The 72,089-nt window shown below is 47.1% G+C and overlaps 1 protein-coding gene across 1 annotated transcript; it reads right to left on the bottom strand.

Annotated features, from left to right (window-relative positions):
• Positions 1-17,357: 17,357 nt before the first annotated feature.
• Positions 17,358-20,292, bottom strand: LOC142302642 (uncharacterized). Its single transcript, XM_075343745.1, has 2 exons — positions 19,462-20,292; positions 17,358-17,453 (listed from the first exon to the last, which is right to left on the bottom strand). The coding sequence occupies exons 1-2, from the start codon at positions 20,290-20,292 to the stop codon at positions 17,358-17,360; spliced, it is 927 nt and encodes a 308-aa protein (XP_075199860.1).
• Between the last annotated feature and the right edge of the window lie 51,797 nt (positions 20,293-72,089).

The following is a 72,089-nucleotide window of genomic DNA, read 5'->3' as shown; positions in this document are numbered from 1 at the left end:
CGAGTGCGATAGTACTCGCCCCCGTCGCAGCAGCGATATCCTGCTGCCGTAGCGAACATTATCGCTACGGCAGCTTCACATGGACTCACCTGTCCTGCAACCGTCGCTCTGGCCGGTGACCCGCCTCCTTGTTAAGGGGGCGGGTCGTGCGGCGTCATAGCGACATCACACGCCAGGCGGCCAATCGGAGCGGAGGGGCGGAGATGAGTGGGATGTAAACATCCCGCCCATCTCCTTCCTTCCGCATATTCTACGGAAGCCGCAGTGACGCCGGTAGGAGATGTTCCTCGCTCCTGCGGCTTCACACACAGCGATGTGTGCTGCCACAGGAGCGAGGAACAACATCGGACTGTCGCGTCAGCGTAATTATGGATTACGCCGACGCTGCAGCGATGATACGATTACGACGCTTTTGCGCTCGTTAATCGTATCATCGAGCCTTTACACACTACGATGTCGCATGCGATGCCGGATGTGCGTCACTTTTAATTTGACCCCACCGACATCGCAGCTGCGATGTCGTAGTGTGCAAAGTACCCCTAAGGTTCATAAACAACCATAATCTGCAAAAGTTCAAGTTCCCCATGTGAATTAACTAAAAATATGTTAAAAATTCTTTAGGAAAAAAAAGTCCAAATTACCCCCGGTTCCTATTCCAAAAAAAAAATAATCTAAAATCTCTAAGGGTCTGATCTTACTGGAAAAAAAATAAAAATTTAAATTTTTATTCATTCACCATACTTCCCCCACCGCCCTCAAAAAAAAATAGGATTGAAAAGCTTGTGACAGTGTACCCCAAAGCTGTGCTAATAAAAGCTGCAGCTCCTGATGACCTGATACATATAAACTGACAAGTGGAAAACTACTTGTCAATAGGTGCAGGGCTCATTATTGCTCACCGTACATACCGCCGATAGTAATGAAATCTGTAGAAGATTTTGAGAATTAATTTCCATCCATATCTTATTGTGAGAGATTTATTGGATCCATATACATGCTAAACCAAGGTGACACATACAATTTAAATACATTTATCTTACTAAAATTAGCAATGTCTGGGTGAAATCAATAACTTCTGAACCTAATGCACAGGTATTCAATTTGTGGACTGTATAATGTGTAACAAGACTACAGCATAATGAATGCGTCGAAAGCAGAAGTCATTAAAAAGAGATTTACTTCAGATATAATCCATGACAAATGTGGAAACTGCACATGAGGCATTTACAATATACAGTAGTCATCAGGGTAGAGGGTGCCATCCAGCAATGCCTTTCTTTTAGTGCTTCCTACTAGGGATGAGTAGATCTGTGGAAGTTCAGGTTCGCCGGGTTTGGCCAGACTTTAGTTAAAAGTTCAGTTAAAGACCCGAACTTGACCCCACACCCTGAAATTTATACAAGTCAATGGTGAGTCTGGTGACCTGAACGTCTGTGCTCTAAAATGGCTGTAAAATGGTCATACTAAGGGCTAGGGAACTGATAAATGAATCAAGATGGGGTGTAAGAGCAGGACAATTGCCCTGCAAACAAATTTGGATAAGGAAGAAATAAAAAAAAAAATATGTGGGGTCCCCCTTAATTTTGATAACCAGCTAAGGTAAAGCAGACAGCTGGGGGCTGGTATTAAAAGGCTGAGAACATCCAAGATTATTTGGCCCTTCCCAGCCTAAATTAGCAGCCCACAAAAGCCCCAGATGTGACGCATCAATGAGGTGTGTGTGGTGGCAATCGGGGTAATATTTTTGAGGTTGATCATAGCTGTGAATTGAGAGCTGGCATCAAGCCCAGGGGTTAGTAATGGATAGGCATCTATCAGACACCCCCATTACAAACGGTATATATGTAAGAGTGTGCTGGGCCCATGTGCCCACCCTGAAGATGCTCAATATCATGGTAATGGAGGTAATGACTATATCTTAAAGGGATCTGGTTATTAAAGGGATTATTGAGATCCAACTTAATGGCAAGCAATTCTAACTAAATTATATAGGGTATAGAAATAGAATATCTATATGATAAGGAAAATTCCTCATCAGCCTTCAACAGAGGCAGTGAGTTAGTAGACAATTAAGAATAGTGGGAGGAGTTAGATTGAATACATTTTTTTCAGAGGAAGATACATAGAGCTGGTAAGAGAGAAAAGTTAAAACTAATTGTGTACAGGCTAGCTGGATACTCGAAGCCCAGAGATAGGTTGGTTGTAGCAAGGCCCAAAACCAGTATTAGAGGCTCAAGTACAGGACGGGACAGCAGAGTACTCCCATCCCACAATAGTGAGTACCAAACCTCAACCAGCAACTTGGGTTGCGACTTTCCAGTGGTACTAGTCCTATAGAGGAAGACTGACAAAGACTTGAGCAAACAGGTTGGCACAGATAAACCCAGGAGAAAAGCTTTGTCCAACGGAGGTTGGAAACCATTAGTAGGAATGTGACCCCAAGGGTCGAAGTCAACCATAGTTGTTCGGGACTCTGTCTTTACTGCTTGGAACCACCATGTCAGAAAGCGAGGGAGAGAACAGTGGAACAATAACAGTATTACCAGGAACCATGGAACAGTCTGCAGTAAAAATGTGCTTTTAAGTCAAACGTTCCCTACCTACAATTTTAAAAGTGTTGTGCCCACAGTAATGATGTGAAAAAAATACTATGCGTAACCATTAGTAAAAGACTGTGGAATGAGAATAATACATCTGTGTTCATTAATCTCTGGTGGGAGATTCCTGGTTCGAACGAGGTCCAGAACAGACGTATGGCTTGAACACACAAAGTCCACACACCCCACCAGTTACCCCATCACCAACAACAACCCCTTTGCCCTTGCTCTGCAGAAGGGGGTCAGGGCCCATCAGAGGATGAGACTGAGCCAAAACAGAGGAAACCCCACAGCTACAACTATGTTGGTTACAGGAACGCACCCTAGGCCTCCCCTCTTCAAGTATATAGTTAAAACACACACAGGGAAAGAAATATTTATTTGAATAAAAATTCCCCCACACTGTCTCATTAACCAATTTATTCATTAAAAAGTAATCCTCCAAGTTCCAATTTAATCCAATTTAATGGTGTAATGTCCCACAACTTCCATCAAATCCTATGGAGCTTCGGTCTGAGATCATTCTCAGAACCAGCATCCATAGGTCACTCCTGGTCAGCGGCAGACCCAGAATTTCTCATACTCGTGAGAAATTACGTGCCTGACCCGTGAACCCTCGTTCTATGTTTGATATCCAGCCAAGTAAAGCATACAGCCCACAGCTGTCTGCTATACCTTAGCTAGATATCAAAAAAAGGGGGGACCAGACATACTTTACTTTTTTAAATTCTTTATTGTTCACAGCAGCGTACAGGTATCTTCCACATGCTGAAGAGCTTGCAAACTTTATTAGCCTACAAAGAGCACCCAAACTCCCAACTTGGGCACTGGCTTTTTTTTTTATAAGTTTGAGTTTGAGCCCCAGACGCTAGGTGTCTGGTATAAACTCCAAAATTTACTGTTCAGGTTTGCTCATCCCTACTTCCTACTGGATGTATTCACAGAAATTTCACTATTTAAAACGTCACTTTTGTTAGTAATGTATCATAAAAATCTTAGATCATTATAAATTCTTATTTCCAAAAAACACCCAAAATAATTTAATTACCGTATTTTTCGTTTTACTCGTATAAGACTCACCCCAAATTTGAAGGAGGAGAATAGGAAAAAATAGTTTTTCCTGTTAAAATTAGGGTCCGTCTTATAATCCTAGTGCTTCTCCTGTTAGCTCACCAGGGGAAAACAACGGTGGTGAAGGGCTCAGGAAGGTCTCAGGAGGCAGCAACTCAGAGGAGGGGGGTGTTGCGGCTCAGGAGGATTAGTGGACGAAGGCTTGGCAATACAGTGGGCCCATGGGATGTCATGGTGGCGGGCGCCACTGATCTGCCGGTGGGCTGCGGGCTCCATTGAATGACGGCGGTTGACGTGATTGACTTAAAAAAAATGGCCGGAGGCGGTACGTGCTCAATGCCATTTTCCTGAATTCCATTGCGACTCAAAGCAGCCCACAGGCAGATCAATGGCACCCACCGCCACGACACCCCACAAGCCCACAGTATTGCCAACCCTCAGTCCTGTGACCTTCCTGAGCTGCTCCTCTGCAGTAACACCACCCTCCTCTGAGCCCTCAGTATCGTTAATTCTGCGCCACCACCACTGCCGCGGTAAACCATATCCGGATTATAAGACATACCCCAATTTTACCACCAGTTTTGAGGAAAAAAGGTGTGTCTTATAATCTGGAAAATACGGTAATTAATACCACCATGTCAAGGTTATCAGGCTCACATGGATTTGCCAATACATAAGCTAAGAATCTCCCTTTGCAAATATTTCTTAAGCATTAATGCAATACCTGTGTCTTTTTACTCATATTCACATTAGCTATGTATTTATCCCTTTTTTATGATATTCCTACAGCACTAATGCAATGCCAAAGCATCCTTATATTGTTGAGTGCCACTGGATATGTTTTTGTAGTTATGTTGCTTTTTTCAGTTGGCGCCTGTTCACACTTTTTGAAGCTGCTGGTCAGTTTTCTAATATAATTGGTTTGCACATACATGAATATATCTGCACATTAACTTTACTTCTGCATTATCGCACTTTATTGATATGTAACCCCATAAATAAATCATAGTACCAATATAGGACTAGAATATCTGTCTTATATACCGCAGCACTTTTTCACGTGACTTATGTGAATATATATGGATATCAATCCTTTACCAGTTTAAAAATATGTTGCTGGTGTATGAATACTGATAACGGAATTGTTGGTCTCCATGTTTGCACTGTCTCTTTATTCTCGTGTAGCAATGAAATCATTATTAACATGTTATGTGCCAGATATGTATTTTAATTTTGCATTTATGCATAAGCTTATTAAAATTTTGCAAATAGTATGTATTCCTGATGAACGTATGTAGGGGAAACACATTGAGTAAATACATACTCTATTTGATTAATAACACATATTTTACATATACTGTCTATTACTCAGTGATTTTGTCTTCAGCATAGTACAGAGTAGATATAATATATCTGAAGAAAAACATGCTATCTACTATATAAAGCTGAGTGTATGTGTGTGTGTGTATATACATCCGCTAAAGGAATCTGCACCATTGCATTTACAATCTCAAAATTTTGCACAGCCATCTCATTTGACTCAGGGAACGTCATAGACTATGTTTTGAGGGGAAACCTTAACTCCGTGCTTTACAGTCATTCGCCAATAAAACCCTCGCTTATTTACTGTTTGGATGTGTGAGGTAATTTATTGGCTATTTTGGCAGTTGGCCTAGATATTTATCAGGTGGCTTATAGCAACCAATCACAGCTCTGCTTCTATTTTGTTACAAGTCATTAATAGGAGCTTTGATTGTTTGCTACAGGCAACGAAGGACATTTTTAGTATAAGACCGCTTACGTGTCAGTTAATATGATTTCGTTAGTTAGCGGGAGAGAGGCAGAGTAGGAGAGAGGGAGATTGGGGAGAAACAGAAAGAGAGAGGGAGACAGAGAGAGTGGGAGAGAGGGAAAGTGGGACAGAGGGAGGGTGGGAGAGAGCGAGAGTGGGCAAGAGAGATACTAAAGGCCGCTTTACACGCTGCGATATCGGTACCGATATCGCTAGCGTAGGTACCCGCCCCCATCGCTTGTGCGACACGGGCAAATCGCTGCCCGTGGTGCACAACATCGCCCAGACCCGTCACACTACTTACCTGCCTAGTGACATTGCTGTGACCGGCGAACCGCCTCCTTTCTTAAGGGGGCGGTCCGTGTGGCATCACAGCGTCGTCACTAAGCGGCCACCCAATAGAAGCGGAGGGGCGGAGATGAGCGGGACATAACATCCACCTACTTCCTTCCTCATTGCGGGTGGGACGCAGGTAAGGAGATGTTCTTCGTTCCTGCGGTGTCACACAGAGCGATGTGTGGTGCCGCAGGAACGAGGAACAACATCGTTACTGCAGCAGCAACGATATTCGAGAATGGACCCCCATGTCACCGATGAGCGATTTTGCACATTTTTGCGATGATGCAAAATCGCTCATAGGTGTCACACGCAACAACATTGCTAAAGCGGCCGGATGTGCGTCACAAATTCCGTGACTCCAACGAGATCGCTTTAGCGATGTCATAACGTGTAAAGCGGCCTTTAGTAACTATCCCAGGCAACGCCGGCTACAACATCTAGTATCTTATATAGACATAGTGACCATGTCTTCAGCAGAGTAAAAACACGCTATGTCAAATTTAAGTTAAATGTGCTGATTAATAACTTATATCCTTTGCTTTGAATCCAAAAACGCACTGACTATGAATTGATATACAAAGTATTCCCTTCCCCTGACAGGTTCTGAAAGGGATCTCATAGCGACAGCCGGTGCTGAGCGGCGGTGCCATATGACGTTCAAGAGAGATCCAACCTCCGTAGTTAGGTAGGGGTAATACTAGAAACATTGCAGAGATTATTCCTCTCTACCCCCTTTTCACTCAACTCCCCCCCCTCCCTTCTATCAAAGGTATCTGTTGATACTCATACATGCGTTTATATTAATTAATAATTTTTTTCCCCACTATGTTTTTTTTTTGTATTTTTGGAAATAAGAATTTATAAAGATCTAAGATTTTTATGACACATTACTAATAAAAGTGACTATTAAATAGTGTAATTTCTGTGAAAATAGACTGAGGTTTATTACACTGTATACTTTCAAATCGTAAATCTTTCTACTGGATGTGTGGATTGTATAATGTCACATCAACTTAGATTTGGAATAAATTTATGTAAATGGCCGGATGATTAGACACTGATGACTGCAGACAATTATATAGAGAGGACGGAGCATTGCCCCCCCCTCCCCCCCCCCCGGGGCATTTGCGGAGGCTTACATGACCCCTGATTGGTGGGGAGGTCAGGGTGTCATGGGTGGGGGGAGGGGGAGCGAGCCCGTTTGAAAGGATTGGGTGGGCAAAGGGGAGGAGCGGCACTTTCCCGCTCCCCTGGCTGAAGGAATAGTCGCAGGCATCTTACCTGCGGCAATGGAGTCTGTTGAAAATATCCTGGAGCGGCTGTGAGCGGCGGCTGGCGTCCATCCTCCAGGCTGGCTGCAGGCGTCTGTGCAGGGACTCATCGGAGGGAGTCGGGAGGCGGTGGGGGCTCCCCCCCCACGTGAGCGGCGCCTCCGGAGATCCAGACCGCCGGAGCGGTTATCACCTGAGGTGACTCCCCGGGCCCAGCGACGCATGAGAAGCCCCTCCGGGGACCCTCCAGGCCGGGCGCCATGTGCAAAAAAGTCCAGCAGGCCCCGGTCTGGGAGGAATTCAAGAGTGCGGCCGGGTCCAGCGGTGGAGAGCAGGCCTCTCCTGGAGTTGGGGGCGGGGCCTGCTCCCACTGTGTCAACGGTGGATGTCGGAGCTGCGGCGGGGCGCTCTGGTGATGTGCCGGCTGAGCGCCCTGAGCCCTGTCTGCGGTGGAGGTCGGATGAGGGGGCGGGCCCTAGCGGAGGGGGCGGATCGGGACGGCTGGAATCTGTAGTGCACCGGGCCTGGCGTGCAGGGCCCTCATCAGCAGAGGCCCCGAATGCCGGGGGGGCCCCGTGGAGTGGAATGTGGGAGCTGCGTCGGCAGGATCCAGAGGACCGCAGACAGCCCCCTGTGGCAGCCGGCTGGGGGGGCGGACATCAGCCACAGGATCAGCTCCTGGAGGGATCTTCCGGCCCTGCAGCAGCAGGGGCCAACGGCGGCGATGCGGAGGTGCGGAGCCGGGAGTCTACTGAGCAGCCGGAGGGACGTCGGGAGTCTGGTAGTCCGGCTGACGGGCCGCTACCCTCGTGCAGCCCGGTGAGTATGGTTCTATGTCTTGTTTGTCTGCCCAGTATTGTCAGGTACAGAACGCAAGGGGGGATGTAGGTCACCCAGGGTTTAGGCAGGGGATACCCACGGGGGGTGGAGGATATGTGTCAGGAAGGGGGGACGTAGTAGAGCTTATAGGTTGTGTGCGTACGTTGCTGGAGCGGATTGGGGGGGCACGGGAACACTCAGGGCCAGTGGGGGCTTGGATTAATCCGCCTCCCTTGGGCATTAGTGAAACGCCGGTGGCGGGTATTGCTTCCCCGGTGTCGGTGTCGGTTCAGACGGAAAAGAATAAGGAGGACAGGCTTCATTTGGATGATCGGGCGCGGGGCGAGGTTTTCGTCTGTTTTGAGGGTCCTTTGGGTTCCCATCTTAAGACGGAGGTGAAGGAGAAGATATGGAAGGATGAATACGTAGAGATCTTCTCCCTGCTGCCGTTGGCAAAATTTAATTTGGACAAAGGTAAAAAGGATGAGAGCAAGAAGGAAGAGGAGAAGAAGCGGCGATGGCGCTTGATCCCTCAGACGTTCACTAATTGGTTGCAGGCTTTTGCTATTTTGGCGAGTGTGATAGGCGAGAAGGCGCCGGAGAACTGTTCACATTTGTTTTGCTATATGGACTCTATTGGTGAGGCGTACAGGGTGTATGGGGGACAGACATGGCTTAGGTATGACGAACAGTTTCGTCAGCGGAAGGCCGTTCGACCTTCTATTAGATGGGACCAAAAGGACATCGGGTTGTGGTTAAGGGTTATGGCGCCGTCGAGATATGGCCAGCCCTTTCAGGGCGGGGCCGGGTCTGCCGGCCAGTCCGGAACGCAGGGTGCCGGTAGTCAGCAAGGTCAGGGGGGTTCGCAAAAGCCCGGCGTGTGTTGGCAATTCAATGAGGGGCAATGCAAGTTCGGGGCCACCTGCCGTTTTAAGCACCTCTGTACCCATTGTAATGGGACCTCACATGGAGCGGCAAAGTGCTTTAAGAAAGGCAAATCCAAGCCCGGCACCACTCATACCCAAGGGTCTGACGCCGGTGAGCTTAGCCGCGATGCTTCCGTACCTAAATAGGTACCCTGAGAGGGAAAAAGCTGAAGTTTTGCGGTTGGGATTTGGGGAGGGTTTCAGAATTCCAGCTCCCACTTTTAATGTGCCGGCGGCGACGAAAAACCTTTTGTCAGCTCACCAGCATTCGGGGGTTGTGGCCGAAAAATTAGGCAAGGAAGTGGCTTTGGGGAGGATGGCGGGGCCGTTCCAGGCCCCTCCTTTTCCTGATCTAGTGGTCTCGCCGTTGGGGGTGGTGCCAAAAAAGGAGCCGGGAAAATTCCGGCTGATTCACCATCTGTCTTACCCAAGAGGTAGGTCGGTAAATGACGGGATACCGGCTGAACTGTGTTCGGTGGTTTATACGTCATTTGATGAGGCCACAAGCTGGGTAAAAAAATGTGGAAAGGGAGCACTTATGGCTAAGACGGATATTGAATCAGCTTTTCGGCTTTTGCCAGTGCATGCAGATTGTGTCCGGTTGTTGGGTTGCTTTTGGGAGGGGGCGTATTTTGTAGATCGCTGTTTGCCCATGGGGTGCTCAATCTCATGCGCATTTTTCGAAACGTTTAGTTGCTTTTTGGAGTGGGTTGTTCGGGACGTTTCAGGCTTGTCAGCATTGGTACATTACCTCGATGATTTTTTGTGTGTAGGTCCTGCCGATTCGGCTCAGTGTGCCGGGATTTTGGCAACGATGGAGTGGGTTGCGGACCGATTTGGGGTCCCCCTGGCGCCTGACAAAACGGTGGGACCAACTACTAGTTTAAGTTTTCTGGGCATTGTAATCGATTCAGTGGCCTGGGAAGTCCGGCTTCCTGAGGACAAGGTTGCGGCCATGAGGGACGAGGTGGCAAGGGCACGGCGGGTGAAGAAACTGCAATTGAGGGAAGTGCAGTCCCTACTGGGAAAACTTAACTTTGCTTGTAGGGTGATGCCAATGGGCCGGATTTTTTCGCGACAACTGGCCAGGGCAACGGCGGGGGTGCTTGCTCCGCACCATTACGTTCGGTTGTCAGCAGACCACAAAGCGGACTTAGCAGTGTGGGGACAGTTTTTGGAACACTACAACGGTCGTTCCCTGATAATGGAGGATGCAGTGGACAATTTTGACTTGGAGTTGTTTACGGATGCGGCGGGCAGTTCAGGTTTCGGTGCTTTCTTCCAGGGTCAGTGGTGTGTGGGTCGGTGGCCGGACAACTGGACGGCGGAAGGCCTGACAAAGAATGTGGCGCTGTTGGAAATTTTTCCAATAATGGTGGCACTTCATCTTTGGAGAGGCCAGTTGGCAAACAAAAAGATTCGTTTTAACTGTGACAACATGGGGGTGGTGCTGGCGATTAATCAGTTTTCGGCGTCCTCTCCTCCGGTCGTTCGGGTGTTACGGGAATTGGTGTTGGTTTGTCTGCAAATTAACGCATGTATTACGGCGACTCATGTGCCAGGTGTTCAGAACCTAATAGCTGATTCCCTCTCTCGTTTTCAGTGGGATCGGTTCCAGGTTTGCGCACCAGAGGCAGAGTCCAGCGGGTTGGAGTGCCCAGCACACCTTTGGAACGTGGTCTTCGGGCAGCGGGACCACTAATTCGGGCGTCCTTGTCGGGTAACACGTGGACAGCATATCAGGCAGCATGGGGGCTGTGGGAGCAATGGTTGCAGGGCGGGGATTTTTCTGAAGAGGATCAGTTGGGTAGATTGTTGGAAAAGTTGGGGGAAGCGGCAGTAGCAGGGTGGTCGGTTGCGAAGGCAAATCGTTTCATGGCGGGGTTAGCATTTGGTTTTCGGTTACGAGGGTTACGAGATTTAACTAAGTGTTTTTTGGTGGTCCAGGCGTTGAAGGGTTTTCGAAGAGGACGAAAGCTATTGGATGGTGGACGACCAGTGTCATTTGGATTATTGGAACGGCTGGGTGGGGTGTTGGGGGAGGTCTGTACATCTCCGTTCGAGGAACATTTGTTTAGGTTAGCGTTTTCCTTGGCGTTTTTTGGAGCCCTGCGGGTTGGGGAATTGGTATCTCCCAGTAAGGTGGCCCCCGGGGGTTTGAGTCGTGGTGACATTATGGCGGTGGACAGGGGAATTGAATTTTGGATAAGAAAATCTAAAACTGATCAACGGGGGGCAGGGAAGCGAGTGTGTTTGGGAGCGGTTAGGGGATCGGATATGTGCCAGTTGAGGTGTTTCAAGAATTTTGAACAGATTCGTAAAAAGGGGGACGGCCCGCTGTTATGTCATGTCGACGGGTCTTTCTTATCACGATATCAGTTTGTGAGTGTTTTCAGGGCGTGTTTGAAGTCGTTGGGGTTAGATCCTAAGTCTTTCGGATCGCATTCTTTTCGCATAGGGGCGGCAACAGAAGCATCCAGGTGCGGTTTGTCTGAAGACACGGTTAAACAGATTGGTAGGTGGAAGTCGGGGCGTTTTAAGTTATACGTCCGCCCCCAGGCGATGGTCGGAAACTGAGTGGGGACTCTTACGGTGAATGGGGGGGGGTGGGGGGGGCGGCCGGGGTGTGGGTGTTTCGTTTGAGGGTCTCAGGCACTAAAATGGTTGTTTGTTTGTGCTTTTGTATTGCAGAAACACCCCTTCCCTCCCCCCCACTGGTCTGGATCTTGGGCCATTCTTACGTGTATTGGGGAGCCCGGCGAGCGGATGCGAGAAGGAACGGGAGACAGTTAGGCTTCGCCAGGGACGTGGCTCTAGTACGATGGCTCGGGGTTCGGGGTTCGGGGGTTAGGGTGGAGCAGGGTGTTACAAGAGGTGCATAAATATGCCCGATTAGACAGGCCTCCTGACGTGTTGGTCTTACACGTTGGGGGGAACGATCTAGGGGAAAGGCCTTTCAGAATCCTAATAAAAGACATCAAGCACGACTTGTTGCGGCTATGGGTGTCTTTTCCAGGGATTATGGTAGTTTGGTCAGAGATGGTGGCGAGAAGGAGTTGGCGGAAAGCGCGGTCTGTTGAGAGGCTGAACAAGGCGCGGGCGAAGGTTAATAGGGCGATTTCAAAGTTTGTTAGTCGGAATGGGGGTGTTTGTATCCGGCATGTGGAGTTGGAAAGGACGGAGGAGGAATTTTGGTTGGCGGACGGGGTACACTTAAATGCGGTAGGGATCGATTTGTGGACCCTCGGCTTGCAGGGAGGTATTGAAAGGGCCCTGAGGTTGAGGGGGGTCTCAGGTACTTGAAGGTTATCAAGGTGCCTTAGTTGTGGCGTGTTATTGGTGGGTCCTTGAAGTTGGTTTAAAATTGTTCGGGGAATCCATACGGGTGTGGATCCCCTCATTGGCATAATTGCTGGTCACCTGGTGATTTGGAGGGGAATCCCGACGGGGATATCGGGGCCCCTGTGGGTGTGTTGGGGTTAATGAAGGATTAACCCTTACAGTTTGGTGCGCCTGAGCCAGTGTGGGTAACGGCTGGGAGCAAGTTGGTTTTATGGTTCGGTTTATGGGGATCACCAGGGTTGTAGCTTCAAGGACCTTACCATATTGCAATTTTATTGGTTATGTATTTATGTTAATAAAATGGCTGCTATGGCCAGAATTATCCAAAGATATTCGGTGTCTGCGTAGTCATTTTAGATAAGAATGGAAATGGGGGAAGGAGACGGGAGGAAGACCGGAGTCAGCAATTCCAGGGTCAAGAGAGGACGGAGCATTGCCCCCCCCTCCCCCCCCCCGGGGCATTTGCGGAGGCCTACATGACCCCTGATTGGTGGGGAGGTCAGGGTGTCATGGGTGGGGGGAGGGGGAGCGAGCCCGTTTGAAAGGATTGGGTGGGCAAAGGGGAGGAGCGGCACTTTCCCGCTCCCCTGGCTGAAGGAATAGTCCCGCCCGCCCTCCCTGATATTTATGGTATGTCTGGGTGTGCATCATATGATAGCCGGGGGGGGGGGGGGGGGGGGTTTATCGGGTCGTAGTGGCTGATTGGCGTGTTATTGGTGGGTCCTTGAAGTTGGTTTAAAATTGTTCGGGGAATCCATACGGGTGTGGATCCCCTCATTGGCATAATTGCTGGTCACCTGGTGATTTGGAGGGGAATCCCGACGGGGATATCGGGGCCCCTGTGGGTGTGTTGGGGTTAATGAAGGATTAACCCTTACAGTTTGGTGCGCCTGAGCCAGTGTGGGTAACGGCTGGGAGCAAGTTGGTTTTATGGTTCGGTTTATGGGGATCACCAGGGTTGTAGCTTCAAGGACCTTACCATATTGCAATTTTATTGGTTATGTATTTATGTTAATAAAATGGCTGCTATGGCCAGAATTATCCAAAGATATTCGGTGTCTGCGTAGTCATTTTAGATAAGAATGGAAATGGGGGAAGGAGACGGGAGGAAGACCGGAGTCAGCAATTCCAGGGTCATGTCACTGGTAAATGGAAAACATCCGTAGCAATTATTGCCATTCCTAAAGGAGCACTATACTCAGTGGTTTTTAAAGGTACAGTTTATGAAGAAAATCTACTTACTTTAGGATATTTAGCTATTTATAATATTTATTATTTGTGAATTTATGAGTTGTGCAAAAATCTTTCAACATTTCAGTGTTTCAGTAACGTTTTTGCTGTAAACTGTTTGATGAATCCGGATATTTTTCTCGAAGAATGCTGCATTAAGCCTCATCTTAAAGGGGTTGTCCACTACTTTAACATTGCTGGCCTATCCTTAGGGGTACTTTGCACACTACGATATCGCAGGTGCGATGTCGGTTGGGGTCAAATCGAAAGTGACGCACATCCGGCGTTGCTGCCGATATCGTAGTGTGTAAATCCTTTATGATACGATTAATGAACGCAAAAGCGTTGTAATTGTATCATCGGTGTAGTGTCCGACATTTCTATAATTTAGCTGCTGCGACGGTACGATGTTGTTCCTCATTCCTGCGGCAGCACACATCGCTGTGTGAGAAGCCGCAGGAGCGAGGAACATCTCCTACCTGCGTCACCACAGCTCACACCGGCAATGCGGAAGGAAGGAGGTGGGCGGGATGTTTACGTCCCGCTCATCTCCGCCCCTCCGCTTCTATTGGCCTTCTGCCGTGTGACGTCGCTGTGACGCCGCACGACCCGCCCCCTTAGTAAGGAGGCGGTTCGCCGGCCAGATCGATGTCGCAGGGCAGGTGAGTGCATGTGAAGCTGCTGTAGCGATAATGTTCACTACGGCAGCAATCACAAGATATCGCTGCTGCGACGGGGGCGGGGACTATCGCGCTCGGCATCGCAAGCATCGGCTTGCGATTTCGTAGTGTGCAAAGTACCCCTTAGGATAGGACATCAATGTCTGAGCTGCCGGGGTATGACACCCTGCACTTCTACCGATCAACTGTTCTTGGTGCCGGCGCCAGCAGGAAATGCTCAGTTCCGGAGCTGCTCCATCTTCTGATAGTAGTCGTGGCCGGGTATTGCACATCCGCCTGCTATTGATTTGAATGGGAGGTAGATTTGCAGTACCCAGCCACAGCAACTATCAGAACAGCAGCTCCAGAACTGAGCATTTCCAGCCACATGCTGAGAACAGCTGATCAGCTGGGGTGCGGGGTGTTGGATACCAGCTGATCAGACATTGATGACCTATCCTAAGCATAGCGCATCAATGTAAAAGTAGTGGACAACTCCTTTAACCTGATATACGTGATAACAGAAAATAATAAATCACATTCAACTGCACAGCAAATGTGGAAAAGATATATTGTAAAAGGAGTATTTTCAGCTGAGACATTTAAGGCAGGAGTCACACTTACGAGTGACTCCTGCAAGTCTCGCATCTCATCACTTGGCACGGCCCGCACACTCTTCTGACAGGAGCGGGTCGGCTCCATGTATTTCTATGCAGCTGAGACGCTCCTGTCCAGCAAGTGTGCGGCCGTGCCAAGTGATGAGATGCGAGACTCGCAGGAGTCACTTGCAAGAGTGACTCCAGCCTAAGGCCTAAAACACACGTCCTTGATAACCACGCACGTGTAATACGGGACATTTTTCATGTCCGTAATCCGTTTTTTGGTCCGTAAATAACGCACGTGTGGTGGCTGTGTGTCCGGTGTATGGTAACCACGTGTGCGTGTGGAATGGCCGTGTGTGCGTGTGAAACTTAACTGACGTGTGTGTGTGTTGTCCGTGTGAAATGTCCGTGTGTGATGTTAAATGTCGTTGATACATGCCGGCTGACAGCAGACAGAGTCGCGCGCTGAGAATGAACTCGGGTGAACTTCACCCGACTTCATCCTCATACCGCGGCTCTGTCTGTGTCGCGTCCTGATTAGCGGTCACCCGTGAAGGACTCACCGGTGACTGCTAATTACCAGAGTGACTGAATGGAGTACCCCTCTCACATACTCACCGATCCCCGATCACTGGCGCGGCGCTGCACGGCTGTTCTCTAAACTCCGGCGGCTTTTCCTCTTTTGAAAAAGCCGGCCGCTCATTAATCAATCTCGTATTCCTTGCTTTCCCCGCCCACCGGCAAATATGATTGGTTGCAGTGAGACACGCCCACACGCTGAGTGACAGCTGTGTCACTGCACCCAATCACAGCAGCCGGTGGGCGTGTCTATACTGTGCAGTAAAATAAATAAATAAATAATTAAAAAAAAACGGCGTGCGGTCCCTCCCTATTTTAAAACCAGCCAGATAAAGCCATACGGCTGCAGGCTGGTTATCTCAGGATGGGGAGCCCCATGTTATGGGGAGCACCCCAGCCTAACAATATCAGCCAGCAGACGCCCAGAATTGCCGCATACATTAGATGCGACAGTTCTGGGACTGTACCCGGCTCTTCCTGATTTGCCCTGGTGCGTTGGCAAATCGGGGTAATAAGGAGTTAATGGCAGCCCATAGCTGTCACTAAATCCTAGATTAATCATGTCAGGCGTCTCCCCGAGATACCTTCCATGATTAATCTGTAAATTACAGTAAATAAACACACACACCTGAAAAATCCTTTATTAGAAATAAAAAACACAAACACATTCCCTGGTTCGCCAATTTAATCAGCCCGACAAAACCCTCCATGTCCGGCGTTTTCCAGGATGGTCCAGCATCGTTTCCAGCTCTGCTGCATGAAGGTGACCGGAGCAGCAGAAGACACCGCCGCTCCGGTCATCTAATGTATGCGGCAATTCTGGGCGGCTGCTGACTTATATTGTTAGGCTGGGGGGCTCCCCATAACGTGCAGTTCCCCATCCTGAGAATACCAGCCTTCAGCCGTATGGCTTTATCTAGCTGGTATTAAAATTGGGGGGACCACACGCCGTTTTTTTTTAATTATTTATTTATTTATTTCTATACTCCATAGTGACACGCCCACCGGCTGCTGTGATTGGGTGCAGTGAGACACCTGTCACTCAGCATGGGGGCGTGTCTCACTGCAACCAATCATAGGTGCCGGTGGGCGGGGAAAGCAGGGAATACGAGATTGTTTAATGAGCGGCCGGCTGTTTCAAATTAGAAAAAGCCGCCGGAGCAGTGTGAATGCCGTGCAGCGCCACGCCGGGGATCGGTGAGTATGAGAGAGGGGGGACTTCAGTCACTCGGGGGATTAGCGGTCACCGGTGAATCCTTCACAGGTGACCGCTAATCAGTACACGGCACACAGACAGAGCCGCGGCATGACAATGAAGTCGGGTGAAGTTCACCCGAGTTCATTCTCATCCCGCTACTCTGTCTTCCGACATGTAGTAACGACATTTTGCATCACACACGGACATTTCTCACAGACAACATAACCACACATCTGTGCAAGGAACGTTTTATTTGGACTCCCATAGGCTAACATTATGTCCGTGTGTGCGTGCTCCGTCCCAAAAACGAACATGCTTCCGTGCCAAACGGAGCAAAAAACGTGGGACGCACACGAACACACGGAAGATCAAATAACACGCACGTGTGCCTTTAAACATAAAAAACATATGTGCACGTTTGGTCGTATCTCTGGTATGTACGGAAACGGACCAAACACGCCCGTTTTCAACGGATGTGTGTTGCGGGCCTAAGAGAAATCTACACGTCTGATGTAGGTCCCACTACTTGCCTAATGCCAGTGCGACTGTTAGTGTTGAGGTGGTCCCGACTCTATATTGACTCCTATTGAAGGTCTAGATGCATGTGGGACATACTGTGCATATACCATAAATGTCTAACATGAAATTATCACTTTAGGTTTTGAGAACCCCTAAACAGAGGGCATGATTTCATATATTCTGGATAAAAAATATATTTATTTTGTTCTTAAAATTAAATATATAGTAGTAACAGAACAGACCTAAATACATGAAAAGAAATATAATAAGTAAATAAATACAATAAATAAAAGATATGTAATGTCCAGTATATGTCATAAATATAAAATGTGTATAAAAGCATAGAATGCTCTGTATTTACAGATGTACAGCATAAAGTAAGAGTCCACAGACAGAAAACAGAAAGGATTTTTTTAGCAGAAATGTTGTAGTTGGAGATTTTCTTCTGCCTGGAAAGATGTCCAGCATTTCTTATTTTCAAGCTCATCCCACATATTATCAATCATATCCTGTTTAGGGAATAAAAGAAAATAAACTGTTAATAATCATATTAAGCTTGGATCCACCAAACAAGAATTATAGTTCTTGTGTCTTTGTGGCAGACAATATAAAGTAACATTGCACGTCAGCATTAAATCTACAGCAACCGATTGTACCTGTAATGGTCATAATGACGAGGTTTCTGAACCTGGTTGTTATAGGGAACCTGTCATGTACCCAAATGCTAATAACCTGCAGAGCTATGGTTCATCTGCAGGTTAATAGAGTTACAATGCTGTCTTGTCGGCTTACCAAAAGAGCAACTACTGCGAGAAAATTTACTTTATTCCTCCTGCGAGTTGCTGGCTTTTAATTGTAGAGGTGTACCCACGCGGCTACATTCATCGTTTAATGCACAATGAGCGGTGGCTGTCTGTAAGCACGGCCTGTCACTTTGACTGACAGCTGCCTCTGCATCAGTACACATATAACTGAAAGCCGGGGGGCTCCTGGGTGTAAAAAAGTTTATTTCCTCCCAACCAGGAGCTGGGCTTTAAGGAAGGTGGAAGGACAGCTATAAAACTGCAGATAAACCTATCTCTGTGGATTAATTGCGTTTGGGGACATGACAGCCTCCCATTAAAGAGAACCTGTCATCGGGATTATGCTTATTAAAATAAAGGTAAGGTCATAATGGTGCTGTTATACTGATTCAGTAGATACCTTCAGTGAAGAAATCTGCTTCCTGGGTGCTGTATAATCATCATTAGAAGTTTGCCTTTTCTAGGCTTTCGGTGCATTAGGGTGGGACTGTGGATAGGGTCTTTGGCTCTGCCTCGGCTCCTGCACTGACTCTGGTATCTGTATCTTCTTCTTAGTGTTTTGAAATTTTGTGCTGATGCAGTCCTAGCCGCGGTTGGCGCTTACGCAGATTTATCTACTGGAGGGCTTCAGTAAAATGGCGCCGGTTTGGGTGCATACACATATTAAGGTCTCATCTCGTCATTGAACTGAGAGTTAAGTCTGCACATGCAACACCACCTGCACCAAAATTTAAAACAAGAAGAAGATACAGATACCAGAGGCAGCAGAGGGGCCGGGGCAGAGCCGAAGACCCTATCCACAGTCCTGCCCTAATGCACCATTGCTTAGCCGCACATGGGCTCCCCATTTTGTCCCTTGTAATGACAAGTATTTTTTGCGTCCTTTAAAATAAAGCTTGCACAAGATTTTTTTATTATTCCGGAAGCTGGGTTATTTTTTTTCTTTCATTAGATTTCTTCACTGAATGTTTCTATTGAATCAGTATAATAGTACCATTATAGCCATTTCTGATGACATTATTAACTTAATGAGAACTTGTCATGTCAAAAAACTCTATTAACCTGCAAATAAAGGGCTAATCTGCAGGTTAATAGCCTTCTCAAACAATCCAGCCGCCACACTGAAAGCCCGACTACAGTAAGGAATTGACTTTTATTCCCGCATTCTCAAGCTCAGTCTTAGAGGCGCAGCCAGAACAGTTTTAGGCACCGCTCAGTACATAATGAGCGGCGATTGTAACCATATCCTGGCACTGACATCCGGACACTAGCATTGCAGAGCCGGCTGTCAGTCAGTGCTGGGTGTGGTTACAACCGTCTTTCTCTATGTACTGAGTAGTGACTGAAGCTGTGCCTCTATACCTGAAATCCTGCGACTGCCAGGAGGAATAAAGGACCTCCTTAATATAGTCGGGCTTTTAGTGCGGCAGCTGGGCTTTTTTAGAACACTAGTAACCTGCAGATTAATCCCACATCGCACGGTAATAGTGTTTTTTTACATGACAGGTTACTTTTAAAAAGTAAAGAGAACATTGTCTATTTATTCCAATTTTAGATAAGGATAGTATGATATGCATTATGATATCGAACATGTATACAAAAGCCGATAGTGACATGTAGCACTCTAGCATTTCGCTGAGGGTAATACATGCTCTTAATATAAATAGATATAATTATAATATAGTAGGAAATGTGAAAAAAAAGTTTTACATACCTGACAAAAACCCAGGTCTGGAGAAACTGGTGACTGTGATGGCAATTCTTTTGTATCGTGTACTGGAGATAATTGTACTGGTGCTGTACTTATGGCACAGGGTGACAGTGTCTCTTCTGGAAGACCTTGATCTAGGAACTGAGGAGAGACCATCTCAGCTGAAGAAATGATAATGTTCATGCCAGTAGGACTTGCTGTATCTAAAAATACTCTTGGAGAAGTAGAGTAGTACGGAAAAGTCTCTATTATTTGTGCTTCTGCAGAAGAACAAGTTTCATGGATTTTGCCTTGGCAGCAGCTCAGACCAACTGGACACATAGATCTTCTGAGGGTTTCTTCCCTTTTTTTCATGAGGGTCTCATCATCAAGGCCGAGAACATCAGAGAGATGTGCAATGTAGCGGATTGTCATGCGTAAGGTCTCAATTTTAGTCAAGTTTTTACCAACTGGTGCCACCGCTGGTGGAAGGTATCTTCTCAGGTTCTGAAGAGCAGTTGAGAGATTTCTCATTCTCATCTTCTCCCTCTCACTAGCATTCTGTCGTTGGTAAACAATGGTTTTGTTTCTGCTGCAGTTCTTTTTTGCTGGTGGTGTTACCTGTCCGGTTTGAAGAGCTTCCTCTTTGGGTGAAAATGTTAGAAAGCTGTTATACTTTTCTTCAGCAAAACTGCAGGATTGATATGGAGGTGAAAAGCTGAAGGAGTCTACAGTGGATGTTGGAGATAAGCTGTTGTAACCTTCAGAATCAGGGTACCCCCCTTGCTGAAGAGTGGTGTACCCTGGAAGTAACTTTTTCTCCTCCGAAGGTAATTCTACCACAGAGAGATCCATGTGTGCTGTTTTTCAGAGTGTCTGTTGAAATGCTGCCTGCAGTTACTGAGACTCTGTAGGCCAGGTTTTATCCAGAAAGTTGAGGTGTGAATTGTCACCTTCACTGGCACCAACAACACTTCAAAGCTTAATAGGGCTGAGCAGGGGGTCTATGAGGAGAAGGTTCCCAGAGAACATAGTGTCTGTTTTCACCCCAACAAAATGAACTAAAAGTGGACTGTAGAGGTCAATTACTTAAGTGTCCTATACGGTTATGCAATTTAAGTAGCGCAATTACAGCTGATTAGATAATTCATGATGGAGATATTGAATATTGCACAAAAATTATTAATCGATGATAGAGAGAGCGAGATATAGATAAACAGAGAGCAATAGATAGAGAGAGAGAGAGAAAAATAGATAGATAGATAGATAGATAGATAGATAGATAGATACAAATAATGAGGTAGTATATCTTAGGGGCTGAATATTTTGATTTGGGTGAATCAAGGATCTCTTTCACTTATTTCACCTAATTGAATTTGCTTCCTAATTTATTGGGTTTTTTGTATCAGAAGATAGGATTCTGATGGTATCCTTACAGGAGGTTAGTTTGAATTGTTGGCTATGCTGCTATTTTTTGGACTTAACGAAAGAGAGATATATAGACAAACTATACCATATATAGATAAATAATAATATATAAGACCTCCTCTAGGTGTGAACAGATGCACACTGAAAATTCAACGATTGTCTATCTATGTGACTATTGTCTATTTCTATCTATCTATGGTATATCTATTTACAAAAATATGTACAGCAGCACTCTGAGAAGCTAAAATATGTAAACATGAAACATAGTAATTTTGGCACTGTATTACTGCTATTGGAAAAAAAATAGATAATTGGTTTACAAATTGGCCATTTCGTGTAAGCCCGACAGCCAACGATAAGGCGTACCTCCCTTTGTCTTCAGAGTGCTCTTTGTCTTCAGAGTAATCTTTGTCTTTAGAGTGCTGCTGTACATATTTTTGTAGATAGATATACCATAGATAGAAATAGATAGACAATAGCCACATAGATTGATTTTTGATCTATCATAAGAATGGTACATCTGATTGCAGATCCTTTTTATTCTACTATTTTGTAAAATAGAAATACCTAGACATATTAATTTGAGCATGGTGGCTCACTCCCTTTCATCAAGGACAACATCTGCAAGGAGTTTGTATGTTCTCCACGTGTTTTCATGGATTTTCTCTGAGTAGTTTCCTTATACTGATAGGGAATGTAGATTGTGAGCCCCAATGGGGACAGTGATAACAATATTTATAAAAGCTATGGAAATTACTGATCCTTAATAAGTGGGTAAAATAAATAAATATGGTACTATACACATCATGAACTTTGGATATGAAGAGTCGCGTATAAATGTCAGCTATATACATAGAACTCAATGTACGTAGCTTGCCCATATAATATACATATGTGGATACAGCAGCCTCTGCTTCTGTCATTTCAGCCAGTCTGTCACATCCATCAAGCTGCAGTCATGGCTGAAGATGTCATCAGCTGTCTTGTCCTGCTCTATTTGTTTGCTCAGAGCATTGAGTACCCGAGCCTCTTAACATTTGCATGCAAAGTGTGCCAAATGGTGACAAACTTTCCCACCTACTGAGAAGATCCCTGTGGAGACTGGGTTCTTGATCCATAAAACCATGATCACATTTACTTTTTAGAAGTTAAACTTTACAGTCTCTGGTTTCTCACACTACAGAATATTTCACTGAAATAACATTAAATCGTTAAAGTCAAAAGAGAGGCCAATGCGTTCTTGTCCCTGATTAAAAGAGCCATGTAAAGCAGCAAATTACGTTGTCGGACAAATACGATAGTGAATAGTGAAGGTAATATGGCGCAGGCTTAGTAAAATATCATCTCTTTAAACTTATGGGTTGAAATTACATCAGTGTTATAGCCAAACACATTAAGCTCAATTCATACAGGATAGTAATCACAATCATTGCCCAGTGGAAGCATATCCAGTATTCTAATGGCAAATAATATTTGGTGTTTTGTCACTGACCCCATCTTTCATGCTGTCATTTGCAAATTCCCTTGTTTAAATGGAAATTGTGAGGTGACAAATGATTACACAAACCATCGTGTTTCCAATACAGCTCCTGATTGTTGTATAATATATAAACACAAAAAAGGCTGATGGGTGCTCAGGAATTGGCCAATTTATGCGCTAAGTACCTTCATTTTTAAAAGTATATTCCATATAGCGGTAATGAAATTCAAATTTCATATGCTCACTGTTCACATATTTTGGCGCTGCTGCATTCTTTTATTTGTGTTGTATAATATAAATATTAGGTAAAGTACAACCTATGAACTTGCTACTCTGACCATCATTGCTCATTATGGGCAGTTTACCTGTCTTGTAAAAGGACCTTTTACCCTTCTTATTTAGTCTTCAATTGTGTCTCCTGATTTAAACCCCCAACAGATATTCTTGAACCTTGTTCTTCCCAATGTCAGACTTTAGGGGGACAGTCTGCTTGCATCATGCACATTAGGTTTTTGCAAATTAACAGGAGCATGATACAGTTTATATTACTGTGGTGCCCCTGAGGCTCTAGTCACCACAGGGTACAGCACTCCAACTGAGGTGTACTGCTGATCATGGATCCAAGGGAGGTCGGTGCCGGTTTCACCATACACAACCACATACACACATGGGGTGCCCCTTCCCCACTGGGGACTGGGCTAGGGTCGGGTACCAAAGGGGTTGCCTACATTGTGGCATTTACAGGATGCCATCACAACAGGGGCCCCAATCCACTAGCTTAGGATCTGGGTTCGGTGAGGAGCAGCCACCAGGGGGAGTTAGGAGTCACACACAGAGCAATAGGAGTTCTCCAGTAGGAGTGACAGTGAGCGGATATCTTTCCCGGTAGCTCCTGTGGGACATAGGAGTTTAACCGTCGCTTTGGAGATACCGTGTCAGTCCTCCCGGGGCCAGCGCAGTTCAGGGTGCAGCACCCTAGGGTCCTGTAATTTCAAGTTGCACCATCAGACTCTGCCAGACGGAGAAGTTCCATGCTTCTCCGACCACACAAGTTTCCAGAGCCAAGTGGCACCTAGGATTCTGGGACCTAGATCACGGTTGGACTCAAGGGGATCCACGCTACTGGCATAGGCAACAGTACTCTAACTAATATGGAAGGGACTCTAAGTGCTTCAAGTCACAGGGACCCGCACTACAAAGCGCAGCAAGGAAGGGCCCACAGACTACCGCACCGGTTCTGACCTCCTGTGGATCTGGGATCGACCAGAGCCCATCACGGCGGTGACTGGTACTACTGGGCTGGCGACTGAAGTTGTGAGTAAACAATACCATGCGGAGACTGTGTCAGCTTTTCCTTATCAGCGTCGCTGCCCAGCGCTTTGGCGCCGACGGTTCCAACCTCTCCCTTTGTCATCCACCCGGGGCCCGCTCCGCCTGTAGGGAGCGACACCATCCCAGCTATCATAATACCTGCCCCGGTGAGGAATTCTGCAGCGGCGGCTACTCTCTGGCCGCATACCACAGGTGGCGTAACAACAAACTTTCCTAACCACCCCGCTTTCCCTTCCTTTTACTGTACACCTCTGGGCAATGGAACCGGGCAAGGCCACCTTTGACATCGCCTGACCCGACCCGCAATGGCACGGAAACGAGTGGGTTAACCACCTGCCCCATGGGGAGCTACATTACACTATAGTAAACTAAAATATAGCACCTCCACCCAAAGAACTAATTACTCTAGAGGAGGAGGCTGCCCGAGCGTGAACCTTCGGTCCCGGATCGGTGATAGGACCAGGCTGCTGACCGTCCTCTTTGACAGGTCCCAGGCACCTAGCCTCAATCCCCTGCTACCGGGGGTCCGACTCCCCTAGGTCCAGACCACCGTCTGCGACCTAGTTTTCCTCTCCCCTGGGAGCTCCAACTCTGTCAGAGCTCCTCACAGATCGAGGATCACTACTCAACTCCAGGGAGCTGCTACCCCAGCTCCTCACACACTGGGAGCTACTTCTGTTCTGCCTGTCAGCTCTGCTCTGCACTTCCTCCCTTGCTGACTTCCCCACTCCCACCACTCTGTCTGACCCCTAGGTGAACTGCCCTTTTCCAGCTTAAGCAGCCCACTGGTGTGCCTGACAGGTGTGGTGCAAGGTGTAACTAGGATTTGTGAATGCTGATGGAGGCAACACTGCAGGATAGAGACCCAGAACCATGAGGGGCTCAATACTGCACTAAAGAGAGCGTGCAGTACCCTGTGACGACCTGAATAGTCCAGGGGCATCACATAAGCACAACACCCACTTATGGAAGTCAGACCCTAATACCACCCTCATAGAGTCTGTTTCTGACAGTTTGAGCAGACACATGGATATTAGTGGCCTGCTGGAGGTCATTTTGCAGGGCTCTAGCACTGTTCCTCCTGATCCTCCTTGCACAAAGGAGGAGGTAGAGGTCCTGCTGCTGGGCTGTTGCCCTAATATGGCCGCCTCCACATCTCATGGTGTACTGGCCTTTCTTCTGGTTTCTGCTCCATGCGCTGGACACTGTGCTGACAGACACAGTTATCCTACTTGCCACAGCTTGTGTGGATAAGCCATCCTGGATCACTGCACTACCTGAGCAACTTATGTGGGTTGTAGACACCACATCATGCAACCTCTAGGGGTGAGAGTAATGACAAAATGCAAAAGTGACCAAAACAACAGCCAAAAAGGATGAGAACAGATAACTGTTTTGTGGTCACCACCTGCAGAACACTTCTTTATAGGTTGTCTTTCTAATTGCCTATCATTTCTACCTGTTGTCTGTTCCAGGACAGCCGGTGAATGGGGAAAGCAGGAAAAGCAGTGCATATGCAATGAGATAATGAGCGGCACTGGAAGTAAATGTGACACGCCCGCACCGGGACCAGGGGGTTCTCATTACTGGGCTGTGGTTTTGTTTTTGGGACGCTGCGGTGGCAAGGCACGGCTCTGTGACCCTGACGGTTTCAGTACAAGAAGGGATGATGATGGGGATGGTAGTTTGTGACGCCACCTGTGGTATGCGGCAAGTTAGGTGCCGGCACTGCTAAATGGGGACCTCTGGGGCAGATGGTGATGCTGCTTGGTTGGTATAGCTCTCTACAAGCAGAGCTGGGCCCCAGGGTGGATGAGGGTAGTAGTAGGTGATTAATGGAGGGACTTAACATTGGGGTGCAGGACCGCGGGTAACCTCAGTGACAGCTCAGCTGATCGCGCTACTCACGCCGCTCCTCTCACCTCCACGCAGCAACTGAGGTGAGTAGCGCGATCAGCTGAGCTGTCACTGAGGTTACCCGCGGCCACCGCTGGATCCAGTGACAGCGGGTAACCTCAGTGACAGCTCAGCTGATCGCGCGGCTGTCTTCATTACCTGCGTGGAGGTGACCGGAGCGGCGGTGTCTGCTGCAGCTCCGGTCACCTCCATGCAGCAGCGCTGGATGCGACGCTGGAGCATCCTGGATTACGCCGGACATGGAGGGCTTTTTGGGGCTGATTAAAGTGGTGAACCAGGGTATGTTTGTGTTTTTTATTTCTAATAAATGATTTTTTCGGGTGTGTGTGTTTATTACTGTAACTTACAGATTAATCATGGAGGGTGTCTCATAGACGCCTGACATGATTAATCTAGGACTTATTGGCAGCTATGGGCTGCCAATAACTCATTACCCCGATTTGCCAACGCACCAGGGTAAATCGGGAAGAGCCGGGTACAGTCCCAGAACTGTCGCATATAATGTATGCGGCAATTCTGGGCGGCTGTTGGCTGATATTGTTAGGCTGGGGGGCTCCCCATAACGTGGAGCTCCCCATCCTGAGAATACCAGCCTTCAGCCGTATGGCTTTATCTGGCTGGTTTTAAAATTGGGGGGAACTGCACGCCGTTTTTTTTAATTATTTAATTATTTATTTCACTACACAGTATAGACACGCCCACCGGCTGCTGTGATTGGGTGCAGTGTGACACCTGTCACTCAGAGTGGGGGCGTGTCTCACTGTAACCAATCATAGGCGCTGGTGGGCGGGGAAAGCAGGGAATACGAGATTGTTTAATGGGCGGCCGGCTTTTTCAAAACAGTAAAAGCCGCCGGAGCAGTGTGAATGCCGTGCAGAGCCGGGGATCGGTGAGTATATGAGAGAGGGGGATAGACTGACATGGACAGAGAGTGAGGGACAGAGATAGTGACGGACTGACAGAGATTAGTGAATGACAGACATTGTGAGGCGCTTCAGAACGCAGCTTTTCAGCTGCGCTCTGAAGCGGACCTTTTTTAAGCTGCGGTGCAGAGCGCACACCTGCGCACATAGCATCAGACATCACAATCGTATGAGGGATGTCACACGTTACAATTGACTAGGTTCGTGCAACAAAACGCTCAATTCTAGAGAAAGATACGATGTGTTTGCGATCAACGGTTTTGCGTTCAATCCTGATCGCACGTAGATGTCACACGCAGATACCTCACAAACGATGCCGGATATGCGTCACTTACAACTTGACCCCAACGACGGATTGTGAGATATATTGAAGCGTGTGTAGCGGGCTTTAGTCTCACTTTCATGTGTCTGTGTGTTCCCAACTCCTCCTCCAGGCCAGAATGCATAGGAAAGCTCCCCTAAAACCGGGTCCTCGAGCTCCCCCTTCTGGTCTGGAGTAGGAAGTGTTGAGGGCTAGTGTACCTAGCATGGGAGACCCAACTCTTGCTTCCAGGCATAGCATCACCCCCTGTGAGGAGGGCAATGTTACTGTGGTAATTGGACCACTGGGGTGCCACTGGGGTGACTGGAAACAGTTTGCCGCCATGATGGATCCTTGGTACTTGTGAAGTGCTCACTTGATTGTTATTTTCTTTATGATTCCTTTTTTTTTTTCTTTCTCGAGTGCCGGATCCGGATCAAACACCGGGAATCCTGGGCCCGGCACCCAAGTACCTTTGAAACCACGCCGATACGGAATTTTACAGTCCGGGTCCGCTGATCCCTATTCATAACTAGAGATGAGGGAACCTGAAGTTCACTGTTTGGTATGAATGCAGACTTTTCCAATAAAACAAAGTTCGTGTCCTTTACAAATGATTCGAGCAAGCATTGCTGTGTATGTGTGTGGACGGAGCTCACAGTGTTCAAACGGCTCACACTGGGGGTAACAACAGTGTTCGGATGTAGTGTGTACCAAAAAAAAATAATGGATAAACTCCATCCACCCTCCCCAGAAGTGCTCTGTTTATTGCTGGCTGCATGTGAGCGGAGACCCGATTTGTCATGATTCAGATGAAGTTCAGGTCAAGTGTGGCGCCCTGGACTAGCCAGGTTGTCACAGGTAACATACATACACCCCCACCCCCATTAGACAGTAACATTAGCCAAACACAAAATCCTTGTTGCCTCCCTCCAGGGTCTGATGTCCACACCAGGTGGGGCGGAGCCAAGCGGTTGGCCCCACCCACTGAGTAGTTCACAGGCCTGGAGGCGGGAAAAACACACACAACAGTGGAGGAGGTTGAAGTGAGACGAGTCAAGTGGAGAGTGTCTGGGTTTGTGGCCCAGGCACTGACAACAAGGTTGGCAGACGGTGGTGGCCATCTGCAGGAGTGGTGAATCAACGCAGAACTGTAGGACCGGGGACGGGCGGTGGCCCGCCGGTACCGACCGGGGAGAGAAGTGAAGCCAGCACACACAGGCAGGGCCATCGGACCCCGACTAGGCTTGGAGTCGCCGTCGACAGTCAAATCCGAGTGTGACAGGAACCCCAGGGGTTTCCTAACAGCCAAAGACCCGTTAGAAGGCAACCGTGTGCACCTTGAGGGTATACAGCTACAGCCTAAGGCTAGAGACCCAAGGACCAGCGCCTATGGGCAAACGGGCTCCTCCGGCATCCATACACCGGGGAGCGGACTACCGTTGGGGATCCATCGTAGTCAAACAGTACACAAAGGTGCAGGGAAAGACAGCCGCCATCACCTGTCCAGGGAGAGACACTGCAGCCGGCTGCGGGACCCGTCCATCCAGCCGTTTGGTTTACCGGGGGCTTTGTGCATCTCTTGCTGAGTGAGTACACCCGTGCCATCCGGCACCATGCCGCACTGTCCCTGCAACCCTGCACCTCACCAACCCTGCCTCCTCGTCACACCACCGGGCCCCAGGACCACCGACCCCTACCCACGGAGGCGGAAAACACATCCCAGCTGCTCCCTACCATCGCTCCCAGGATCCCCGTCACCAGCAGCGGTGGTGCCCATCTTCACCACAACCCGTGGGTGGCGTCACGGACTAAATCCCCCAAACCAACCACCCTTTTCACTCACGGGCGAGGAGCGCCGCTCAAGTCCCCGGATCTGGCCCACCGCTCGAGCCACCGAGCAGCAGCCGAGCAGCGCCGGACCCGAGCGTTAGCGAGCGCAGCAACGGCGTCCTCCCCACCCGCGACACAAGTACCGGTTCAAAACCGAACTTTAAGAAGGTTCAGCTGAACCAGCATAATCTGAACTTCCACGGGTGCACTCATCTCTATAACTGGACAGGTTAATTTGACAGAATTGTGATTGACTTAGCGTTGCATTGTGTTGTTGAAATGTTCCATTTACATTTTGAGCAGTATACACATTATATATATATATATATATATGTATATATGTGTATATACAGTATATATATATATATATATATATATATATATATATACATATATATATATATAATGCAATAGGGTATTGATAAATAGTTGGCCTTGAATTTTTCTAGCAGACAAAAATAAATTCTGTTGCTATGGAAACAAGTTTTAACTTTGACAAGTACACATACTAAGTTTTTGTAGAAAAGGTTATGTTATTTTGAAATTGTGATTAAGAGAAGTTAACTATGTCAGGTGAAGATTGGAAATTCAGGAAAAACTTTCTTAAGGCGTCCTGCTTGCACAAGATAATGCGCCCAGCATAAGTCTAGTATTGCCCAGCAAAAAAATCAATGAAATCGGCTTTGAAATTGTCGATCATCCGGCATTTTCTCCTGATTTGGGCCCATCTGATTATTATCTCTTTGCTAAACTCAAAGAATTATGAATGGGTAAAAATGTACGACTGAGAAGATGGTAATTGACACTGTAGAGTCGTGGTTTGCAGAACAAGGTAACAATTTTTATTCTAATGGATTCTATTCTAGAGAGACTCAACTCTACAGAAAAGTTTTGATCAATACATTTAATGTATTGAGCTGAAAGCTGATTACATTAAATAAAATAATATTACTTGTAAATCACGTATTTTTCTCTAGGCCGGGCCAACAATATATCAATACCCTTGTGTGTATATATATATATATATATATATATATATATATATATATATATATATATATTATATATATATAGCTATATACAGAGTGGGTACGGAATGTATTCAGACCCCCTTAAATTTTTCACTCTTTTTTTCATTGCAGCTATTTGGTAAATTACAAAAAAAAAATTTTTTTTTTTCTCATTAATGTACCCCATCTTGACAGAAAAAACCCCCAGAAATGTAGACATTTTTGCAAATTTATTAAACAAGAAAAACTGAAAATCACAAGGTCATAAGTATTCAATCCCTTTCCCTGTCCCTGCAGCTGAAAAACACCCCCATAGCATGATGCTGCCACCACCATGTTTCACTGTTGGAATTGTATTAGGCAGGTGATGAGCAGTGCCTGGTAGTCTCCACACATACCGCTTAGAATTATCACCAAAAAATTCTATCTTCATCTCATTAGACCATAGAATCTTATTTCTCATAGTCTGGGAGTCCTTCATGTCTTTTTTTGAAAACTCTTTAACATGTCTTGCACTGAGGAGAGGTTTCCGTCGGATCACTCTGCCATAAAGGCCCAACTGGTGGAGGGCTGCAGTGGTAGTTGACTTTGTGGAACTTTCTCCCATCTCCCTACTGCATCTCTGGAGCTCAGCCACAGTGATCTTGAGGTTCTTCGTTACCTCTCTCACCAAGGCTCTTCTCCCATGATTGCTCAGTTTGGCTGGTCCCAAACTTCTTCCATTTAAGGATTATGGAAACCACTGTGCTCTTAGGAACCTTCAGTACTGCAGACATTGTTTTGCAACCTTGGCCAGATCTGTGCCTTGCCACAATTCTGTCTCTGAGCTCCTTAGGCAGTTCCTTTGTCATAATTCTCATTTGGTCTTACATGCACTGTGAGCTGTGAGGTCTTATATAGACAGGTGTGTGCCTTTCCAATCAAGTCCTACCAATTTAACTAAACACAGCTGGACTCCAATGAAGGAGTAGAACCATCTCAAGGAGGATCACAAGGAAATGGACAGCATGTGACTTAAATATGAGTGTCTGAGCAAAGGGTCTGAATTCTTATGACCATGTGATATTTCAGTTTTTCTTGTTTAAAAATTTTTCAAACATTTCTACATTTCTGTTTTTTTTCTATCAAGATGGGGTGCAGAGTGTAGATCAATAAGAAAAAAATGAACTTTTTTGAATTTACCAAATGGCTTCAATGAAATGTGCCGCCCCGTGCTCGGCAGCAGCCGAGCCGCTCGGATCCGGACCATCAGTGGGTGGCTCGAGGGTCTCCGGACCCGGGGGTCCTGCGGTCACGTCGATCAAAAGGGGTTTGGTGGTTTGGGGACGTAGGTGTACGGCCGGAGCCGTGTTTGAGTTCGTGACGCCACCCACGGGATGTGGTGAAGGTGGACACCGCCGCTGCAGTTATTGGGCATCCGGGGGAGATGTTATACAGCAAGTTGTTAATGTGATGTACTCACTATTAGTAAACACACAAGTCTGTGGTAAACCAAGGTGATGGTGGTCGGTGCCCGCAGCCGGCTGCAGTCTGGTCTCTGTCTTTCTCCTGCACCTGTTTTGTGATGGTGGACTACCTGCGCTTGCAACTTCAGGAGTCCGCTCCCCAGCTTGTGGTTGCCTGAGGAGTCCTTTGCTCGCAGACGCTGGCACGTGGGATCTCTCTGCTGTGTCGGTGGCTTTCTATCCCCCTCGTTGGGCCGTTGCCTTCAGTCGGGACTTTGGGTGGGACAGGATCTATAGTCCTGGCCGCAACTAGTTAATTAGCTAGCTCCCAGTAGCTTCTGGATCTAGCATCAGGGTCTGAGTACCCCCCTTTGTGCTCCGGTTTCCGAGTCAGTTCCCCGGGTGGGTACCGACGGGCCACTACCCTGTTCCGGTCCACCACGGTTCCACCGAGCCGTCTTCCCGGCTCCTGCAGACGAAAAGGCCTCCATCTGCCTCCTAGCCAAAGGCACCCGGGCTCCTACCCTGGCACCTGTCAGTCTGCTACAGGCCTGTCACACAGGCCTGACCTCCTCCACTGAACTCTCAAACTGAACTACTGTCTTTTCCCGCCTCAGGCCATCCGAACTCCTCGGTGGGCGTGTCCAACCGCCTGGCTCCGCCGTATGGTGTGTCGATCAAGCACCTTGTTAGGGGACTGGTGTAATGCGGGGCCCTATCTGTGACTAACTGGCCCGGCCAGGGCTTCACAGAAACAAAGAGTGAAAAATGTAAGGGGGTCTGAATACTTTCCGTACCCATTGTATATACAGTATATATATACATGCATACAATCAGGTGTGTCGCAAGGGTCAAAAATCTGGGGCTCCGGCCACAAACTTGATGGCCGGAGCGCCGTATCTCCAGCAACACCCACACTGAATTGTGCCAGCTCAACGTGACGTTTATATAGTTCAATCCCATGATAGAGCAGCGAGCAACAAGCTACTGCCTCAATCACTGTCTATCTCATAAGCCGTAGACCATTGTAGGCCGTCAGCTTACAAGTCGACAGCGTACCCACACAGGAAGCGCAATGACGCCATTGCAAGTCTGCTGTAGACAGAAGAAGAGACAGAGACTGCAGAACAGGAATCACAATTAGATGACTATAATCATTATAGTTTTTATATTATCGGGTTATGGGGCCATAATGCAATATATAAGGGGCTGCTAGGGTCATAATACAGTATATATGGAGCTGTGGAGTCCATAAGACAGTATATATGGGGCTGTGGGGGCTCATAATACAGTGTATTAGGGGCTATGGCGGTCGTAATAAAGTATTTAAGAGGCTGTAGGGGCCAAAATAAATTGTATAGAGGGCTTTGGGGGCCATAATACAGTGTATGAGGAGCATTGGGTGCCATAATACAGCAGATAGGGAGCTGTGGGTGCCATAATACAGTGTATAAGGGGCTGCAGGGGCCATTGTACAATATATAGGGGGCTGTAGGGGTCATAATACAGTATATAGGCAGTTGTGGAGACGATAATTGAGTATATAAGGGGGTTTGAGGGCCAAAATGTAGTGTACATGGGGCTGTGGTAGCTATAATATAGTGCATAAGGTGCCGTGGGAGCTATAATATAGTATGTAGGGGACTATTGGGACTATAATATAGTAGATATGGAGCTGTGGGGGCCATAATACCAGGTGCAGACATAACATTGGTGTAATGTGTGTAGCCGCATAGGGGTCCCACATTCACCTTCAAATCAGCAAGCAGATCCTGCCATAGATACAAAGAGGGGCTTATGTAATGTTCTTGCACAGGAGCACACTTTCTTCTGCCAGCCATTGTTTAATTTAGTAGATAGACACCTGTGGGAGCCATAAAACAGCAGATAGATAGCTGTGGGGGGTCATCATACAGTGTATAGGGATCTGTAGAGGTCATAATGCAGCATATATGGAGCTGTGGGGCCCATAATACAGTATGTAGGGGACTGTAGGGGCCATAATATTATTAATATTATATCTAACATATCTAAGACCACTTTTGCCTTTCTGAAGAACACAGTGAAAGTGATTCAGTGGCCACGTATGTCTCTGATCTGACCCCAATCAAACACATATGCAGAATACTGAAGAGACCAGTTGTCGTCATCCTCCATCCAGCATCCAGGCTCTAAAAGAGGTCATTCTTGAAGAATGGAAAAAGATAAATGTTGCATTATGTCACCACCTTGTTCATTCCATGCCTAGAAGACTTGGTGCTGTCCTTAAAAATCATGGCGGTCACACAAAACACTAGAAGTGGTAGTTTTTGATGTGGGGCGTATTCATTTTTGTATCAACTAATTTGAGTAAAACTTAAGATTTTGTAATGAAAGTTATTTTATTAACTTTACTTTCATGTTGTTCTTGTTATGTGAGATATTAAATAAAATCTTCCTTTTCAAAAGGGTGTACTCATTTATGCTGAGCACTGTGTATTGTATACAATGCTTGTAAGATATCTGAATTGATGGGAGAAGCACATGTTGAGTAATCGGTTTCCCTGAATTTCTCAGTGACTTATAGAAGTGTGGCCGCTTCACACCTTATAATGTTTATGCAAGTGGCAGAACCAACTCCTGACGTTCACACCGTTTCTGCACAAGACCTAGGTGTCATCCTGGGAAACTGAAGTTACCCTTTATTTGACTTAACCCCACAACCTCTAAGAGTGAAGGTAACCCATAATTACTGGACTCCTGTCTAAATTCCAGTCGATGTGGGAGTAACTAGCGGCTCACTCAGATGCATCCCTATTACACCCCGATATCACTGGGATGTATGTAGCATCACACTTATCACTTGTGGGTGGCTTGTTTTTTTTGTTACTGTATATAGAATATGTTGACACACACTTTTTTTTAGCATTTTTACTTTTCACTCATTTGACTGTGTGTAAAAATGCTGACAGTACTGACATGCTACGTCTTTGCAAAAACGCAACAGGGCTTAAAATAAAGAAGGAAAACAATGCAGCGTGTGCATGAGATATCAGAAATCTTACTGCTATTGTAAACTGCAGCATATTTTACACACCTAATACTTACCATAAAATATGCTGCAATACGGCTGCCCTTAAGGTACAACGTACATGCTAAATTTATGGAGCGGACAATTTGTGTAGTGACCTCGATATTTACAGAAAAACTGGAGATTTGTTATTATGCAAGTAAATGAACCATTTCAGGCTACATTTTACTTCTTTCCTTAGAGGAAATCCCATCATCCGGCTACATACATGTACACGCCCACTTTTAATATGGTAGCATTGTAATTTTTAATCTTCTCATTGAACACACAGAGCAAATTATCAATAAAAATGATTAATACAAACTAGCTGTAGTACCCGGGCGTTGCCCGGGATAGTAACTGTCTCTCTCCCAGTCTCTGTCTGTGTGTCGCTGTCTGTCTGTCTCTCTGTCTGTCTCTTTCCTTTTCTGTCTGTTTCTATCTCTCTGTCTGTATTTGTATCAGTCTATCTGTCTCTATCTCTGTGTCTGTCTTTATGTGTGTGTCTATCTTTCTCTTTCCAGGTCAGTCTCTTTCCAGGTCTGTCTCTTTCCAGGTCTGTCTCTTTCCAGGTGTGTCTCTTTGCCCATCTGTCTCTTTGCCCATCTGTCTCTTTCCCCGTTTGTATCTTTCCCCGTCTGTCTCTTTCCCTGTCTGTCTCTATTCTTGTCTGTCTCTTTTCCCGTCTGTCTCTTTGCTCGTCTGTCTCTATCTCTCTGTCTCTTTCCACATCTGTCTCTATCCGTCTCCCCACCGACATCTTATTACCTCACACATAAGCTTCTTATACTAACAGTTTATTTTGTTCCTATAGCAACCACTGACAGTTCCTATTAATAGCCTGCAGCTCCCACCCCCATTCAGTTTAATGGATGCAGGATTTTGGAGAGTAACTGTAAAGCGCGGGGTTACATTTTCCTGTCAAAACATAGTCTATGACGTTCCCTGAGTCACATGAGGTGTCTGTGCAAAATTTCGTGATTGTAAATGCGACGGTGTGGATTCCTTTAGCGGACATATATACATACACATACATACAGTACACACCTACACACATACATACACTGAGCTTTATATATTAGATTATCAATAAAAGAATTGTCCGTTTAAAGGGAACCTGTCACTTTTAAAAATGCTATTTACCTGCAGAAATAGGGATAATCTACAGGTAAATGCTTTCTACCTCATCGTGATCTAAGAGGCTACTGAGTGGCAGCAATGATCTAGTTTTGTAGACGGAAAATCACCGCTGCAGCATTCTTCATGTCGCCCTTGCAGAAGGTGCGGCTACTGGGTGAAAACGAACTTACTCTATTTTTTGGTTTATAATACACACCGGATTATAAGACGCACCCCAAATTCAGAGCATAAAAGAGTGAAAAAAATAGAATCTGTCTTATAATCCAGTGGTGTTTTACCAGAGGGGCGACAGCGGTGGTGAAGCGGAGTCACAGGCGGCACGGGCGGTGGGTGTCCCAGAAACTGTCAGCTGTGCTGGTGCTGGGGCAGCCATGCTGGGGCAGCTGGGCTGGGGATCGGCAGCCCGGGCGGTGTGGGCTTCAAAGAAATGGCGCTTGGAGTCAGCGCAGATTGAGCTCTCGGCTCAATGGGAAGCCGAGATCTCAGCTGTGCAAGTGCCACCTCCAGGCATCATTTTCCTTAAGTCCGCTGTTTGGAGATCAATGGGCCGGAGGCAGAGCGTACACAGCTGAGAGCTTGAGCCGAGAGCTCCATCTGCGCACACGCCGACTCTGGGCGGCAATAAGTCCTCACTGCCCGGTATTTCCTCCTGCGAGCTGCAGCTTTCAGTTATGGGGGTATGGATGAAGGGATGACAGTCATTGCTCACAGCATGACTTACTATACTGTGCGGCGTGGTTATAAACACTCCGCAGCACTTTGATTGACAGCACAATTTACAGGTTGCTTTAAAATGTTGTTTTGAGATGAAAAGAAACATTTAAGAAAACTACTGTATCGTCAAAATCATGTCTGCACTATGTAAACCCATACGTGTATTGGGGCACAACATAGATGTTCAATATCTTTGCCAGGATTAAACTTGCAACATCATGGCACATGTGTTACCACGCACAAATAGATATTTTTCTTTTTGGCATGGGGCAAGAATAAAGTAGGGCACCAACACATATGATAGTGTGGACACCTTGGGTCTGGCATTAATAATATGGGGTTGCAGTGTGCAAATGCTTTGCTTTATGAAAAAAAGGTCCCTTGTGATTGCAGTATTTTAAATTATTCATTTGATGAACAAACTTTTTATAAATGCACAAACATTTTGACCTAAACAAGAAACACCAGCAAGTTAACAATTGCATTCTTACTTATTTTACAATACACCTTTTGTGGACTTTCTGCTTAATTAGGGAACATCACAGATGTGAGTCCAGGACGCCTCTCGAACAGTCCACATGATCACGAAGGTCCTGTAATTTCTCTCCTGGACCAGGGCTATGAGTATCTCCATGATGATGTGGCGAACCATGTTGAGGATCTCCGTGGAGCATTCACAAACTTTTTAATAGTTTGCCAGGACAATATTTGGGGCAAACTTTCTGTTGAAAGTGGATGCAATTTCTTGGCTTTTGGGAGATGTGTGTATATAAACCGCATGCCTCACAGATGATCAGCTGACCATCAGTTTTCTTCTCGCACCTATAGACTTGCATTGGTGAGTTTCGTCCAATATACTCTGCCAATCTCTGTATGCTGTGATTTTTTTCCTCAATCCGATCAGAGCTGAGCTCAGCATCATTGATTAACATTGGTCTGAGCGCAGTTCGGTTATTTTATCGGATTGCACTCATCCGATCCCTACGCTCGTGTGACCCCGGCCTAACTATGATCCTGTTTGATCCAAATATTTGAAAAGCCACCAATTTCCTTATCAGCAATACACGGTCTATACACCGGAAAATAAGAAAAAACTATTTTCACAATTGTTTTACAGTATGGTATGTGTTCATTAACCAGTTAGATATCCTGTGACAGGTATATGTTTGCTTTATAAATTGATATTGATCTGTTGGGTAGGGTTAGCTCTTGCCTGAATGCTCTCCATGCCACACTTCGTAATCAGTGTAGGTAAAAGATGTGTGAAATCTCCACCTGTTTTTTTTCCTTCATTGAAAGGGTTAAAACTAACACCTCTCCTGGGTTAAACATATCTAGTTACAGCAGATACTCAGCGCTAATTAAAGGACACTATCCCAACATGTTATAGGTCTGGAATTTGCAATAAATAGTGATACTGACAGAATACGGCCTAATAGGGAGGTTTAATGGAACGTTCCCACAGTTAACATGTAGCATATATACATAAATGCACATACACGCACCCTCTATGTGCCTAGTTCTGGCACTCTCTATAGTAAGGTCACTTTTTTATCAAATTGGTATCGCTTTTCTAGGGATATTTTTTCAAGAGATTTTTAAATGTCCCCGTGGTTTAGACTTCTATTCATCTTATGACATGCACAAGCGATATGTGATAGAAAGATGATTAAATATGAATACATTAAATAATATAATAACACTGAAAACAGTCATTTATTTAGGATTAATATTGGGAGGATTATTAACAGGTTTAATAACGAGGAGTAAGGCAGGAAGCAATGATGCAGATTAACCTCTAAATAGACCATTATTCATCCACTAAGGCCGGTTTCAGACGTCCATGTTTTAGATGCGTTTGACATCCGTTTTTAACACATGTCACACATACCCATGTTATTCTATAAAGTTACACACACGTCCATGTTTTCACACGGACCGTGTGACCCCTCATGGCCCCGCACACACACACGGAGACATGTCTGTTTTTTCACTGGCAGCACTGATGTCACACGGCCTGCACACTGATGTAATCCAAGTTTCAGTGTGACACGTACCGGACAAAACACGCATCTTTCAAGTAAAAAGATTTCCTATATTCACCTGTATTCAACGCTGCTTTATTTGGCTCTGCTGTCTTCTGCTTCTGACCCCCGCTCATTATACTCATAAAATATTCACTGCACCTTAGAGCTGGAAGCCGGAGCATCGCTGGGGACAGCATCGCCGGGTACAGCGCAGGGGACAGGTGAGTATTCAGCAAGCAAGCAGTGTGTGTGTGTGCAGTGACATCCTGGAGGTCATCGGAGTTCCCAATGAACTCTGATTAACCCGTGAAGTCACCATCGTGACACCCGCTGTAGTGCGCATGTTACGGAGGTGTCATCAGGAGATCATCAGACTCCAATGACCTCCTGGACATCAATGCACACACATTACTTGCTTGATACTCACTTGTCACCGACAATGCGGTCCCTGATGCTGTCCTCAGCGATGTCCCCAGCGATGCTCCGGCATCCAGGTCCGAGATGCAGTGAATTTTCTATGAATATAATGAGCAGGGGTCAGAAGCAGGAGACAGCAAATCTGAAGAAAGCAGCGCTGGATACAGGTGAATATAGAAAATCATTTTATTTGAAAGACACGTGTTTTCTCCTGTACGTGTCACACGTATGACATACGTATGACCAAACCCATGCGTGTGGCTTGTACCTGATTAAACACGGATGTCTGAAACCGGCGTAAGGTGTAGTAATGGAGGGATTAAGGTGTGGAGTTACGGTTTTGTGCCTGTGTCGTGGGCTGAGCGAGGCTGATGTGCCGCCCCCGTGCCAGCAGCGGCGCTGCTCGGATCCGGGCCTTCAGGGGTGGTGGCTCGAGTGTCTCCGGACCCGGGGGTCTCGCGGACACGCCAAATAAATGGGGGGATGTATATGTACGGGCTGTACATGTATATGTACGTATTAAGTTCGTGATGCCACCCACGGTGCGTGGTGAGGTGGGACACCACCGCTGCTGTTACGGGGCACCCGGGGGAGATGTTGTGCAGCATGTTGTTAACCCCTCCGTGGGCAGGGATGGTGGCCCCGGGACCCGGTTGGTGCGTGTAGGGGATGGCGACCGCAGAGGGTGTTGGTTTACTCACAGTTAGTAAAACACACAAGTCTCTGGTAAACCAAGGTGATGGTGGCCGGTGCCGCATCCAGTTGCGTTCTGGTCCCCCACCCGGCTGGTGGTCTCTATCCTTTTCCTGCACTGCTGTATGTAAGATGGACTTTCCTAGTGTGAAACTCAGGAGTCCACTCCTGGCTGGATGTGGCCTAAGGAGCCGTGCCAGCAGATGCTGGCCCGTGGGATCTATGGGCCCTGGTGGTGACCTCTTATCCTTATTGGTGGGCTGTTGTCTTCTATGAGGGACTTAGGGTGGGACAGGACCTCTAGTCCTGGCCTCAATTGGTTAATTAACCACCTGCAGTTGGGTCTGGTCCTGGCTTCAGGGTCCGAGTACCCTCCTTTGTACTACGGTTTCCGGGTCGGTCCCCCGTGTCGGTACCGGCGGGCTACAAGCCTGTCCCAATCCACCTCGGTTCTGCCGAGCCATTTTCCCGTCTCCTGCTGACGGAGACCACCGTTTGCCTCCTAGTCAGTGGCACCAGGGCTCCTATCCTGGTACCATTCAACTTGTACTTCACTGCTGGAGCTACCCCTAGCTCCAGCCCACACTCCTGTCCAAACAGAACTTCAGACTAGACTCTCCTAGACTGACTGTTTTTCCCGCCCCGAGCTGTCTGGACCCCTGGGTGGGCGTGTCCCAACCACCTGGTCACGCCCACTGGTGTGTCTATCTTTCCCTAAGGCTATGTGCGCACGTGTGCGCTCTGCACCGCACCTAAAAGGTGCGCTTCAGAGCGCAGCTGAACAGCTGCGTTCTGAAGCGCATGGTGCCGGCAGATTAGTGCGCTCTGCATGCTGCCTCTCCCTATAGACAGCATGCAAACCGCACGAAAGAAGTGACATGTCACTTCTTAGAACGCAGCGATTCGGGCAGCAGCCGAATCGCTGCGTTCTAATATGCCACGTGAGCAAGGCTCCTGCACAATCTCCATAGATTGTGCAGGGGACGCAGGACGCATGCAGTTACGCTGCGGTGCAGAACGCAGCGTAACTGCATGTAATACGCACACGTGCGCACATCCCCTTAGGGGGGTGACTAGTTTTTCTGGTTGGCTGTGTGTTTCCTAATGAGGGAAGGTGTTATGCAGGGGGCCTAACTGTGACTACCTGGTTTTGCCAGGGCGTCACACTGAGTTCACATGATCTTTAAACATCTATTAGAACGGATCCTGCAGAAATCCATTGACATGCTTTTTTAACATGAAAGTTTATAGAGAATGGATCCGTTAATGGATTGCTATTTATCTTCCATTTGTAACAGATCCTGTAAGAAAAAAACATCTTCGGATATATTCATATTAAGTTTTATAAATGGATTTTGAAGTGGGTGCATTTCACAATCCATATCAAAGAGTACAGTATTTGAGAGAATTTGAAGTGGTGGATTGTGAAATGGATGCAATTCAAACTCCATATAAAGAAATTCAGTGTGCAATATCGTGACCAATATCGCTAGCATGCGCACCCGCCCCCATCGGTTGTGTGACACAGGCAAATCGCTGCCCGTGGCACACAACATCGTGCTGACCCGTCACACTACTTACCTGCCTAGCGACGTCGCTGTCACCGGCGAACCGCCTCCTTTCTAAGGGGGCGGTTCGTTCAGCGTCACAGCGACGTCACAGCTGCGTCACTGAACCGCCGCCCAATAGAAGCGGAGGGGCGGAGATGAGCAGGACAAACATCCCGCCCACCTACTTCCTTCCGCATTGCGGGCGGGAGGCAGGTAAGGAGAGGTTCCTCCTTCCTGCGGTGTCACACATAGCGATGTGTGCTGCCGCAGGAACGAGGAACAACTTCGTTACTGCTGCAGCAACGATATTTGAGAATGGACCCCCATGTCACCGATGACCGATTTTGCACGTTTTTGCAACGATGCAAAATCGCTCATAGGTGTCACACGCAACGAGATCGCTGTAGCGATCTCGTTGCGTGTAAAGCCCGCTTTATTCTCACCAATGCTTAGTTCGTATGCTATAGACCATGAATTTGAGTAAAAAAAAAAACCTGCCACACAATAAATCCAGCGCATTTTCAGACTCTCCAAATTTACACGTTCGAGATATTTGCACACATCTAATTTCCGAAATTGATTTTTACTCTGAAAAGGAGTCACTTAAGCCAGATTTTTGGCACAACAATAGTAAGTGTGGGGCTATATTTTTAAGAATATACAACCTTTTGCATTCTTGATTTCTTTAAAATAAAAAAGTCTCCAGATTTTCTTAGCATTTCTTCTGGCTCCCTCTGGTGGCGATCATTCAGCTTACTCTAAACATTTGACTTCCAGTACAGATCTGGCCGGAGAATAGTTAGCTCTTATCAATAAAGATGATAATAAATCAATCTGCTGATAATTGAATTCAAGTCAAATTTCATAAACTTTGCAGGTTCCAGCGAAGTCTAACAACTTGCAAACTGATTTGTGTGGGTGGCAAAAAAAAAAATGTGTTATTTCACACATTGCCGAAAATTTCATCAGCTAAAGAGTTCACTCACATGATGTTAGGTTTGGTTGTGCGGGCTGCCCATAATGTCTTGCAGCTATTGTATCAGATGGACTAGCATAGCCAATTTGGGGGGGACTATCACAGTCGTTATAGAAGATGAAACAGGAAGAGCAGTCTCCATTTTAGGGTTTTTATAGCCTTGGGATAGAAGGTCAGGGTGCACGGATCATCATGATAGGTAGAGATAGAAAGACCTAAACCAGTGTGGTGTATTAAGGCCCCGTCACACTAAGCAACATCGCTAGCAACATCGCTGGTAACGAACAACTTTTGTGACGTTGCTAGCGATGTTGCTGTGTGTGACATCCAGCAACAACCTGGCCCCTGCTGTGAGGTCGCTGGTTGTTGCTGAATGTCCTGGGCCATTTTTTAGTTGTTGCTGTCCTGCTGTGAAGCACAGATCGCTGTGTGTGACAGCGAGACAGCAACAACTAATGTGCAGTGAGCAGGGAGCCAGCTTCTGCTGAGGCTGGTAACTAATGTAAACATCGGGTAACCAAGAAGCCCTGTCCTTGGTTACCCGATATTTACCTTTGATACCAGGCTCCTCCGCTCTCACTGCCTGTGCTGCCGGCTCCTGCTCTGTGCACATGTAGCTGCAGCACACATCAGGCAATTAACCCGATGTGTGCTGTAACTAGGAGAGCAAGGAGCCAGCGCTCAGTGTGCGCTGCTCCCTGCTCTGTGCACATTTAGCTGCAGCACACATCGGGTTAATTAACCTGATGTGTGCTGTAACTAGGAGACTGGGGGCTGGTCACTGGTTGCTGGTGAGCTCACCAGCAACTCGTGTAGCCACGCTCCAGCGATCCCTGCCAGGTCAGGTTGCTGGTGGGATCGCTGGAGCGTCGCAGTGTGACAGCTCACCAGCAACCTCCTAGCAACTTACCAGCGATCCCTATCGTTGTTGGGATCGCTGGTAAGTTGCTTAGTGTGACTGGACCTTTAGGGAGGTGCAGGCCCTACAGAGTCTGTGCAACTATGAATTTATTAATCATGTAATATACTATACTACAGAACCTTAATTGCACCATTTTTTTCATTCTTAATGCAGTAAAAAAAAAAAAGAGGGTAGTTTAAAGGGGTTGTCCACTATTTGAACAACCCCTTCTCATTCCCCATTTTTGTGTCACGCTAGGCACAGGAAAGTACCAAGTGAACAGCAAAAGGGAAGGGAAGAAGAACCCTGTGTTTAGGGAAGGGGAAGATGGTGACCCCTGACAAAACCTACTGCTGGTCCCTGGGGTCCCTCACCACCCTAGATAGGTTCCACCCCTATGCGCTATGCCGGATACCTGACCCTAGGTATGCCTAGTGCTGGATCCTAAATAGGGAACAGGTGGGATGAGCTCTTTGTCAACCCCTCTAAAAAAAGAGAAGAAACAAGGAGGACACACAGGCGGAAAGTGCATGAACTACTTATCCATAGGTGACTCACGTAGATGTTCAGCAACGATACCACAGATGAGTACAAGCCACCTGCTTGCAAACAGAGCTTGAATGAACAGAATAATATCACCAGCACAAGTCCATAGAACATGGGAGTATTTAAGCACAAGGGGAATACTAATAATCAGCAGCTGGACAGAAGGAGAGTTCCCCTGGGTCCTAAAGGGGAAGATATGAAAACCCAGCACCAAAGCTACCTAGTACAATGAATACTAACAGCAGGAATAATAGAAAGTCAGAAAGCATTTTGTGCAGCCAAACTCTGTGACCTCCTATTGGCAGAAACCACATGACTGCCTGTCTGTCACCCATGAGACATCCGTGATATTTTTCCCCTGTTAAAATAAAAATCTTATACTCACCTCCACTGCTGGCACCATTCCAGCAGTGTTGACACGCACATTTTTGAGGCTCACATAAGGTTGTTATGTACCGCCCTGAGAGTGGCCTGGCCTGCTTGTCCGCTGCTCGGGCCGAGCCGCTCGAGGTCTGGGCTCGGGTTGTCGGTGGCACGAGCGCCTCCGGACCGGGGGCCACGTCGCTCTGTTAAGGGAGAGGCAGTGGGGGTGGTGGTGGTGGTGCGGGATGAGGTGCGCAGCCGGGGAGGGCTGCGCGGTCGTCTCACGGGTCGTGACGCCACCCACGGGTCGTGGTGACAGGATGCACCACCGCTGCAGCTGAAGTGATGGCGGGCTCGCCCGGGATCGGTGTTGCGGCCGCAGCCGAGATGTTAGCCCCTCCGTGGGTAGGGGCGTTGTGTCCCTGGGCCCGGTGGGGGACTGGAAGGGCTGATGTTGTTGTCGGGGTGCAGGGTGCCGTGCCGCGGTGTAGTGTCGTGCCCGGATGGCACTGGTATACTCACGATTAATTCACACTCAGAGTCACTGGTAAACCAAAGTTCGGGTATGGTCGGTTCCCGCGGCCGGCTGCTGATGTCCCCTGTGGGGTTGATGGTGGCCCCTTTCCCGTGCACCTGTTTGTGGTTTGTTCGGCTCCCCTGCCTGAGCAGTGGTAGCCCGCTCCCCGGCGTTGAGCTGCCGGAGGAGCCCTCCGTTGCCCGCAGGCGCTGGCCCGTCGGGTGTTTGGCCCTTGGCGGTGGCGCTTACCCGGTCTCGGTGGGCTTTTGCCTTCTTTCGGGACTTTGGGTGTGGATGAACCCGTGAGGTCCAGCCAGCAATCAGTCAATTTGCCTATACTCAGTGGCTTCTAAGCTAGGACGGGGTCTGAGTACCCTTCTTCTGGTGCTCCGGTACACGGTTGACTCCCCGGTTGAGGACAGCTGGCTCCAACCCAAGCCCGGTCCGTACGATTCCGCCGGTTGCTGTACCGGTACTCCTGCAGGTGGCCACCACCGTCTGCCTGCCTGACGTTTTCAAGGGACCCAGGCTCCTACCCGGGTCCCTGACAGCTCTGCTCCTCTCACTGTCACTCTCTACAACTTGTTCTCCCTTAGGCTAGTTTCACACTTGCGTTGGACGGGATCCGTAGCATTGCATTGTGTGACGCATGCAACGGATGCGTTGCATATAGTGGCACAACGGATGCTACGGATCGTACAAAATAACGCAATCCGTTATAGGTTTTTTTCCTTGACTTTACACATCTGGGCATGCGCAGGTGTGTAAAGACGGATGCGTTAACGGAATCCGTCAAATGACGTATTCTAACGGAATTTGCCACCATAGGCGTCCATTATAAAAACAACGGACGCCTAACGGATTCCTGCAGGTTGCGTTTTTTTGACACTCCGCCAAGCGCAGAAAAACGCTATATGCAGCGTTCCATCCGCCTGATGCAGCGTCAAAATAACGACGCTGCGTCGTCCAGCGGATGCAACGCAGACACTTGCGTTCCAGTGCGTCGTCCATACAACTATATGGAGTATAGCGCAGTCCGTTAACGGACTGCGCTATTCTCCATAGTGACGGAATGCGCTGAACGCAGAGCAGGAATGAATGTGTCTCATGGATTCATGTCTTTTTACATCAGTTAAGAGATGTGCTCCTCTGACCATCGGAGTGCGTCACAGCCCTTGACCAGACCCTAATCAGAGGACAATAAAACTTTCACACTGAAATGCAGCAATATTTATGGCCACAACAGTTTGCCCCAGTGCCATAGTCATAGTTCTGTTTCATATAACTTGGTTTGTTTTTGTTTTTGTTTTTTTACTGCAGTATTCTATGTCCTGTTGTGTATAAATATGTGACTCTTCAGATTTTGTGTTATACCATGCCTGAGGAAGAGACCTGAGTAGTCTGGAAAGCTTGCTATTGCTATTATTACCATCTTTTCAGTTAGCCATTAAAAGGTATCAACCACTGAGGACTTTAGTTCTTTTAAACAATTTTTTACTGAAATACTGAAACCAAGGCTTGTCTGTCTGAGAAAGTTTTTTCACTTACATGACTAATAAGCAAAAAGCAATATATTTCTGCATTTTGTTTTTGCAAAGAGTTTTATTTCATTATTTTTCAAAAGATAAGAAAAAATTCTGAAATGTAAATGCAGATATGCACCGCATGAAATGTATGCATGTAACGTGGTCGGAGGTGCTAGTCATGGGCGAGGTACTTATTTTCTACACCCTCGCCATGCTGCATAAAACATTGGGTCCTGGGTGTGTGCAAATTTGCTGGGTGAATTTGCTGTCACTCTCATTACGCTTACAGCCACATCTTGGGACAAGTTGAGACCCTTCATTTTTCAGAGGAATAAGCCAGATGATGTTATTACATCAGTCACTTGTTTACTGGTCATTAAAACTAAACAGTGTGTCCACCCATATCCTGTCCACCGCCATTAACTTGAGAACGGCGGCAGCTATAGGCATATAAGTGGTGTCTAGGTATAGTAAAGTAGCCATGCGTTACCCAATGAAACCACCTATAGCGCCACCTGGTGGAAAACAACGGAGTTAGCATTTTTATCTTGAAAATGGAACGAGATAGAGAAAAAAAGTGAACTACAAAGTTGTAGGGCATCATCAACTCAATATGAATTGACACCTTGCATACATAAATGCTATGATTAGAATGTGTAAAACTCACAAGGCTGCGGACGTGAAGCGATACCTCATGGAGACCTTCCTACAAGTAATTGGGTATGGTGGCTGCGTGGAGTGGCCTCCACGCTCACCTGACGACCATTAGACTTCTTTCTGTGAGGGCACATCAAACAACAGGTGTATGCAATCCCTCCACCAACATTGCAGGACCTACGACGACGTATTACAGATGCCTGTGCAAACGTATCACCTACCATATTGCACAATGTGCAGCAAGATTCAGTATGCTGTCCAGAGTCCAGATGTGCATTGCAGCTGACGGTGGCCACTTTGAGCATCAAATTTAAATGAGCGCCATATGCGTGACCAGAATTCAATGTTTTTGGGGAGTCATGGGTTTCATATCATTTCTATATGCAAGGTGTCGATTCGTATTGAATTGATGATGCACTACAATTTTTTAATTCATTTTTTTTCTCTATTTCGTTCCATTTTCGAGATAAAAATGCTAACTCCGTTGTTTTCCATCAGGTGGCACTATAGGTGGTTTCATTTCGTAGCGCACGGCTACTTTACTATACCTAGACACCACTTCTATGCCTATAGCTGCCACCGTTCTCAAGTTAATGGCGGTGGACAGGATATGGGTGGACACACTGTATACAAATGGAAGCAGGTTGAACTCTTGCAATTTTCATCTGGCAAACATGTCAGAGTTAAAGGCAACGGCACATTACTTTCTGGTACAAGGCCACATGGATCAATGTCTTTCGCTGTGCCCACTTTACCCAAAGAACTTGCAGTGATCCCTATTGGGGCTGCTCATAGAGCTGTTACCCTATCTGATGTGTTCTCAGCTAGTCTGATCCTTTTTCTCCACAGGGTCCCCTAAGGCTGGCCAAAACTGGACTCACACTTCCAAATCTCTTCCTGCCAGGTGCCCCAATTTGCCAATTCTGTAGAGTTCAGTCATCAGTGCTACTTTTCCAAAGCAAAACTTTACTAAATTCTGCAAGTCCGACTTTTCTTCTCACACCAAAATGGCTACACTTAACAATTCCTCTCCACAACTGCCTGCTAACAGGAACTACGAGGGTTGAATGAAAAGTAATGCCTTTACCTTTGTAACTTCTCAGCAGATGGCAGCACTGGTATGCGGCAGGTAATGGACTGTTCAGTAGACTCTTCTCTACAGCTCCAGTTGCCTGAAAGCCTTATCAATGAATAGTTGTGCTCTTAACACTAGAAGTCCCAGAAATTTTGAGCTCCCCCCTGAAGTCCTGAAAGAGGGTCAAATGACAAATACAATAAACTGAATAGAACTAACTAGAAACTAAATGGCTAAACTCAATGGAAAACAACAACCTCCTGTGGTGCGACAGTAATGGCCTTAATTACAGAACAAAAGACGGTGATTGTAGGATGTTGGCTAAAATCCTTCAGGTCATTCGGCCCGTCTCTGGGTTCCAAAGGTAGAAATGTTAAATGACCCCTCTCTGGGACTTCTAGTGTTAAAGTGAAAACAATGGAACCCTACGCAGACAGTCGGTCAATGCGATATAAGCAATGTGCTGTCATTGAATTCTTCACAACAGAAGGTGTCATCCCAATGGAAATTCAGCCTGGGGGGCTAATAACCATGAACTTTCCCAACCTGAGAATACCAGCCTCCAGCTGTCGGCTTTATTATGGCTGGGCATCGAAATTAGGGAGGACCACACACAATCTTTTAACATTTTTTATTTAAATAATTTTTAAAAAAGCCGCATAGTTCTCTTATTTTGATACACAGCGAAAAGAAGCATATGGCTGGGGGCTGCAGCCTGTAGTCATATGCTTTATCTGCGCTGGATATCACAATATGGGGAGACCCTAAGCCATTTATTATTTAGTTATCTTTACACTATTATAGGGATGCAGACAGCATGTGTAATTCCAACCAATCACAAATGCTATCACGCAGGGTGGGGGCGTGGTCTGACTGGAACCAATCACAGACACAGGGACTGACGGTGGGTGGGAGAAGCGATGAATATGTATGAGAGGTAATGAGCGGACCTGGAAGCAATGTGACAGCTGCACGGGAGACTCTGTAAGTGTAATTGTCCTGCTTTGCAGCTCCCCTAGCCATTTCTACCACAATTTTACAACAGAATGTTGAGGTCCCCATAGAGTTATATGGGATTCGGCGTCCAGGCAGATGTTTGGATTCACGTTTGGTCCCGAACCAGACATTTTTTCTAAGACTGGCCGGACCCACCAAACTCGAACATCTGCGGGTTTGTCTGTCTCTACACATGGGCTGAACACTGATGAAACTCTCATCCGCAACACTGATAATAAGCAGTTTGTGTTTTTAAAAAATGTGAAAAATCACGGACGAGTCAATGGAGGCTTGACTTATAGGCTCCAATTCTACAAGCAGAATATGCTAAAATTCCGGTACAAAACGGTTTGAAGTGTTGCAAAATTTTTGAGACACTAGATATGGAGCAAAAATAATGCAACTTTTGGTCATTTTACAAAAATTTTGCCAACTTTTTAAAAAGTGGGCGGAGAGAAGAGCAGTGAGGAGCATCAACAAGCGTGACTGACAAATTAATCTTAATTATTGCAAAAAGTGACAAAAATTATGACAGAAATGTACTCCACTCTATGACTATATTTCTTTCAGTGGCGTATGGCAGCTGAAGGATGTGACAATTTCATTAAGTCAAAACAATCACTGATCCCAGGGAGACCGGCCAGAGAAATCACTGCCGGCAGCCAACGAGAGCGGTCAACACAGTGAAATCCTAGGTGCATTGCCCCCTGGGAAATATGCAAATCAAAAAAGTCAGTGGAGCCTCTGTTAGGTCCTTCCCGGAGGGATATCTGGCTAGTTTCTTGTGTCGAGACTCCTAACAGAGGCTCCACAGACTTTTTTGACTTGCAAATTTCATTAAGTGGCACACATTTCTTAATGAATTTGGCTCATCCTACTGTAGTTGACTCTTCATTAAGACTGGAGTACAAAACGCCAATCTTAATTAATCGCGGCCATAATCTCATGTTTAATCAAAGTTTATATTCTCTCTGTAACAGCACAGATAACTTTTTATACTGCAAAAAAGGTAAATCCATACATAGCTTCCTGAGATCTGCCAGAAGAACTCTCTTGGTAGTGTAGCACCCACAGGGCAAGGGGTTAACTTTACTTGTCGCCAGGCCGGTGATGTCGGGTCTGGGGATGTAACGGGTGGCCCTGCCTGGCTTCGATGCCCCGAGGCGTACAATAAAAGGGATGATGGATGGTGGATGTGGGTAGTAGTGCACGAGGGTTAGGAGGATTTGTCTCGTGATGCCACCTGCGGTATGCGACCAGGGAATTAGCCGCCGCTGCTGTCGCTGTCCTCAGGGGCGGATAGTAACAGCAGCAAAGATGGTTCTGTTCCCCACAGGTGGAGCGGGTCCCGGGGAGGATTATGAGGGGAGTAGTAATGGCTGTTGGCGCCATTAAGCACAGTCATACAGCATTGTATCATGAAGAGAAAGTGAAACTAAAAAGAAGAAACAACAAGACACCTTTTACAATACAGTAATTAAGGAAACTGCCCAACATCGCCATCTACTGTTAGATCAGCATAAAGTCCTTCTTCACACAAACATAGAAGTCGTTGTCTGTTGCATACACCAACACCCTTTCTTAACAGTAAGGACTTATTCAGTTAAGCCTAATTTCTTCATTAGTCTCTGATGTCTTTCAGCATTCAATGCCTTTGTGAAAATATCTGCTGTCATATCTTCAGTTGAGCAATATTCTAATTTCAGGATTCCTTGTTCCTGGTGGTCCCTCAAGAAATGATACTTCAAATTTCTCAAGTCTTTGATCTCAAAATGTTGATTCAGAATTTTTAGTATGTCCTCTTTGTCCCTTTCTTTTTCAAAGCAAACTAAAATATTATCAACATATATGAGTACATAGATCCATCTGTCCATCAGTCTTTTTGTGTATAGGCAAGGATCAGATTTGCTTCTTTGAAATTTTCTTCTGTGATTTTATTATTCCATGGTTAAGCAGCTTGTTTTAAACCGTATATACTTTTCTGTAGTTTACAAACCGTGTTCGGGTTACTTTTATCTTTGAATCCTGGAGGTTGTTCCATGTAAATGTGGGGCCCCGAGGCTCGGTGTCGGTGCAGCGGCGCATTACCTTCAGGGACTCCACGCGGCTGGATCTTGTCACAGGTAGGAAATCCTCTATTTTGATTGTCGTGACGCCACTCTCAGAATTGCGGTCAGTGGGGACCGCCACTGCAGGTTAGGGGTGCCTGGGGCTGATAGTAGGTGCAGTCAGTTGTAATAGCCTCCTGAGAGTGAGGCATGCCCCAGGGTCCCGTGTAGGTGTGTAGAACTACAAGTCGCAGAATGACTCACACGCACAAGCAGGATGTCTTTCAGGGATTTTACTCACTGATGGTGGCAGGGTGAGTAACCCGGGCGTAGCTGGGATGAACCAGGCTGGAACCAGGTGTCCTTCAGGCTGACTTATGAGGGTGGCTACCAACTCGCCTTCCTTAGCCCGTTGTGTTTTGGGGTAACCCCTGCTTGAAGCCCTGCTGGGGTCGCCCAGGGAAGTTGCTGGTGCCTCTCTCCCCTTCTTTTTGGCCCGTTTGCTTGTAGCCTGGACCAGGTCACTCCGGCTGCTTGCCTCCTGTGAGCTATGGGCCCTCACTTTGCTACGTGGCTGCGGACTCTGTTGGTGTTGTCTTGGGGGTGTAAAGTGCCCCCTCATGCAGGTTTGGCAAAGGACAGGTGGATCTATCCCTGCACTGGGACCTGTTACCCGTTTGGGCCTGGTATCTCCCTGACAGTCTCCTTACTTTCCACTCCGTTGCTCTCTCTTTAGCCGTGTGTGGATTTCGGGCAGCACTACCAGGTGACCGTTCTCCCCCGTCGGTAGTCACTGCGCGTACGTTGTCAGAATTGTGTAGAGCTACAGGGTCTGCTTCTGCCCTCCCTGAACTTCACCACTCAACTGTCTTCGGCTCACTCTTCCCTCCTCTCCTGTTCTTGCCTACGTCACCTAGCAACCAGGCTCTCCACCACACCCCTCGAGTGGAGATGGAGGCTTCGCCCCCTCCTGGGATCCCCAAGGGTCCTCTCAAAGGTAAATGTGTGAGACCTGATCACTATGCGCCTGTGTAGTCACACCTCGGTCAGCCTTCTGGATTACCTGTTTTGTACTGTCCCCAGCATGGGTGCAGTACTCAGTGGTGCCTGACCAGGTCAGGGGCGCCACATTCCCCCTTAGTTATCACCAGCACGTCCTCGGGCTGCAAGACAACATTTTAAAATGCGTAAAACAGTAAAACATGGTAAAACATTTTAAAACCATCAGGTACCATACATCACCACCCTCCACCCACAAGTCCGTTAACCCACCCTAAACCCTCTCAGGCGGCAGGTCACCGGTTTCTTTTGGTAACCAGGTCTGGGCCATCAGCTTCCCCAGACCTTTCTTCCCATCTGCCTCTCCCGTTGGCCGCGCCTTCAGCCACTTCTGGCAGGATGTAGAGGCGGCTTTCATGGTCTGGTGGTTTCAGGGTATACCTGGCCTGGTGGAGCCGCGCCTTCAGCCTCTTCTGGCAGGATGTAGAGGCGGCCTCCACAGTTGGTGCTGACCAGGTACCCTCTTTGTGGTGGAGAGCCAGGCCCCATAAACAGGCGTGCTCCCTGGTAGTGGTTGTACCTCTGGGGTAACTATAAACACTGCGAGAGTTTGTGGCTATAGCCAGTTCATAGCCTTAAGGTTCATGGGTTAAAGTGCAAAAGGGTTTCTCACACAAGTTCATGTGGGCACGTGCTTAAACTTGAACGTTGCAAAACTTTTCAAACTGCTGTAGTTTTCTTTACTTTTCTCTACTCCATTCCACCAGGGCTTTTGCCTATTGGGCTTTGGCACCTGACATTTTCTATGTTTCTGTCGTCTGTTTCTTTTTCTGTATCCTCATCTTCTGTTGTTGAGATAGCAGGTTTACTGTAGGGATTTCTGGGGCAGGGTGTGACATCTAGTGCGTACCATCCGCGTTCTCCTTGGTGCTTTGTAAATTCTACTGAGTCTCCTATCTGTAGGTTTCTTCCTGGATGTCCTCTAGGTAAATGTGCTCTAACATCCCTTCTGTTCACAAAGATGCCCTCTTTTACACCAGGTGCTACTATAAAGCCATATCCAGACCTTAGACTGAAGTCTTCTACAACTCCTCGACAAAGTGGGCCTCTGACCTGCGATTTGGCTCTTCTCAAGGACCGCTTTTCCTCTAAGTCTCTGGCCGTGACCTCGTCCTTCTCCTCGGGAGACTGCTGTGCAGGTGGATCCCTTGTCCTGCTGCGGCGCCGTGTCCTGCGGGCTGGGTCCTGCCTGGCTGCCACCTCACCGCTTGCAGGCTCCCAGGTGAGGTATCTGGACAAATCTTCCTCAGCGGAGGATGTCGGGCCCTCTTCATCCCAGCGGGAGTACGGCAGCATCTCTGGCTCTTGGACTGGTGCTGCATCCACTGCTGAGGGCTTTGGGGTCAGCTTCTCAGCTTCCTGGCCTCCCCTCCCCCTTAGTTCTTCTGGGCACTCCTCTTGTGGCAGCGCTAGGGATGGATTTTCATCAGCAGGCCAGGGCGGGGGACCCTTTGGCATGAATGTTGCAGGAGTCTTCCTGTGAGTATGCGGAGGGAGCAGATACCGGTCCACCATCTCCTTTGGGAAGTGGGCCTCTAGATCAGCCTTCAGCTTCCAGTATTCGGGGTCCTCCCCCAGCAGGGACTTCCTAGCAGGGACTTCCTTGGGCTGGGGAGCGGTGTCTGCTCTGACCTGGCAGGCCGGGGTAAATAATTGTACAGTCTTGTCTTGGCGGGCCGAGCCTGGCGTGGCAGCGGCCTGGTCTTGGCGGGCTGAGCCTGGCGTGGCAGCGGCCTGGTCTTGGCGGGACGAGCAGGGCGTGGCAGCGGCCTGGTCTTGGTGGGACGAGCAGAGCGTGGCAGCGGCCTGGTCTTGGCGGGCCGAGCCTGGCGTGGCAGCGGCCTGGTCTTGGCGGGCCGAGCCTGGCGTGGCAGCGGCCTGGTCTTGGCGGGCCGAGCAGGGCATCGCTGCGGCGGCCTGGATTGGCGTCGCAGCTGCGATGGGATCTGTGTGGGCCGGGCTGGGTGCTTCTGCGGCCTGGATTGGCGTCGCAGCTGCGATGGGATCTGTGCGGGCCGGGCTGGGCGCTTCTGCGGCCTGGATTGGCGTCGCAGCTGCAGCCGGTCCTTGGCGGGCCGCACCTGCGGCGTGGAGGAGGGTCGCGGTGGCAGCCGGATCTTTGCGGGCCGGGCTAGGCATCGTTGCGGCGGCCTGGGCTTGGCGGGCCGCACCTGGCGTGGCTGCGGCCTGATTCAGCGTCGCCGGGCATCTCTCCAGGGACCGCGGGCATGGCTGCAGGGGTCGGGGCACTCGCGCTGACAGGGGCAACACAGGACTCACCCATCGGTAACATCATCGGGGTCTGAGTCGTCGCCGCTCGGTCTGGCACTCGTCGTGCGGTTCCCCTCTCATAGGCCTGAACCGCTGAAGCCATCTCCAGAAGCTCCGTACGTCCCTCGCTGATCTGCCATACGACCCTGGCCTCCAGTTGGTCGCAAAACTGGGCAAGTTCCCGATACCACCAGGCAGCGGAGCCTGGTTCTGGGTCTCTGCGTTCAGACGCCATTTCCTCTGCGTCTCCTTCTTCTAGTAGCAGGCTTCTGGCTCCCTTTCTTTCCCGACGTCTCTGAACGCCTCCGCTCTCATCACTTGCGAGACCAGGACCCTTCAGGGGATCTCTGGGTAGCCACACCTCTTCGTGGGCGGTAACTTCTCCCAGCGCGGGCTGCTGTTGTTTTTCAGCGCGCTTTTCATGGTGGCAATATGGCGGCGCTTCCAATTTTCCAAGCGGACCGCCCAGGCACATAGTCACCTGTCTGAACAGGTCTAGTCCTTATCCTGTTCGTGACGCCAGAAGTGTGGGGCCCCGAGGCTCGGTGTCGGTGCAGCGGCGCATTACCTTCAGGGACTCCACGCGGCTGGATCTTGTCACAGGTAGGAAATCCTCTATTTTGATTGTCGTGACGCCACTCTCAGAATTGCGGTCAGTGGGGACCGCCACTGCAGGTTAGGGGTGCCTGGGGCTGATAGTAGGTGCAGTCAGTTGTAATAGCCTCCTGAGAGTGAGGCATGCCCCAGGGTCCCGTGTAGGTGTGTAGAACTACAAGTCGCAGAATGACTCACACGCACAAGCAGGATGTCTTTCAGGGATTTTACTCACTGATGGTGGCAGGGTGAGTAACCCGGGCGTAGCTGGGATGAACCAGGCTGGAACCAGGTGTCCTTCAGGCTGACTTATGAGGGTGGCTACCAACTCGCCTTCCTTAGCCCGTTGTGTTTTGGGGTAACCCCTGCTTGAAGCCCTGCTGGGGTCGCCCAGGGAAGTTGCTGGTGCCTCTCTCCCCTTCTTTTTGGCCCGTTTGCTTGTAGCCTGGACCAGGTCACTCCGGCTGCTTGCCTCCTGTGAGCTATGGGCCCTCACTTTGCTACGTGGCTGCGGACTCTGTGGTGTTGTCTTGGGGGTGTAAAGTGCCTCCTCATGCAGGTTTGGCAAAGGACAGGTGGATCTATCCCTGCACTGGGACCTGTTACCCGTTTGGGCCTGGTATCTCCCTGACAGTCTCCTTACTTTCCACTCCGTTGCTCTCTCTTTAGCCGTGTGTGGATTTCGGGCAGCACTACCAGGTGACCGTTCTCCCCCGTCGGTAGTCACTGCGCGTAAGTTGTCAGAATTGTGTAGAGCTACAGGGTCTGCTTCTGCCCTCCCTGAACTTCACCACTCAACTGTCTTCGGCTCACTCTTCCCTCCTCTCCTGTTCTTGCCTACGTCACCTAGCAACCAGGCTCTCCACCACACCCCTCGAGTGGAGATGGAGGCTTCGCCCCCTCCTGGGATCCCCAGGGGTCCTCTCAAAGGTAAATGTGTGAGACCTGATCACTATGCGCCTGTGTAGTCACACCTCGGTCAGCCTTCTGGATTACCTGTTTTGTACTGTCCCCAGCATGGGTGCAGTACTCAGTGGTGCCTGACCAGGTCAGGGGCGCCACATAAATATCTTCTGTTAAATCTCCATTCAAAAATGCTGTCTTTACGTCCAGATGCTTCAACTCCATTTGTTTCATTGCTGCAACTGCAAACTAAGTTCTTATTGTAATATGTTTGACAACTGGAGCAAATGTTTCAACATAGTCTCCATATTTTTGAGAATAACCTTTAGCTAAGAGTCTTGCTTGGTATCGTTCAGCTTTGCCATCTGTTTGGTATTTTACTTTAAAAAACAATTTACATCCTATAGCTTTTCTTCCTTCTGGTACTTCTGTCAGTGTCCATGTCTTTGAGTCATGCATGGATTTTATTTCTGTTTCTGTTGCCTTTATCCATTTATTAGCTTCTTCTTCAGGAAGTCGAGATATGTCTCAAGAGGTAGGTTCATAAATTTTGCTTGTACTTGCCTTGTATGAAAGACGTATTAGTGGTTTTCCTTTGTTTTCTCTTATTGAACATCTTGGTTCTGTGTCTGTTTGTAGTTGTATCTCTTCACTTTCAGTATTCTGTTTTTCATCAATTTCAACTTCTTTTTCATCAAATGTTCTTTCAGTTATATCATTGCTAGTTTTCTCATTTTTTTTGTTTCTAGAGAAATCATAGCGTCTTCATTTAGATCCTTAATGAATGTCACACTGTTACTCACCGTAACTCTGTCTGTTTTGGGATCTAGGATTCTATATCCTTTGCAATTTTCACTATATCTAATAAATATTCCTTCTATGGATCTATTTTGAAGTTTGGAACGTTTTTCTGTTGGAATAAATACAAAAACTTTACATCCAAAAACTCTTAAATGATTCACACTTGGTTTCTTACCCTGCCACAGTTCATATGGTATTTTTTTCAGTTTTCTAGAAAACAAGTCGGTTTTGTAGGTAAGTAGCTGTCATTGCTGCATCACCCCAATATTTCTCTGGTAGTTTGGAATCTGTTAGCATACATCTTATCATTTCAGTCAGAGTTCTGTTTTTCCTTTCTGCTACTCCTTTTTGTTCAGATGCGTATGGAACAGTCTTTTGAGGCGCTATACCATTTTGTCTTAAGTAGTTTTCTATTTCGTGTCCTGTGAATTCATCTCCATTATCACTTCTAATGACAAATGGCTTTCTCTGAAACTTGTTACTTGACTTTGTCACGTAGTCTACAAGTTTATTGAAAGTTCACTTTTGTTCTTGATCAAGTATGTGACTGTGTATCTTGAGTAGTCATCTATAAAAGTCGCTATATATCTATTGCCTCCTGATGTAGTCACTTTTCTGGATCCACGTACATCAGTATGCACCAAATCAAATGGTCTTGTGCTTTTCGTCTCACTTTCTTTAGGTATAGATATTCTTGTAACTTTAGATTTTACACAACATTCACATCTTACAGTAATTGCGCAATCAGATATCAATGGATCCTTTGTCAATTCTTTCTTTTGTAGCTCCCTTATACTTTCAGGGTGTCTGTGGCATAGATGTCTATGCCACATGTGAATACAAATCTTGTGATCAAGTGTGCACAACTTCATCTGTTTCTTTAATGTGTCTAGATTATATACCGTAACTGTTCATATGCCTTGACATTGGTTATTATCTTATTTCCTGCTAGGATTGTACATTCATCATTTTTGAATTTTAGAGTAAAGGCCGCTTTACACGGGACAATTTATCGTGCGTTTGCATGTGTGATTGCACCCGCCCCCATTGTTTGTGCGATACGGGCAGTTTGTTGCCCGTGTCGCACAAAGTCGTGAACCTCCGTCACACAGACTTACCTTCCAAACAGAAGAATACAAGGCACTCCCAAGATTGGCTGCAACGTGTGATTTATTTAATGTGCATAACAACAACAGAACGTTTTCGGTCCGTAGACCTTCCTCAGTAAGCACATTTGTGAAGAGGAGTTCAGCGTGGGCGATTAGCGCGGTGTCCACCGCCGCATGGAGGTTGCCATCCAAACGACCTCGCTGTCGGCGGCGAACATCCTTTTCCTGAAGGGGGAGGGACGTTCGGTGTCACAGTGATGTCACACAGCGGCCGGCCAATTTGAAGCGGAGGGGCGGAGATGAGCGGGACGTAAACATCCCGCCCACCTCCTTTCTTCCGCATTGCCGGCAGGACGCAGGTAAGCTGCAGTTCATCGTTCCCGGGGTGTCACACGGAGCGATGTGTGCTGCCTCGGGAATGATGAACAACCGGCGCGCAGAAGGACGTTCGATTTTTTTAAAATGAGCGATGTGTCAACGAGCAACGATAAGGTGAGTATTTTTGCTCGTCAACAGTCGCTCGTAACTGTCACACGCTATGATATGTCAAAAGATGCCGGATGTGTGTCATTAACGACGTGACCCGACGACATATCGTTAGATATATCGTAGCATGTAACGGGCCCTTAAGTCCTTTAGTTGTTAGACAATTTACAGATAGCAATCCTTCTTCTAATCCTGGAACATATAACACACCCTGTACAAGTATTTTTGAATCATGCCCAAACTTATTAGAACAGTTTAGCATCCCTTATCCATTACCTTCCGCAGTTATTTTGCTTCCATCAGCAAGATAAATGGCTGCCTTCTTATTTAAATCAAGGTCAGTAAACAAACTTTTATTACTTGTCATATGACTTGTTGCACCTGAGTCAATAAACCAACCTGATGATGATTTCTTATCAGTTACTTTAAATGTGCCATTCCAATTATTTACACATGAATCGGAAATTGTGTTTTTCACCTTCTGTGTATTCTCTTTATGGTGTAATTTCTGTTGTTCTGCTTTCCATATAGTACAGTCTTTCTTTAAATGTGCCTTTTTCTTACATCTCAAACATTCTCTTGTCTCTTTATTATAGAGTCTCTTTGATTCTGTAGCTTTAAGAGCATTTCCCCCATCTTTTTCAGTAGAATCATTTGTTTGCTCTTTCCTTCTTTGATATTCATCTATGAGTCTGGTCTTCACAGACTCTAATGTGATGTCTGTTTCAGGTGTTGTCTCTAGTACATTTATTAGCAGTTTATGAATCCGGTAAACTGCACAATAATATTGCTGCTACATGGCTTTCCTTAATATCTTCACGAATTGATCTCAGCTGTGTCATTGTCTGCATTCAATCTCATGCTGTAAAGCTTTCTTAACAGAAATAACTTGTGATTTAAGCTGGGTCTTTCATGTAGCTTTCTGAATGCTTCCCATACTCCCTGTGCTGTATTATCATTCCTTATGTATATTAATTGAGAATCTTCCACTAATAGGCTGATAGTAGCTCTTGCTTGTCTATTTTTCTTATCCCATGTCTGACATTGGGTCTATCTGTAGTGATTACTTCCCATAAATCATCTTTAGACAATAACATCTCCACTTTCAACTTCCATAATTGATCATTCTCATTATTCAGCTTAGCTACTGTGAGTTTTAGCTCTGTGCTACTCATCATTATTAACTTGTCTTACTTGTTTGGAGAGAATTGTTCTGAAGAATTCTTCTGCATTCACCAGGGTCTCACTGAGCTTTCTGGTGTCCTGGGTGCCTGTGATCTTGGGTGTCTGGGATTTTGGTTCCTGGGATCTTTGGTGCCTGGTATCCTGGGTGCCTGGGATTCTTGATGTGTGCCTGGGCCCATAATCTGTTGCACAGCACAGCTTCTAGCTTCCCAGTTGCAGAAAAAAGTTCACAAAGTAGATTACATGGGATAACAAACTCTTTACTTCTGGAAGAACATGAGGTAATGATAAGCACAGTCATACAGCATTGTATCAGGAAGAGAAAGTGAAACCAAAAAGAAGAAACAACAAGAGACCTTTTACAATACAGTGAGTAAGGAAACTGCACAACATCTCACCATCTACTGTTAGATCAGCATAAAATCCTCCTTCACACAAACATAGAAGTCCTTGTCTGTTGCATATACCAACACTCTGCAGGTAGGGCTGAGCCCAGGAGATGTATGATGGAGTAATAAGAGAGGCCACACCATGGGTTGTAATTAACAGTCTCTACTCCCTCTTTACCCTCGGACGACTGGTTCAGGTCCTTGTAGTTCCAGAGCCAGTTGATGACTCTGTTGTACTGTCCCCGGTACCCTCAGTGTGGTTGGGTCCCTGTAGCGTGGAGCAGTTTGGGGCCCGACTGTCCCTTTTTGTGGCAGTCTCCTTGTCCGTAGGACAGTGTGGACCCTGTAGGGCTGGTCTGTGTCCCGAACCCTGATCCTTGCTTTACTTCTGGTGCCCCCAGATCTGTGAGTCAGTGAGGTCCTTGGAGGTCCCCTCACTGTGCAGGTAATTGCCAGAACATATTAAACTGGCATCTGACCTAGGGCCCTGTGCCCCGTCGGTGCTCTGGTCCCAGCGGTACTCGGGTGTACATGCTCTGGTGACCATTCTCCTGTGCCCCTGGGTCACGGTTGCACGCCCCAGCTCCCAGGCACCTCTCCTCTCTACTTCTTCACTGCACTACTACTACTCAATAACTACTGTCCCCTCCCACCAGGCTGTCTAGTAACTCTGGTCTGGCTCCGCCCTCTAGGGTGCCATCCCCTTGTGTCCGACTAGCCAATTACCCCTGGTGTGGAGTAGAAACTGGGATTTTGGTGTGTGTGGGTGTTGCTGGCACTGGTGTTCCAGGTCCCAGGGGGAGGCTGCAGTTCCTAGTAGTGCCCTGAGTGGCTCATGGGCGCTACAGAAGCTGGGTGCCGAGGACAAGATGGATATCAGAACATAGGAAAGCAGGGTGCTGATAGAGGGATATCAGATCATGGGAAACCTCGGTGCTGTGGGTAAGAGCCAAGTGTTAGCGTCATTATACCGTACCCCGAGTGTCAGTGTACGTGGAGGGGGGGGCCAGGTCCAAACTTTGCACCAGGGCCCATCAAACGCTATTTACGCCACTGTTGATGATGTATAGACACATTTACTATATGACAGGTGTCACTCTGTACATGGGCAGCTCTGCTCATTACAAACTATATCATAAATCAGTCTTGGAGGGAATCTTCATTGCTGGACTTTTAGGGAATTATGGGTGAGTACCTTGTCACATGACGTCTTCGGCCCTCTGGCTATATTTTTACATGTGCACCTTGCCTTTAGCGGTGGGCCTGGAAGTTCTCCTAACATACGGAATTTCAGTACTGTTTTGGTGCTATTATGCACATGCACTTTATACCCACCCTATTCATGTATTTCCATCCTGCAATGTTTTGTCCCTCCTCACTTGGATTCCTTGCTGAGCACCCATTTGTGTTGTCTTGTACTGTATACTATTTATAATATATGTTCAATAAATTAAGTCTTTCTGCATCTAATATTCTGGTGGATTCTGGACTCACATTTCTATATAGGTTTATATCATAAGTCAAACTGGTCTGAGCTATGGCAGTATGAGTGCAAAACTGCCCAAATCAAGAAAACAAAGGTTAAAAAAGGAATGTATTGTACATTGTATTTTATATACTGACAAATATTTCATATTCCATGAATACTTTGACTTTCTTTGTTTTCTAGTCAGAGCTCAAGAAATAATTTGTGGGAAGTTATAATAAATACTGTTGTCAATGACCACAGCTAGCCCTGGTGACGTGTTTCATTGCACTGTGGACTAGTATATTGTAATAATGGTGACTAATACATGTTTTGTGTCCCATCCCATATTTACTACATTGACTATGCAAGTGAAATGCCATGCTTAGGGAGCACAAAAGGTTTATAGGGCTGCTGCCTGGTGGCTTCCATTTCACCTTCTTGGCGTAGGTCATTGCCCTATTGAAGTGTGGCCATTTCACACCTCATCCTGAGCAATGTTTGTACATGTGCCTGACTCGGCCGCCCGCTGTGCTCCATGTGTCAAAGTTTCACTTTCAGAATAACTGACCTGAGCTCATAGTCTATGTATAGATCAGGGCAGATTCCAGGTTTTTGTGGGCCCCGGGCGAAAGAGTCTCAGTGGGCCCTATGCACAAGCAGACACGCACACACACAGATACATACACATACAAGAATATGTACATATACATATTTATAGAAAAATTCAGAAAAACACATAAATAGACAAATCCGTACACAGTCGTATACACTGACATACATAGATACACACATCATACATGCACACACTGACACATTAGAGATATTATTAATATAGGGAATCCAGCAGTAGTCTCACTCACCTCCCCCGCTTGTCGCCCATCCAGCTCCTCCAGAGCATGTGGCTGTGCTGCGCTGATTTGTGGCCATCAATAACAGACATGACCACACACAGACCACACTGATACTGCTGTATATACATCACAGGAGAGGCTGGGGACATACACATTACTGGGGGGCGTACACATTACTGAAAAGGGGGGCATACAGCCCTAGAGGGGGGGTACAGCTCTGAGGGTATGCAGCACTGGGGTGGAGGGGGACAAACAGCTCTGGGGGGTATACAACACTGGGGTGGAGGGGACATACAGCTCTGGGGGGTATAGTAGTATGCAGCCCCACATTCCTCCATATAATATAATGCACCCATATTGCTCCACATAATTAAATGCAGCCTCATATTACTCCATATAATGCACCCGTAAAATTCTCCATATAGTGATATGCTGCCCCCATAGTCCTCCATATAGCATAATGCATCAAATTTTCCTCCATATAATATAATGCACACCAGATTATTCCACATAATATAATGCAGCCTCAAATTCCTCCATATAGGGTTACAAAGCCCCCATATTCCTCCATATAGTATTATGCAGCCCCCATGTAGCAGCATTATGCAGCCCCCATGTTGCAGCATTATGAAGCCGGGTGCTGACACCGGCCCTGGTATAGATAACCTATTGTGCCCTCATATGTGAAACTGTAGTGCCCCATGGGGCAGGCGGTTAACCTACTCGTTGCCAGGCTGTCGACGGTCCGGTCAGACGTTGTCACGGGCGGCTTAGCCCGGCTTCGTTGCCCCGAGGGCATACAGTAAATGGTGGGGAAGAGATGATGGAGGTAGTAGTACGATGAATGTCGTGACGCCATCTGTGGTATGCAGCCAGGGAATCGGCCGCTGCTGTTGCTGTCCTCCGGGACTTATGGTGGTAGCAGCTATTGATGCTATCGCTCCCCACAGGTGGAGCGGGCCCCGGGGAGGATGATGAGAGGGGTAGTAATGGCAGGAGCCAAGGCGCGGGATAGCGGTGTCGGTAATCTAAAGACAGAGTCTATGGCTGCGGTTTCAGGTGTCTTTAGTCACTCTTTGTGCTGTGCTGCTCGCCCAGTTAGCACTGGTCACCCGCTGTCATAGTCTCCGCTGACCCCGGATAAGTTAAGAGAAGTCACCGGTGTTGGAGAGAAGAAGAAAGTCCCTTGGGGAGGATGATGAGAGGGGTAGTAATGGCAGGAGCCAAGGCGCGGGATAGCGGTGTCGGTAATCTAAAGACAAAGTCTATGGCTGCGGTTTCAGGTGTCTTTACTCACTCTTTGTGCTGTGCTGCTCGCCCAGTTAGCACTGGTCACTCGCTGTCATAGTCTCCGCTGACCCCGGATAAGTTAAGAGAAGTCACCGGTGTTGGATAGAAGAAGAAAGTCCCTTGTCAGAGTGGTCCTTGTAGTTGTGAGGCACCTGGGCTGAGCGGTAGCACCCCCAGCCCCAGGCCCTGTGAAGAGAGAAGGAAGTGGTGTCGTGTCCCAGAACTAATGTCCCGGGTAGACTGACTAGTGATTGTGTGTGTGATGCTCCTCTTTTACCCCAAATGGAACCCACCCCCCAGGGGGCTGTCCTAGTGACCGGGCAATTCCCATGCTTTATAATGGCCAACCCCCTGCCTACCCTAGCACAGCTCTCAGAGAGAAGGCTCCTAAGCTTTATGCAAAGTGTGAGTGTGGAACACCGGTGATTAACCCCCCTTAACTGAGGTGAATATCACACCTAAAATAAGGTGCAATACTCTGCGGCGACTGAAGCCTCAGGGGTGCCACATTCCCCCACAGCAAATGGCAGCACTCCAGGTTGGCAAACATTTAAATTTAGTACACCGCATTATTTTTGTATGCATAAATAAATAACATAACATTCTTCCCTTTATGGGAGGCACCATCAATGAACAGTTTTAAACATTTTCAACAGTTACCGGTCAGCAGTATCATTTTGCAAGCAATATGAACATTTGCATAGGAAAAAGGAAAAACATTTTAGAAAAACAGTTATTTTTGCTTGGCTGCTGGTGGTGCCAGAGGACTGGTCCCAGTCCCCCGGCTCTGGATATTCACTGCACACCCACGGGCAAAGTGTCCAACTTTATTGCAGCGTCGGCACATCGGCTGCCCATTAGCATCGAAATGATTGCGTACTTGTGGCAGTGGGGCTTTCTCGCACTGCCACCAAGGAAGATCATCAGCACTAGAAGCCAGTTCAATGGTTACGGGCGGCTGAGTCCCCTGCTGGGATTGCACGATTTTGGTCAAAGTAGTCATACTTTTAATCAGTTCCAACATGCGGAGCCGCAGTTCATCATTGGAGTTTCCACCCGAAGGTTGTTCCTTGGCTCCCACTCGCACTGAAGTAGTTGAGGATAATCCCGGTGGCTTTAGCACAATGCTGCAGCGATCTGGTTCACGCAGCGCTTGGATGGCCAGGTCTTTAAACTCTGCGAAGCTGAGATCAGGGCTCTGCATGGACAGAATGCGTATTTGGGTCCGGTGGGTATCAGACAGAAGCCCCTCGATGTACTGGTCAGTCAGCAGGCGGTGCACATCTTTCACCTCCTCCGGGTCCACCTGCTGAACTGCTTTCATTGACTCCTGCAGATTTAAGGGCACTTTACACTCTGCGATATCGCTAGTGATGTCACTGGTGAAAGCACCCGCCCCCGTCGGTTGTGCGTCACGGGCAAATCGCTGCCCGTGGCGCACAACATCGCTTACACCCGTCACACGGACTTACCTTACCTGCGACGTCGCTGTGGCCGGTGAACCGCCTCATTTCTAAGAGGGCGGTTTGTGCGGCGTCACAGCAACGTCACACGGCAGCCATCCAATAAAAGCGGAGGGGCGCAGATAAGCGGGCGCAATATCCCGCCCACCTCCTTCCTTCCTCATTGCCGGTGGATGCAGGTAAGGAGATGTTCATCGTTCCTGTAGTGTCACACATAGCGATGTGTGTTGCCTCAGGAACGACGAACAACCTGCGGCATGCAGCACCAATGATATTATGAAAAGGAGCGACGTGTCAACGATCAACGATTTTTGACATTTTTGCGATCGTTGATCGTCGCTCCTAGGTGTCACACGCTGCGATGCCGCTAACGACGCCGGATGTGCGTCACTAAAGATGTGACCCCGACAATATATCGTTAGCGATGTCACAGTGTGTAAAGCACCCTTTAAAGCATAGTCCCGAATAATTTCTTGTACCTTTTGCTTGCATCCATAGAACCACATTTTATCTCAGCTGCTGAACGGGTTTCAAAGGTTTCCTTGAGTTTTGCGAAAATGTCCTTTGCCACTCTTTTATCAGCCTCTGGCCAGGATTTGACTTCCCGTCGGGCTGTCCCGGTCAATTGACCGATGAGAATACTGGCATTCTGTCCTTCTGTCAGATGGTACACCCAGAATAAACTGTAAAGTCTCTCCTTGAAATCCGCGAGGGTGTATGCCTCCCCGGAATACTGGGGGACCATGTTGCCCCTGGAAGGTATGCAGAGAAAAAGTTAACACTGGAGCTGGTACTTGGGTCATTGCTGTGGGTCCGGCAACAGGGACAGTTTGTTCTCTCTCCTCTTTGGACATGTCTTGGCCAGTCTCAAGTTTCCTGTCGACTGCTGGCAGTGGGGCACATTTTGGCGCTCTTTCTTGGCTCCTCCCACGCTTTTCACTTGCTTTGCGAGTACCGCCCATGACAACACGCCCCTTCTCTTTCCTGCGCTGCACAAGTAATGGCGACTGTTCTTTTTAAGCAAAGTATTAAACACAGTCCAGTAAGGCGTACAGTACCCAGGTTTTTGGCTGGGCACGGTATCTGTAACGCCCCTGCAACTGGGTCCTTACAGGGTATTAAATGTTACCCCTTTTTTTTCCCAGGCAGGAGGAGTGAAGTCCACACACACACTCACATCACACTAGCAGGAAGGAGTTAATAGCTTTTGCAGCATGTAGTTTTGAGCCTCATGACTCATCCTGTCTCCTTAATGAGCAGGTGGCTGCACACGGGCAGGTTTCCATGACAACCCAAGGGTAGGGGGCCTAAATAGGAGTGAGTTTAGTGCAGAACACACAGAAAGTTTAGCAGAACGTCAGAGGCTGCAGGAGAGTGCAGATCTCCACAGAACAGCTCCCTGCTGAGGAGATGCCACGAGACCAGGGCTGATAACATCTGAGGAAGGGAATGGAGCTGAGGACTGGGGATCTTTGGAGAGTGTTGTACCCGGTGGGGGTCCTACCTACGCTACCGGGCAAAAGAGAGACAGAGAGGCGGCGAGTTCCCAAGTTTCTCCATGCCTCGGGGATGGCATTAACGCACCGAAAGAGAGGGACCCCAGATCACTCCACCGGACTCTTACTTCCTCCTACCTGCCCGGGACTGACCAGAGGTTACAGGCGGTGAGGACCAGCACCCGGGTGCGATGTGTAACGGACTTTAAATAAATAAAAACTGGAACCGCATTCCGTGACTGGTGTGAATAATGCCGCCGCCATGTGCCCCCGGTGTCCCTGAGGACTGTTGCCCTGGGTCTCATTAACCTCCCGGGGCTACCCCACTCAACCCGTGGGGAGCGATTCCATCCGGCTGCTTATAACATCTGCCCCGGAGACAGACTGTGCAGCAGCGGCTGAACACCTGGCCGCACACCACGGGTGGTGCTGCTTGCATCCCCCGTCCCCGTTCCATACCGTTTCCTGGGGGAGAGCGGTGGCAGAGGAGGCCGAGACCGCAGTGGCCACTGTGACTGATGGCGTGCTCCCCAGGAACCCTGTCACCCTCCTTCCATCCCCACCTTGTAACACCGGACTGACTTTGGGACTTTCCTTTTATTGAAACCCGCTGGGGTCACGGAAGCCGGGTCGGGCCACTCACAGCCTGACCCTGAATACCACTGGCCCGGTGACTGTGCGAGCCCTGCAAACCCCGGCATGGGTGTTTCATAACCTGTTTGTGACGCCAAATGTAGCATCCCACGGGGCAGGCGGTTAACCTACTCGTTGCCGGGCCGTCAACGGTCTGGTCAGATGTTGTCGTTGCCCCGAGGCATACAATAAATGGTGGGGAAGAGATGATTGAGGTAGTAGTGGGATGAATGTCTTGACCCCAGCTGTGGTATGCAGCCAGGGAATCAGCCGCCGCTGCTGTCGCTGTCCTCCAGGGTAGATGGTGGTAGCAGCTATGGATGGTATCGCTCCCCACAGGTGGAGCGGGCCCCGGGGAGGATGATGAGAGGGGTAGTAATGGCGGGCGCCGAGGCGCGGGATGGCAGTGCTGGTAATCAAGAGACAGAGTCTATGGCTGTGGTTCCAGGTGTCTTTAATCACTCTTTGTGCTGTGCTGCTCACCCTGTTAGTACTGGTCACTCGCTGTCATGGGCTCCGCCGACCTTGGATAAGTTAAGAGAAGTTACCGGTGTTGGAGAGAAGTAGAAAGTCACTTGTCAGAGTGGTCCTTGTAGTTGTGAGGCACCTGGGCTGAGCGGTAGCACTCCCAGCCCCAGGCCCTGTGAAGAGAGAAGGAAGTGGTGTCATGTCCCAAAACTGATGTCCCGGGTAGACTGTTTAGTGATTGTGTGTGTGATGCTCCTTTTCTACCCCAAGTGGAACCCACCCCCCAGGGGGCTGTCCTAGTGACCGGGCAATTCCCATGCTTTATAATGGCCAACCCCCTGCCTACCCTAGCACAGCTCTCAGAGAGAAGGCTCCTAAGCTTTATGTAAAGTGTGAGTGTGGAACACCAGAGATTAATCCCCCCCCCTTACCCAAGGTGAATATCATACCTAAAATAAAGTGCAATACTCTATGGCGACTGAAGCCTGAGGGGCGCCACAAAATGACTCACTAATAACCGACATTGGCATGTGCTAGCAGTAATCACATCATTCTAGGTCACTACTTGCAAATGACACCAATTATTTTTAGATCAATACAAATATTAGCAGGAATAAGTGATACGTGATTTAACACTGATTCACACATGCATAGATTTTACAGTACACCTCATGTGTTTCCTCCAACTCTGCAAAAAATATTGATTACTTAATAGTTTGTTGTTTGTTTTTTTAATTAAACTGACCCTAGTGAGAAAAGGAAAATAGATTGTCAGCCTTACTAGGCATAAGTGCTGACAAATCTTTGAACAGCAGTATATGTGGGTGCTAAATATGTAATGCCCCAAAGTTGGGGATTACATTTAACCCTTTACCACATAGCATGGTTTTCACCTTCATGACCAGGCCATTTTTTGCCATTCTGACCAGTCACTTTGACAGGAAATAACTCTGGAACGCTTCAACGGATCCTGGTGATTCTGACATTCTTTTGTGACATTTTGTACTTCATGATAGTTGTAATTTTTTGTGTTTATTTGTGAAAATACTGGAACTTTGGCAAACAATTCACATTTTTCAAACTTTTACATTTTATGCCAATAAATCTGAGAGTTATGTCACACAAAATATTTACAAAATAACATTTCCCACATGTCATTTTTACATCAGCTTAGGTAGAGAAGTCGGGTTTGATGCTGCGCTAAAAACCACGATTCCAAGGGATGTAATGAATTCTTTTCTTTATTTTCACAGGTCAACGCGTTTCAAAGGCATCTCTGCCTTCTTCATCAGGACAAAGAACCGAAAAGAATAGCATGCTCTTGTTGCTGTTCTTTTCGGTTCTTTGTTCTGATGAAGAAGGCGGAGATGCCTTTGAAACGCATTGACCTGTGAAAATAAAGAAAATAATTTATTACATCCCTTGGAATCGTGGTTTTTAGCGCAGCATCAAACCCGACTTATCTACCTAACCTGTTATTTCTACGGCTACATCGGGGCTGCGGCTGACCACCTTTCCATTCATTTGCTTCTGCCTTTAAGGAGTTGTGCCTGTCACAACTACAACAGGTGAGCACCTGCCTTATTTTCTTACATCTGTCTATCATCAGATAAGACCCTATGTGCGCTTTCTTTCCACTGTTTCTTTGATTTTTACATCAGCGCAATTTTTGAGAAATGATTTTCATGTTAGGAAGTTAGAAGGGTTCAAAGTTTATCAGCAATTTCTTATTTTTCAAACCAAATTTATAAAATCATTCTTTTAGGAACCACATCACATTTAAAGTGACTTTGAGGGTCCTATATGACAGAAAATACCCAAAAGTAACACCATTGTAAAAACTGCACCTTTCAGGTGCTTCACAGGAAGTAGAGCAATGTGAAAGGAAAAAATGAAAATTTAACTTTTTCCCACAAAAATGTTACTTTAGACCCAAATTTTGCATTTTCACAAAGGTAACAAGAAAAAATGCTCCATGTAATTTGTTGTGCAATTTCTCATGAGTACACCGATGCTCTACATGTGGAAACCTGCTGGTGGGGTGCACAGCACGGCTCTGAAGGGAAGGAGCGCCATTTGACTTTTTGAATGCAAAATTAACTGGAATCTTTACCAGATGCCATGGAGCTCCTGCACAAATGACGCCATTTTGGTAACTAGACACCTCAAGGAATTTATCTAGATATTTGGTGAGCACCTTGAATTCCCAGTTACTTTACATAATTTTATAATGTTGAGCCATGAAAATAAAAAAATACATTTCTACCAGATAGCTTCAACCAGATAGCTTTTTCACAAGGGTAACAGGAGGAAATGGACCATACAATTTGCTGTGCAATTTCTCCTACGTACGCTGACACCTCACATGTGGTGGAAATCTACTGTTTCGGCTTATGGAAGAGCTTGAAAAGGAAGAAGCGCCATTTGGCTTTTTTAATGCAAAATTAGATGGAATCTTTATCGGACACCATGTCACGTTTGGAGAGCCCATAAAGTGCCTAAACAGTGAAGCTCTGCCACATGTGACCCCATTTTGGAAAATAGACCCCTCAAGGAATTTATCTAGATGTTTTTTAAGCACCTTGAACCCATGGGTGCTTTACAAAATTTTTGCAACATTGAGTCGTGAAAATAAAAAAAATACATTTGTTCCACAAACTTGTTACTTCAAACAGATGGCTTTTTTCACAAGGGTAACAGGAGGAAATGCACCATACATTTTATTGTGCAATTTGTTCTAAGTACACTGATACATCAGACGTGGTAGAAATCTTTTGTTTCAGCGCACGGCAGGGCTCAGAAGGGAAGGAGAGCCATTTGAACTTTTTAATACAAAATTAGCTAGAATCATTAGCGGACTTCATATTGCATTTGGGGAACCCCTGAACAGTGCCTAAACAGTGTCCTTATTTTGGAAACTAGACCTCTCAGAAATTATATATACATGGTTGGTGAGCACCTTGAACCCCCATGTGCTTCACAGAATTTTATAATGTTGATCCGTGAAAATAAATAAATACATTTTTAACCACAAAAATGTTGCTTTAACCCAATTTTTTTCATTTTCACAGGGGACACAGGGCAAATGAACTATACAATTTGTTGTGCAATTTCTCCTGAAACGCTGATTGTGGTCGAAAACTACTTTTGAGGCACAGTTGAAAGTGAAGAAGTGAAGGAGCGCCATATCAGAGTTTAGATTTAGTTGGCATGGTTTGTGGGTGTCTTGTCACATTGGCAAAGCCACTGAGGTGCCAGAACAGCAGAAACCCCCCACAATTGACCTCTTTTTACAAATTGCACCCCTCAATGAAACCATCCAGGGGTGAAGTGAGAATATTGACACCACAGGTGTGTCACAATGTTATTTTCATGATCCAGGCCAGATTTTCCCTGCTGTGGTTACACCCAGCTCTAGCCTGGTCATGTCAGGGGTTAACTTCCCTTGCCTCGTTCTGGATCCCAGAATGCTATATATTGCCTCTCTACCTATGGTTCAGTGCCAGTGATATTTCTGCCTTGCAGCTTTTATACTGGCTCTGGTGAGTGTTCTCGATCTGTCCTGCCCCCCTGATACTGTGTCCTGACTTGAACCATCGTCTGTCTGTCCCGGTCCCTGACTTCCCTTCCTGTCTGTTGTTTGTGTTTCCCTATTCATACCTAATCTCCCGGCTTCCGACTCGGTTCTGTTTACTGACTTGATTTTGATACTCCCTTTGCAGTGACTTGACTTTTCTGGCTAGACCGTGACTGTTTGACTACTATATTGTCTGTTAACTGCCTGCTGAAGTTACTCTGCTGTACCTCAGCTGCCTTTTCTATTACAGTATGACTTTGTATCCCCTTCACTACTCTGCTGCCACATAGTGGGGAATACGCTGTACTACGTCTTACTAGCCCTTTGTACAGCGTGACATTTATACTATTGGGCAGTGAAGAAAAAATAATTACTTTTTTACCACTAAAATGTTTTAACTTCAGATTTCCAATTTTTACAATTGGAGAAAGGTAAACAAGGGCCCATAATACGTTACACAATTTCTCCTGAACATGGCAATACCACACATTAAATTGTATTGTACTGTTTGGCCACACCGCAGGGCTCATGAGGGAAGGAGCGCCATATGATTTTTGAAGCACAGATTTTCCTAGAATAGTTTGTGGACAGCATTTGCAGAGCCCGTAAGTGCCAGAACAATAGAAACCCCCTCAAGTGACCACATTTTAGAAATTATGTCCCTCTGGGAGTTCATCTATGGGTGTAGTGATGATTTAGTCTCTGGAAAACACCCATGGTTCCAAACGCAGTGAGTTTTGCAAAGTTAAAAATTGCAAATAAGCCCTTGTCAAGCCCAGTAAAACATAGTACCCATACATTGTACCCAGCGTGTGCTTCTGGAGACCTGCACCCTGTAAATTAAACAGCCTCTCCTCACTACAATAATGCCAAACATGTGGACGCTAACTGTGGTTTAGGCACATTGTGGGGCTCAGAAAAGAGGGAGCCATTTGGATTTGGGAGCTCAGATTTTGCTGGATTTCTTTTTTGAGGGGGGTGCCATAGCGTTTTTCCAGAGCCTCTGTGTTACCAGTAACGTGGAAGACCCTTGTATTTCCATTAACAGATGACAGACCTGAGTGGCAACTTGTGTTTTTGTGCATTGAATTGAAGAATTGAATGCTATTTGTTGGCAATTTGAGTACAGAACATTTTGAATCAGTTCCAATTTATCCTGTGCTCTATGCTGAGCATTTACATTGGAGTTTCCATCTACATCTCTGAAATACTTGATTTAGATGAAACCAATGACGGATCCATTCCCTAATGAAGCAGCAGAGTTACTCCGGACTCTGGCCTCTGTCCAGCTGTATCCATCTTTTGAAAGGTGAACACAACTGTTGTTGACTGCGCTTTTGTGTATGCATAAAAAGACGCATAAAAAGATGGACATAGCCGAACCATAGGCCAGACGTGAGATCAAACTGACTCTCTCTGCCTCATTACAGTGAATTTTCCGTTGGGAATCATGTCTAAATCACGTTTTTCAGAAATGTACCGTACATATAATCCATGATGTACATGCTCAGCAAAGAGTGCAGGATAAATATGAGCAGCAGAAAGAACAAATTAACAAAAGGTTTTCTCCATTCACCTTGCTGTATAAGTGATTAGGCGGCTTTATTCCTCCAGTCAGTATGATTACAGTGATACCAGATTTATATAGTTTTTTTTTAGATTTGACTACTATCACACTAAAAAACACTTTTTTTTTTTACAAAACAAAGGTTTTTTTTACATCGTCGGATTTTGAAGGCTATAGT

This window comes from Anomaloglossus baeobatrachus, chromosome 4, assembly GCF_048569485.1.
Source record: "Anomaloglossus baeobatrachus isolate aAnoBae1 chromosome 4, aAnoBae1.hap1, whole genome shotgun sequence".
Taxonomy (NCBI): Eukaryota; Metazoa; Chordata; class Amphibia; order Anura; family Aromobatidae; genus Anomaloglossus; species Anomaloglossus baeobatrachus.
The sequence above is the reverse complement of the archived record's forward strand: the minus strand, read 5'-3'. Positions and strand labels throughout refer to the sequence as shown.

What these genes read in the sequence shown, in the direction of transcription:
- LOC142302642 (XM_075343745.1), bottom strand. Translation starts at nt 20,292, where the DNA reads ATGGATCTCTCTGTGGTAGAATTACCTTCGGAGGAGAAAAAGTTACTT. An exon ending in CAGACCTGGGTTTTTGTCAG is followed by an intron (nt 17,454 to 19,461) that starts GTATGTAAAACT and finishes TTCCCTAAACAG; the next exon opens with GATATGATTGATAATATGTG.